Genomic DNA, 72,089 nt, shown 5'->3' with positions numbered 1-72,089 from the left:
GGCACAGAGACTGCCAGCTCCCATCCCATGATGTTGATCTACTTTCAGAGGGGCTCTGTGCCTAAAGAGGTGTAAAATTGGCATTGGCTGCAGTGGCAGCAACACAGGAGGTTTCCTGTGTTGCATAATGAACAACAGGGGGAACCCAGTTGGGTGCTTTTCCCCTCCCCATGGGAAGGCGTAAGTGGCAAAGCAGGTGACGTGGGGTACCAGGATCCTACACCATCCCACACCAGATACACCAGGATCCATGGCGAATCCAGTAGTTAAGGTGATGAGATCCTACTAATCTCAGTCCCACCATTGTCAAAGGTTGACAGATGGTGGCACATGAGAGGGCTTTCCCAGAAGCTCCCTCCAGACTGAAATTCCTTCCTATGAAATGCTGGGTTGAACCTTTCTGAGGTCTTCTTGTTCCAGCAAGTAAATACAATTTTATTGAAACAAACTTTTGGTGAATAAAAGGTTTATGAGGGAGGAGGAGAGTTGTCTGTTTTGTCATTATCGTTTTTAAAAATATTGTATATTGTGTATTGTCGAAGGCTTTCATGGCTGGATTCACTATGTTCTTGTGGGTTTTTTCGGGCTATAGGGCCATGTTCTAGAGGCATTTCTCCTGACGTTTCACCTGCATCTATGGCAAGCATCCTCAGAGGTAGTGAGGTCTGTTGGAAATAGGACAATGGGTTTATATATCTGTGGAATGGCTGGGGTGGGGCAAGGAGCTCTTCCCTGCTAGAGCTAGGTGTGAATGTTTCAGCTGATCACCTTCATTAGCATTTGAAGGCCTGCCTGAGCCTGGGAAAACCTTTTGTTGAGAGGTGTTAAGCTGTGCCTGGTTGTTTCCTCTCTGCTGTTTTGCTGTTGTAATTTTAGAGTTTTTTTTAATACTGATAGCCAGATTTTGTTCATTTTCATGGTCTCTTCCTTTCTGTTGAAATTGTCCACATGCTTGTGGATTTCAATGGCTTCTCTGTGTAGTCTGACATGGTGGTTGTTGGTGTGGTCCAGCATTTCTGTGTTCCCAAATAATATTATAGTAATAATATAGCCCAAAAAAACCCCACAAGAACTTATTGTATATTGTTTTAACGTATTTGTGTCATAATATGATTGTAATTTAATTTGATGGGACCCATATCAAGAAGCAGGTGGAGTGCAACTTAAAGGAATAAACATGAAGCACTCACCACCAGTACTTGGTAATATTGAGACTCTAAGTAGTTTCCAAAAACAAATCAAAAGAAAGTAAAAGCACACCAAAATGCCTGACAGATGACAAGGAGTTACAGTGAACATTTGGTAGTTCATTTTTAATAAGAATTAAACTTTGTAGTAATTGCATATGTTAATTCAATAAAAGATGGAATTAAGAAGTATCATCCTAATATGAGGAGCAGGTTCATTTAAATTTTAGTGTGAAATTTTGGTTCAAATAGTAAATTTCAAAATCTAAAATATGAAATATGTTATGCATATATTTTGAATTATGTGTGTGTATATCTCTTTCCAGTGATTAAATATCATCAGCTTAATGCTGGCTCCCCATCCCACAGTCAGCAGGTGGGTAACCAGGACAGAAAGGTATTCTGTTGGTGTATTGGCCACCCTGCTGCTCAACAGTCTTCCTTCCTCAACTAGCTGGGATGGTGTTGGGGTTGGCGTTGGAGTCTCAATGGCTAATAGTGCTGGGAGACTTCAACATTCATGCTGAGACTGCCCTGTCAGGAGTGGCTCAGGACTTCATAACCCCCATAACAGCCATGGTTCTTCCCTAAGTGGTGTTTTGCCCTACCCATGCTGCCAGACACACTTTGAACCTCATTTTCTGTGCAGGATGGGATGATGGTGATTGTGATGTGGCAGAAATTGCCAGTTCCATTGTCATGGACTGATCACTACCTGGTCAGTTAGACTTGCTGGAACTCCAAACCTCTGCAGGAGTGAGAGGTGATTAAGATGGTCTGCCCTGGCAGGCTTATGGATTCAGATGGATTCCTGATGGCTCTTGGGACTTTCCTGTCACCTTGGCACGCAATTCAGTCAAAGCTCTGGCTGGCCTCTGAAAGGGGAAATGGCCAGAGCAGTGGACACAATAGCTCTTTAACATCCCCTCTTACAGAGCAGAACCCAGTCAGATCTTTGGTTTTCCAAGGAGTTGCAGTGATGAAGCAAGTAAAACGGAGACTAGAGTGATGGCAAAGAACTTGAAGTGAATCTGACTGAGCACGAGCCAAAGCGTATTTGAAAGCCTGTTCCACAGCAATAGAGGCAGCAGATAAATCATTCCTTGATGCCACCATTGCATCCACAAGGAACCGTCCAGCCGAGCTGGTGGGGGAAATCTATTACATACTGGTTCCAAAGGAGAAATCCCTGACCATTCATTAGCCCCCTGTGAGGAATTCGCAAGGCATTTTGCAGATAGTTGTTCAAATCTGCTCCAACTTCGATGCCATTATTGGTACAGTTCCAATGGATGTAACTTTGGTTCCTGCTTGTCCAGTGTTGATAGATAATTTTTGCAGCCTGAGTATGTGGACAGGATTCTTGGAGAGGTGAGAGCTACCACATGTATTCTAGATCCTTACCCTGGCTGATCAAACAAGACAAAGAGGGACTGGCAGAGTTGGTGAAAGTGGTAGTCAATGCCTCCGTAGAACAAGGCAAAGTTCCAACTTGTCTAAATAAGGGAGTTGTGACACCTATATTTAAAAATCCATTTTGAACCCCTCTATAATGGACAATTATTGGCCAGTGTCCAACCTCCACTTTCTGAGCAAGGTTTTGGATCATGTGATAGCCTCCCAACTCCAGGGATTTCTGAATAAAATAGTTTATCTAGATCCATTTCAATCTGGTGTTGTGGGATTCCTATTCAAACTCTTGGCCATTGACCCATGGGGTTCCTCAGGGTTCCATTTTGTCCCCCATTATATTTAACATATACATGAAACCATTGGGAGAGGAGTTTTGTAGTATGGTGCCACCTATATGCAAATGATACCCAACTCTACTTCTCCTTTTCACCTAATACCAAGGAAACTGTTCCGAATATGAACCAGTGCCTGTCATCAGTAATGGACGGGATGAGGGCAAACAAATTGAAAATTAATCCAGACAAGACAGAGATACTCCTGGTTAGTTGGGAGACAGATCAGGGAATAGGGATTCAGCCTGTGCTAGAAGGGGTCACACACACCCTGAAGACATAGGTCCACAGTTTGGGGGTTCTTCTGGATGTGGCACTGAACCTGGAGGCCCAGGTGTCAGTGGTGTCCAGAATGGTCTTTGCATAATGAAAACTTGTGTGCCAACTGCACCTATTCCCTGAGAAGCCAGATTTGGCCACAGTGGTACATGCCTTAATTACACCTCATCTGGATTACTGTAACATGCTCTATATGGGGCAGCCTCTGAAGAGTGCTCAGAAACTTCAGCTGGTCCAAAGAGCTGCAGCCAGGTTGCTAACTGAGGCTGGCTACAGGGAACAGACAACCCCCCTGTTGCAGTAGCTCCACTGGCTGCAAGTCTGTTTCCGGCCACAATTCCCACAATTCAATGTGCTAGTTATGACCTCTAAAACCTAGACAATTCAGGTCTAGACAATTTGGCTGACCACATCCCCTAGTAAAATCCTGCCCAGGCCTTGAGATCTTCCAGAAAGGCCCTTCTTTTGATCCCATCCCATCTCAAGTTCAGTTATTGGGAATGAGGGTGACAGCCTTTTCAGTGGCTGTCCCTTGACTCTGGAACTCCCTGCTTAGGGAAGCCAAAATGGCCCCCTCCTTGTTGTCCTTCCAGTAGCAGGCTAAAACCTTTTTATTCGGACAGGTTTTTAAAGAAGAAGGTTTTAAATATCTTGTCAGGGGGGTGCTGTGGTTTTTAAATTTAAATATATTTTAATGGTTTTTAACTGTGAATTTTAAAATACTGTTTATTTTTAATTCTGTTTCAGTGTTTGCATAATTGTATATTTTAAATTGTATGCTAATGTTTTATGTTAAGCTGCTTTGAATCTCCTTTGGGAGAAATAAAGCAGGGTCTACATTATTATTATTATTATTATTATTATTATTATTATTATTATTTCATAACATAACTTTTTTAAAAAAATGGCCTTGAGGGTTACAAGAAGAAAATGGACAGGCATAATTAGAGCCAATTGATGGTTCCCTAACATTTATTTTTCCCTTTATAAAATAATTCTGATGTTATTTACTTAAAAACTGAATAGCAATGAAGCCTAAGAGAAAACAGATTTTTCAAGAATTGAACTGCCAATTATGGCTATAGATGATCAGATGTCCAAAAATTCCACTTTGGAATAAGTACCTGATTATTTCAGTTTATATTTCTACAAGAAGCAAAGACCCAGCAAAGAAGTTGCACTGAGTTCCAAACTGTATTTTGTTAATGTGTTAGTCTCTGGCTCAAGTTTGCTGAAAGTGCAGTTTTCTCAGCTGCAGTCAACATAAATTGATGAAGGTTCATATAAGTTATTGTAAAAAATGCCCATTCAAGTATTTGGACTGCTGGCCAAGCAGTTCCTTCTTTATCAGTCATATGATCTTTCTTTCTTTCATGAATTTTTATTTTTACAGGTTTCTTAGAAACTCCCTTCTAAAAAGTGCACCAAGGATTAAACAACTCTTATAATATTTTGGTAAATGTTTAACACAATGATTAGGTGGACAGAATGGAAGACGTGCTATAGTCACAGCAGAGTCCTGTAATGTTGCCTAGGCAAGACAATAAAAGATGCCAGTGAAGCAATGTTGTCAGCTGTCAACACTTGCTCCTTAGCAGCCAATGACATAGCTACAGAAACAATGACAAGCACCTTCATTACCAGGAAGATAAAATAGCTGTTGATTTGAGACTCAAAATATCATTTAGAACCAGAATGTTTAAAGACCTAGCCATTCCCTTGCTAAGGCCCGAAGCCAAAAAACTTGTCCAAAACAAATAGCCTGAAAGCATTTACAAGCAGACAACCAACCAGATGGTTGCTTAGGTAAAAGCCTCCTGACCTAGAAAAACATATTGGGAAGCCAAATCAATGGAGCCATCTCAGAGTCTGAAGACGATTGGCCTTTTGTTCTCAACAGTCTAGTTTGGCTTATCGCAAAGAACATGAAGATATGATCCAAGGTATTCCCTGTTAAATGCCAGGTTAGTCTATTCCAAAAATATGTGTTCTTTTGTTTGTGTTCTTTTCTCCCTCTCAAAGAAACAAGCAATTAACTTCAAATGAATAGACCAAGATCTAGTGATTTTGACAGGAAAGAGCAAGCAATGCAGATATCTGTTGGCCTTAGTAGGTAGGTAAAGGTTTCCCCTTGTCATTAAGTTCAGTCGTGTCCGACTCTGGGGATTGCTGCTCATCTTCATTTCTAAGCCGGAGCCTGCATTGTCCGTAGACACCTCTAAGGTCATGTGGCCAGCATGACTGCATGGAGCGCCATTACCTTCCCAGCTGTTTTGACCTCCAACTCCCAGAAGCCCTTGCCAGCTTGTTCATTGGCCAGGAATTCTAGGAGTTGGAGGCCCAAACAGCTGGAGGGCCACAGTTTGAGGATGCCTCAACCTGTATTAATGTATTAATGAGTAATAATGTATTAGGATGTATTAATCTGTGATTACTTTGATCAGCAGATCACATTGAATCAGCATCAAACCCTACTTTCACTAAATATTACCCGTGTTCATCACTCATGCTTGGGCTCTTAAAATGTACATCACAAATATTTTTTAAAGTATTTGTATAAAAATGTGCCCTCTTTATTTTACCAAAAGTGCATATTTTGAGGGATGGGCTTTGTTGGATGAATTTCAAGGAAAATGAAAGGAGTTGCTGTTATACTAACAATCAGTATTACCCCGTGAATCATTTGGGAGCATCAGTATAAGTTATTAGACACAAACTTTCGACCTTGTAATTTGTCTCTCACTAGCACTGCATAACCTAATGAAAATCTACAATGGATAAAGTGTCAACAATATTTCAGATCTTTAGATTTGAAAATAAATGTCTACATTACTCTTTTTAAAAAGAGCCATGCAGTTAGGAAAAATGCAAAATCCGCAAAGTTCCGATATGTTTAAAAAACAATTATAAGCATTAGAAGATATACATGCATGCATACTAGCTGAAATCCAAAAAACATTCCCTAGGTGTGGTTTACCTATACATATGCACTACACTAAAATAGTGTACTATACTAGCACTCCATAATTTGCATGTAGAATAGCACCACTGCATAACATCTGCTAGTGACTGGGAGCCCTTATGCATATGCAATGAAGAATGTGCAACTACAATGCCCAATATTGCTTCTGCCACAGTTTGCAGAAAATGTCTGTTGTGATATGCAAATAATTTACCCCACATGCATATCACAATTTATCCTAGAATGTTTCCAGAAAACCCTCGGTGCCAATAATAATACAACAGAGTGGAGAGATCTATATGTCTTTATTTGCTGCAACAAAGAGGTGCCTAGGGATAAATCACAAAGCAGGCACACCTAGAAAAGATTATGTTCTGACTGTAAAATTATATTCTTCTCACACAAGCCACATTTAAAGTGGGGCATCCCCCCACCCCACGAAAGCCATTTCTGTTATGGTGGAAATTAGGGGGAGCTGCAGAGATAGGTAAAGATTTTCCCCTGACATTAAGTAGAGTCGTGTCTGACTGGGGGTTGGTGCTCATCTCCATTTCTAAGCCAAAGAGCCGGCATTGTCTGTAGACACCTCTAAGGTCATGTGACCAGCATGACTGCATGGAGTGCCATTACCTTCTGGAGCATACCGCCGGAGCAGTACCTATTGATCTGCTCACATTTGCACATTTTTGAACTGCTGGGTTGGCATAAGCTGGGGCTAACAGCAGGAGCTCAAACTGCCCTCCCCCCAGATTCGAATTGGCAACCTTTCAGTCAACAAGGTCAGTAGCACAGCAGTTTAACCTGCTGCACTACATCCAGATATTTCACCTTAGCTGGTGACAGAGCAATATCATCCTCCTTGGGGATTCAACAAGAACTCCAAGAAGAATTTATTTTATAATTTAACCACCTAAAGGAAAATATCATACATTCTGCTTTCCCTTCCCTGCACACAGACTAAAATGGGAGTGATACACTGAAAAGGGGGTAGTAAATTACATGAGGTGAGGTATCATACTAATGACCCAGAGATAAATCTGTAAATGCAGTATCTCAGCAATTGTTTCAATGACTATATGCTACCATGGGACAATGCCAGTTTTCACACATGCTTTCTGCTGATTTAAGAGGAACACATACTATTTTGAGAAAGGGAAATATCTATTTGTCACTTGAGCCTGAAAGCTAATAACTACAGCTTCACAACACATGCTTACTTAAAAAATGAAATCCCTGTTTCTCCACTTACTCTTGATAAACATGGGAGGTCTTCACATAGGGCTGATTATGGAGACTTTTGCAGAAGGAATTGTCACTTATCTCTATTTAAATTGGGTTCAGAAAGGCTATGTGAAACAGTATACCTGATAATTGGCTCTGTTTTGAAGAACTGGCATGGCAGGTTTTCCAGGCATGGGAAGGAGGGAAGCTAACTGCTTCTCACTTGCTGTTGAGCCTAAGCCGCGTTGCAATGCTTCAGCAGCGGCACAAATTTCAATTCTAATTGCATGTGGTAAAGTCAATTATACCTACCATAATGTAGGTGCCAAAAGACTGGAGTTCAGAGTATATATTATAACAAGTACAACTCACTATGAAGACTTTGCACACAGACATTATATGACAGTCAAGTTTGCCTGAAGAACAACTCAAACACAAAAAGTACATTTAAAAATTCAGTCTTGATTCTTCAGAAGTAGATTTCTTTTGACCTGTATAGCTGGCAGGCCATAGCCATTTCTTAAAATGGTTTCTGAGGTAGAAAAGTAAAGCATGTTGGCATGGCCAAAAACATGGTTTGTTTCCACTTAGCAATTGCTCCCCATTTTCTCTTGAAGAGCTTTTTCTAAATTCTCTACAGATGCATAAGAGGAAACATTCATTTTGCAAGTGTGGGGGGAGGAGAGAGACAAAGAATATTTAAGAATGTTTCAATTTTTTAGTAGAATTACTGAGATTTGTGTTCTGGTTTCCAAAAAGTTAGGACTATACAATTTATTCTGTAAGAAGGCTTCTTTTGAAAAGTGTTTCAAAACTGCTCTACTTTGGAACCCGGAAGAGTCCTGGCATACTGAACAATAATATTTGTCTAAGAAGCCATTTTATGCTGATCATATTTACAGAGTTTTTGTGGTTGTCAGCTAATTTCCAGGTCCAATTACAAATGAACTTTTTAATATTTAAATCCCTGGGTCCCTCAAAATTGATGGAAAGCTGCTTCTTGGCAGTTTAATTCTTGTACACCTTGAGATTTTCTGAACAGTTCCTCTTGCGAGCTACTTCGCCTAACAGATGGTTGCCAAAGCTAGATCTGCTCCCTGGGAGCATCTTCCCTCTGGAACTAATTTTTGAGGGAGATTTATCTGGATTGCTCAAGTCAAGGTTTTTAAGAACAAAAGGTTTATTTCATAGAAAATATAATCTTGGTGAGCACTGCTGAGCATGTTGGTACCATAGGGAATTTCTACTGGTTTTTTTTTTTTTTTTTTGTATTTTAATCAAGGCTGCATTCACTCTTTGTTATTAATTGCTGCCAAGTTGACCTTGACTAAGAGTGATACTGTGGATGAAAGACCTCCAAGTCATCCTGTCATCTACAATATTGCAGCCCAGCCACCTGCATGACTCATTTTCACCCAAACACCACACAGTTCAACAATAAGTAATAAGTTTCTTAAGAAAAGAGTTTACTAAGAAAAGAGTATATAATAAAAAGGCCATTTCAAAAAGACAATAGACAATAATCCAAAAGTCATTCCAAAATCAGCAGACTAAGCAATCACTAAGGTACAATAAAAAACCAGACTGCAAAAGTGTTTTCAAAGTTATATCCATAGGCTTGATATTCTTGAGTGTAACAAATAGCAGTTGCCAACTCTGAGTATGAATCCAAAATCCCAAAGGGGCAAAATAAGAAACTATAATCCAGGAGTTTCAACCCTTAAACCAAAACTATATCCAAAAGTTTAAAAACTTGAACCAAGAATTTTAATCCAATCAAAAGGCATTGTAATCCAATGAAAATACACCATTGATCTCCCAGTGAACATTATCTCAAAATGCTTAAGAATTCTAATTCTTACCTAGGACATCACTCTTTCACACACCTGGGTTCCCTTTGCTTATGTTTCAGCCTCTGGGAACAATGAACCTGTCTTTGTTTTGCACTATCTCTTCATAATTGTAAACTTTAAGTTATAGTCAGTACTCCTGTCTCCTCCACATTCCTTTCAGAAGCAGTCCCTGGCAAATTCTCATGAGAATCACTTTCTGTTTCCCTAACAACAGATCTAATGGAAACATTCCCATCACCAGGAGGAACACCCCAGAAGAGTAACAGGCTCAGAGGTAAAAACCTCAGACTTCACCAAAAAGTCCCCCTCCTCATACTCAGAGATTACATAAGCCTTATAAACAGTCCTGGTTAGGCCTTGCAAATTCATGGTTTCCTTGATTGAGTCTATCTGCCTTTTATGAAGTCTTTCTCTTTTCCTACTGCCGTCTACATTTCCAAGCCTTATTATCTTTTCTAGTGAGTCATGTCTTCTCATGATAAGTCCAAAGTACAACAGCCTCATTTTAGTAATCTTGGTTTTTATTAAGAGTTCAGGTTCAATTTTCTCTAGAATATTGAGTGGGTTTTTTTCTGTTTTACCACAAGCTCATATTACTTTGGCTACATTGCTTGATACAGATAACAAATATTCCTACACTACCATGGCAACATGAATACTTTGCATGCAAAGGAAACCTCAACATTTTCCCCATCATTAATCCCAGGTAGCTAGGGACTGTGCTAATAACAATGCTTGTGGGATTTTGAAAAGCATACCGAGAATGAGACTGACAGATGTTCACAGTATCTGCTGAAGCAACATCCAGCACAGAAGAGAATTGGCACACATTTTCCTCACTGATGATAACATTGCCTTCTGCTTGTTTTACATCAAATTCTTGCCTACTTTACCTTAGCAATTGATCACAGGGCAACCTAGAAGGAAAACATATTTCACATAAACTGTCCTGGGCCTGCCCACCATCTGATTTTGATATATGGTTGGTTATACCATGTCAGTTCTTTAGACATTTTCTTAATCTTTCCCCCTTATCCCTCCCAATGGCAATTTTGGATGACATATCTAAAACTGCACACAACCCGAGGCTTGAATATTGGAATAAACCAATTATTATGATAGCTCAAATTAAATTTCACCAATTAACTTTAATTAGTTAGATCACTTATTTCTCAAATATGATGCTTCAGAGAAATTCCACTTTTGTGTTGAGATCTATCTGGAAATGGCAAGCACCTTGGTCACGAATTAGCCCTTTGGTCTTAGTCTTCTGGCACTGAATTAGTCTGAGAAATGAGGCCACCCTTAGAAGGTTGAGTCCTGAAGCAGAGTTCCTAATGAACTCCCGACTTCCTGCGATTTGAGCACTGCCAGGGGGAAAACTACTAATCATGTTGCTAAGAAAAGCATTTGCCTGACACAGGTATAGAGTGACACTTAAAAATTAGAGCAAAACAAAGTTTGTTCTCATCAGAAGTGCCATCTTTTTGATGACTTCTCACTGGTAGATGGAATATTTGGTTCCTGATTTGCAGTATTTGTTTTTGTAAATATCAATTCATACACCCATATCTCGTTAATTGCAACTGAGTTTTTGTACTTCTTGCACTTCAGTATATTGTGTCTGATGTGATGTGAGATTATAGGGAAGAACTGCTTTTGGTATTGAATCTACAGTAGCTTGCTGGTATGCACAGTGAACCATAAACTAATAAGCATGTATGCAAGTGAATTCATTTAAGTAATCCAAACAGTGTTGCATTTACCTATTTTTACCATATAATTCCAGATTGATCATGGATCCTTGATATTGACAGTATGCTCCCCAATATGATGAATTCAACAGATTCATAGATTTAACTCCGAAATGTGTTTTATCCAATAACTCCTCAGATATTTCACTACATTTCATTATAAGACTTGGACCATGCAAACATCATGATTTTAGGCTTAAATCAGATTTCTCTACACACAATAGCTATTAGTATCACCTTTCTCACTGAAGAGAAGTGGTGATCTCAAAAATTTTCTGCTACCTTTAAAGTGACCTAATAAAGGCCTTAAAATGAATTCTGGAAACCTAGCGTGAACCCTTGTTATTCTAGGGCTGATCCAATATGGCATCTACTGAATCAGCCTCAGAATGTTTCCACAGCCACCACCTTCCCCAACTGCTGCAGTGGAAATTCTGACCACCCAGCACTGTCAGACAGCCACCCTTACTGTATCCTCTTGTCTTGCATTTTGCGTCAGTCTCTGTCCATGACTTCGATCCTCATGGTTGGTCCTTGCTTACAATGAGACTGGCTAGTGATAAGGGAGGGCGGAAGAGGAGAAAATGCTTCTTCTTCTCCCCTCACCCTTCTTCAGAGACCAACATGAAGAATGGGAAGGTGCAGTAAATGCCATCTTATGCCCCCAGGTTGCCCGAGCCTGAGATAGTAAGGACAACAGGTTGTGGCAAGTTCCATCTCAGAGCTGGCCCAACTGTTTACATGAGGACAAAGTAATGGTATTCTGGACCAGGATTCATTCCCTTTAGTTAATGCAAGGTAAGGCACAGAGCTTTTCTGCAGCCCTTCCACATCAAATGGTCAGTATAGGTGTGTCCCTAATTTTTAATACAGCAGAAGCATGAGAAGAACTGCTAACTAAACAGATTGAACTAATACCACTGCAAAGCAACAGAAAGGCAAGAATAGCAGCATTCACACTAATACGTACAACAAGGTTGAGCGTAAATTATAGTACAACCCCATTATCCACAGATTCAATATCCGCCATCAGCCCAAAAATCCTCCAAAGAAGAACCTCTCTAAGTCCCCCAATATGATAGTATGGTATCCTTTCAGCCCAACGCATAGTCAAAATATAGGGTTTGGTATTAGCTATCATTTCAGATATCCATGAGGGGTTCTCAAAACACAGGTGGCTGTACTGTAAAATGGTTAGTGAGTTCCTTGAGTACTGAGATCGTGTGATGAAAAAAATTTCTGGAATGATATGAATTTTTGCAGTTCAAGGCTGCAAAATTACCTAGGCAAAATTAGGTAGTCATTTTGAAAAGAAAACAGCAATTTTGGCATACGCAACAGTATTTCCTGTGTAGAAAATAGTAGAGGATTTATTCTGCATGAAATTTGCATCTGATTACTTTGTGCATGACATTATATATTCTATATTACGTTCTGTGCAGAAAAACCTGTCTGCTGTGCTGTGTTCTGCGCAAACAAATGCATGTGAAAATTTTGTGCAGAATAAGTTCTAAATTGAAAAATGAACAGTTCTCAAAGTTTTTCTTACAGCAGGAAGAAAATTATGTTTTCTTAAGGAATAAAATTAGTCAACCACAACCACTTCTCAATCTCCTGCCAATGATACTCCCTGCAGATTTGATTGCCATTTGCTACAGCAATGTTTCCAAGAAGAAAGAAACAGGCCTTTTGCTAAGAAGACATGGGAATATATCAACTTCATATTCACCCAGCTTATTAGGCAACTCCAGAAAGTACTCCATACAGTACATTATTAAGTACTTTGTCCACATAGACTAATTTCCTTCTTCTACTTGGGTTATTTTTGTGGTATAACTGTGCAATGTCCCTCGTTTAAAGCTTTGCTGGAGTTTATGATGCCGCTTGCAATTTATTATGTTGTCAGATGTCAAGTTCCAAAAATATTTCTCCATTATGGGGCATGTATCTTCTGAATCATTGAATGTAGTGCTTAAAAAGAAATTATGTGTTCATGCAAGGGAAATGTGCATGTGCATAATATCAGCATACAACACTGCCTGAGCTCTGCGAGTGCAGCATTTTTCTAAATGAAGCACAGAGTGTTTGAGCACCAGGACATCCATAGAGATACCAAGGTGCCTGTTTATAAAGCTATTGTCCACCCAACCCTGTTATATGCCTGCAAAACGTGGACTGTCTACAGACGTCACATGCAACTCCTAGAACGATTCCATCAGTATTGCCTCCAAAAAATCCTGCAAATCTCTTGGGAAGACTGACGGACAAATGTCAGTGTGCTGGAAAAAGCAAAGGCCACCAGCATTGAAGTGATGGTCCTCCACCATCAACTCTGCTGGACCGGTCATGTTGTCTGAATGCCTGATCACTGTCTCCCAAAGCTGTTACTCTACTCCGAACTCAAAAACAGAAAACATAATTTTGGTGGACAGGAAAAGAGATTTAAAGATGGGCTCAAAGCCAACTTTAAAAACTCTGGAATAGACACTAAGAACTGGGAAGCCCTGGCCCTTGAGTGCTCTGGCTGGAGATCAGCTGTGACCAGCAGTGCTGTAGATTTTGAAGTGGCATTACTGGAGGGCAAAAGAGAGAAACGTGCCAAGAGGAAGGCACATCAAGCCAACCCTGACCAGGACCGCCTTCCGTCTGGAAACCCATGTCCTCACTGCAGGAGAACATGTTGATCAAGAATAGGGCTCCACAGCCACCTACGGACCCACCACCAAGACACCACATCTGGAAAACAGTCATCCTAGAGCTATGAGGGATTGCCTAAATAAAAATCAGGTTCCATAATATGCCCACAAACTATGTAACTTTTTGTCCTCTTTTCAGAAAATTTAATTCAATAACTAAGGTAAAGGTAGTCCCCTGACATTAAGTCCAGTCATGTCTGACTCTGGGGTGTGGTGCTCAACTCCATTTCTAAGCCGAAGAGCCAGCGTTGTCCGTAGACACCTCCAAGGTCATGTGGCCGGCATGACTGCATGGAGCGCCGTTACCTTCCCGCCGAAGCGGTACCTATTGATCTACTCAATAACTAAATAAATAGCTTAATTAAATTACATCACATTTGTAATGTAATGAAGGATAAATTAATTCTTTTGGCATGAATTACTTAGAACATTTGGATATTTTTTAAAAAATAAAGTATAAATAACTATAGATTTAAGAGCTATTTAAAACTGAAAACTCAGTAGTAACTAACTATTTTAGGGAGCCTTGGAAGTGGAAATGGTTATGTCTTTAAAAATAAATTTCTAACCTCTGCTTTCAGCCATTTCCCAGTCAACTACGTAGCTTCTTCTGTAAGTCAGTAAATCCTATTTCTTACCATCTCCCCCACCTCATTCTTAATGCTATTAGGAATAAAATATCTGTGTGCAAACGTCATTAGAATTAGCGATCACAGTTATAAAAGAATGACAATTGAGAAAAAATTAATGAAGCCCACTGGGAATATGTTTTATCTCTGCTTTATTTTTATCTTGCCTCTCTTTCATAGTGTACTAAAAGTGAGAAATCTGTCTGGAATATGAATTCGTAAAATATATTCTGTCAAGTATATATCTTGCATACAATCCATATGAAATAAATCTACATATGACATTAAGGCTATTATCTTTCTTTCTCCCCCTCAGTGGATGTGTGTATGATGACTAATAATCACCCATGTCTTTCAAAGTGCAATTGCTCAAACTTCTTCAATCCTTTAAATGAAGCAGAGTTCACACTTTGCTGAAGAAACAAATGAATGTATATACCATACGGTCACACATTTGAAACCTGCTATTTTCAATAATAACAGGTTGGAGAAGGATTCATTACAAACTCAAAATAACTTATTCCGACAGTTTGCAATTGCGAAGTTCATGCTGAGTGCTAAGATGCTGACAACAAACAAAAAGACTGCAAATACAATTGGATGCTTGCCAGGAGAAGCCACCTATCAACCTCCATACATGGATCGCTAGGGTGTTTTATTATTTATTCTCAATCTCCACATTCCAGGTAGCACCTTAAGATCAAAAAGAGTTGCACCAAGCATTCTCTCCATGGTCACCAGGACCCATATCGCCATCTCCATGTGTAATCTTAATACCTATTTTTAGCTCCTATCTGTGTAAAAAGCATTAGAATAACCTGATATTGACATCAATATCTTTGGATGGAAAAGTAACTAATGAGGCATATTTGACTCCTATAAGAAAATATGGGATTTACATTAGGAATTATGGTACCAGTGTTCAATCATATCTGATTTCCCCAAACAGTTCCCAGTGGTAATTCCAGTGTCATATAATATACTAGTAATCGACATATTCAATGAATTGGGGAGGACATGTTTCCAATCACAGAGGCCTTTCATATAATACTCCATGTACTGAAAGTTCACTTCCAACCTCACAAAAGCTTCCATTAAAAAAATAGTAGAGAATGCATATATAGTTTTAAAGGGAAATCATAAGTTCTGGAGAATTCTAAGAAGTGCAGGTCTTTTTTCTTTAAACATAATTTTCTGCCATTGAAAAAAAAAGTGCTGTTCCATTATCTGAGTGGAAGCCATAAAGGGGTTCTAGAGAGAGAATTATAGTCCATTTTATGGGGGGGGGGGGGGGAGGTTGAAGGACTTTTTGCTAGTTATTCTCCTCCCCCCCCCCCCAACTTCCCTTAGTATAAACTGGAACATTGGTGGGGAGAATAACAGAAAAACAGAGAGAAATGGTTTTCCTACTACAAACTACCCTCCACCCCCATAAAATGGACTGTTCTTTTCTCTCTAGCACCCACTATTGGTCTCCACCTGGATAATGTAACAGTACCAAATGTAATTTAAGAAGAAAGCTAAAGTTTCCTCTGTAGAACTGGGAAAGCATTTGACATTAGCTTCTCACTTTCTGCATATGGTTTTATTTATTTGGGAAAAAATGACATACATTAATCATGACCTTTGATAAATGGAACACAGCCTGGTGAAATTTCTTTATGTGTCTACTACTGTCAGAATTCCAAGCCAATATGGTGCCTAGCATGATGGCTGGGGAATTCTGGGCGTTGTAGTACAAAACCATGCTTTGGGGGTTTGAAGAATGATAAATGGAAGAAAAGGCACTACAGCATAGATGTTTAGGACATATACATGTGTCATTTACTAGTGGCACATAAACCAAAGTAAAAGAAAAGAGGTCCAATATAAAGAAGAGAGCATGCTGGCTTCTCAACATGTAGATCCTACTTAAAATCCACTAAATAGACCATCTGAAAGTTCAAACAAAGCCAATCACATCTCCAAGTATGAGGTTTTGGCCATGCTAGATTACTCACATTTCTAGTTTTACTGCTACTCAAAGGTGCATAAGATTCTACCTTTGAATGAAAATTGCACTTTGTAAAGCACTCTTGGAACGCTACATCACTATACTTGGATGCCATTTTGTCCTGGGGGTGTTTCAGAAGGTAAATAGTGGCAGGTGGCTGCAAAGAGGAACAACAACATCAAAAAGTGGGAAAGAACAGATTGTTATTATATGTTACCATATAATGAGAGAAATGCTACTCCAAAATTATTAATTTTACCCAAATTACCAATAAGCACCATCAAATTCCCTACCTGAAAAATAGGCAGCAAATTTGGGGTGGGAGGGGAAGGAATTTTCCTTCAGCAGCACTTCTTGATTTCTCATTAAGTTAATTACTGCATGGACATAAAGTAGCTATGTGTTATTAAGTGAGAATTTGCATCAGTAACAATCTCTGCAGACCTTGGAGGGATTTTACTCAGTTCTTCAATTTGATTTTAATTGGGATCTGACCCCAATGACATTTTAACAAAGCCTTCTAATTAAAATACATGTACATATGAACATGTACACTTGAAACTCCACACAATCATCAGTTTTCTTCCCCCCTGTGTGCTTTTTTTTTACATCAAAGATTAGAGAGGGGATTTTTGAGGTCAGGACTCCATAATTACAGAACTCCATAATTACAGGCTGGTTAAGTATGTTTTCTTCCAAATGCCAGTCAGTCTTGAGTGCAGAGTGATGATCAATCTCAATTTTCTGTGTCCCAACGGATGTCAAAATAATGAATCAGACTTTTATCCCTTTGGATGCTCAGGAACACAACCCCTCCCCCCCCCCCCGCACACACACATACACAATATTGGGAAATTGTGCCACTGTATGAAATGGCACAAGACAATGGCAAAACAAGAGAATGGAGTTTGCTCAGAAAAAAACAGTTTTCTAGCCACCCACAATTTCTCCTGAGAATTGCGTAGACTGCATTGCTTTTGGCTCAGAAAGGAAATTGTGCAACTTCCAAAGCAGCAAAGACTACACTTCCAGTTCGTCTGAGTTCCTTTTCCTGCCACACCACATTTGAGTAGTATAACATCCAAATTTGTGAATACAACATCTTTTGTTGCCCTGAGTTTCCTTTCTTGCTGCTGCATAACATTGATTTTCCTCCCTTCCCCTTAATTTCAAATATGTGTAAACTCTCAAAATCACTCAAACTAACTCTCATACTTTATGGGCCTCATCCACCATGGAACATGTTGAATCCATAGGGTCCCAGTGGTGGGCATGGAGAACCTGTCACTCCATGCCCCACATTACCTGACTTACATTTGCCCCCAACCCACAGGGGGAAGTTTTGCTGCCTGGCTTCCCCCATAGCTCCAAAGGCAATACAAGAAGCATCTTGTGTTGCTGCCATGGCAATGTATGCCACTTGCTCTCCCTTTCATCATGGAGCCTGGCTGGACATTACTCTGTGTGTGTAATGGGCCCAGTGATGAAACAGGAGAGAAAGCAGCATACTATGGGCAAATCAGCTCATCAGATGAGGTTGTAAGTCTCTCTCAGCTTTTCCATTACATTTTCAATTATTCCAAATTCACATGATGTCCAGCCCTTCACCACTTAATTAATGTAAGGATATAGCATGTAATTTAGCTTTCCATACTTTCCCCAAGTACAAAGCAAAAAAAAAACCCCAACAACAACAATATAAGCAAGCACCCCTTTTTCTTTCAAAAAGCCATGTAGTTTTTCATGTGAAATTTAAAAAAGAACAATTTTTTAACTGCAAAACGGAGCAGTTTCTCAAACTCTTGTGTGTTTCTCAAAGGGTATGCAGTTTATGCTGCGCTAGGAAAAGGAATGAGTTCATATTGTGCTAGGAACATGGAACTTCCAACATAGTTTTTCTTCCAATATATATTCATTGAGAGGTGAAGAATTCCAAGTCTGACCTCAGTCAGGAAACTGGGAGTTTCCTTTCCGTTTATAGTATGGTTGTGCCTCCAAGTCACCTGTCAACATATGGTAACCCTATTAATTTCATAGTGCTTTCTTAGTGTTTTCTTCCTCTGAAATAGAGCTTAAAGTTCTTTATATTCCTTGGCACACACATCCCTCCCCCCCCCCCAAATCTAGGTACTTAATTCCAAACTATACAGAATTTGGTGTATTAGTAGATGGAATAGCATTCTAACTCCCTTGAATAGAATAACCATCCAAATCCATTAAAGTAGAATTAGGATGCTTCAAAGAAAGCCAAAGGAGTTTTATTAAAACAAATTTGTCACAAAAGTTTCACATACCAATCATACATAAATAAAAACAAATAGTTGAGACAAAACAAAAATGAGAAGTTGAGATATATTTGAAGCAGAAGAATGATAGAACTTCCAAACTCTAAGGTAGGAGAACCAAAACCCAGTATCTTATGACACCATTTTCTCTGATATTGCTGAAGCAACACACCCTTTATCTGTCTATTTCTTTCTCCTTTCTCCATTCTTTTAAAAGGAATGTTGCTGCTAATCCATCAGTTGGGATGGATTCAAAAGACAATTCTGAAAACAGCACTAGTTCTATTCCTTCAATGTCCTTCAATGTCCACCATTATTCTTTTTTATTATGTTCTTGTTTCTTTTGTGTGTCTTCAAGTGATTTTCAGTGGTCCCATCTACACTGACCACAGGTTGGTGTAAATGAGGAACATCCCTGCAGTGGCCAAATACCACACAGGACTGACTCACCATAATGTATGGCAAGGACACCTTAACACAGCCTTGACTACTGCCATAGACTTTAGACTTTTCCCTAACTTAGAGCTTGTGGGGACAGTTGGGCTGATTGCCAAATGTAACCAGAACAACTGTTCTTAGAGCCATTCTGTATTTCCTAAACTTGGGTGGCCCAGAGATAAGGGATGGCAGCACCCTTCCCCCTCACCCCCTGTGTCACTGCAGTTTTCAGCCATGACACTGGTCCTATCTGTTTTCCATCCCTTGCCATGATATGAACTGGAGTGATGGGGAGTGCTGTGAAGGGAAAAGGAACAGGAGGGGTTCCTCAACACACTCCTCCCTCAACAGCTCTTTGCCATGGTTGACAGCTCTGTAAGTGATGGCCAAAACATAGGACCAATGATGCGGCCAAACCACTGTAACATGTATGGCTAGGACTGGAGGAACATGAACATGGCCATCAAGTGATGCTGAACAGTATTTAGCATCACTGGGTAGCTGTTGAGACCACTGGGTGGTATCACTGGGTGGCGGCTGAGGGAGTCCCTCTGGAAAAATACCTGAGGTTGATCTGATGTCCAACATGCTGAATTGGCCCTGCAGTATGTACCTGTGTAGATCCCCCCTGTGCTGGCGTAAGGTGGATTTTTCAGAGAATATACTTTTTATATTTCTTTATAATAGATTTGTCATTGGTTTTCTTTGCATCTGAAAGAATGTGACATGCCCAATTGGCTTTCATGGTTGAATGGGGATTTGAACTTTGGTCTTCAGAATTGGGTTCTAACAAAACTGGAAAATCCTAACCAATGATCTAATGAATATGGACAAGGAACAACGATAGCATTGAGCCATTGCACTTAAAGTGTGGTCAAGCTGCATTAATTCCACAGTAAAGGTGGATACTCCCAAAGGCACCTTTACTATCCAGGTTTTTCCTAGAAGTTTCACATTGCATTAATCTAAAACATGATATTAGGCAAGACTTAGCAGCCCTATTAAAAGTCATTCAGGGCTTTGTAAATCTCACTTAAACATAGACAGGTAAATTTAATCCCAAAGAGTCAGTCATCTAAACAATCTGTTTCTCATTCAAAGATACCTTTTTAAGTGTATTTAAAGAGTATGTGCTTAAAGTCAGAATCACAGGTCATGACCTTTGGCTGGTGTAACGAAAGTGCCTCTTTTGAAGTCAATGAAGCAGGAGCAATTTAACCTGCTTGATGATCTGACCACATGTTTTAATTTTCTCCATTCTATAACAGAGCATTAGCCCATATCTATGTAGAACAGCTTATCCTTTGGGAAAGTGAATTAATTGGGACAATCACTCCCAGATGAGATATTTAAGCAGAGTCAGAAGTTCAGAAGGGGAGGGAGAAAGCAAGGTTTGACTTGTAGCCTCTATGGGAGGAAGTATACAAGATACTAGGTCAGAGAAATCACCGCAGAGATGTGATGGGATTCTGATCTTGCTGTAGCACAAAAACACTTGCTGAAGGACATTTTCAATCCCATTAGTTTTACATGAAGGCTTCTCAGGAAACCGACTTGATTGTCTTATACAACAAATTGTAGAAACAGCAAGTCAAGGCTGTTTCACAAGTCATGGACAATTGCAACAAGGGAATGCCCTCTGACATGTTACAGATGAAAACTGAGAAACATGTGACCGAGAAATATCAAATCTGTGGTCAAAAGGATGTCAGTAGGCAGCAAGGGGCCCAGTGCTATTAAATGGAACAACAAACAAAGAAACTCTAGTATTTATGTACTGAGTTTGGGAAAGTCTGAAAAAGCAAAACAACAAACTGTATGTGTACATCAATGTGTTCAACATAAATCAAATAAATATATTAAATAATATTATGTAATATCTATTGCATAATAATAAGAGTAATTTCCCCAAAACGAAATGTCACCTTATGTCAAGCATACCTTCTCAGCCTAATCTGCTTCACAAGGATGGTGTTATAATAAAAAAAATATGGTGTGAAGTGGTGATGATGGTGGTGGTGGTGTATGCTGCATGTAAGTCCAAGACATTTTGCTTCAGAAAGCAAATAGAATGAAAGAGGGGATTACGATTTTTGTTTTTTAAAAAAACACATCCCATTGGCCTCTCACAACATCTTCATCTAGAATCCTGCACACATTTATTAAGAAATAAGTCACAATGAATTCACTGAGACTTATGTCAGAATAGATATGTGTATGATTGCATTAATGTAAATGCAACACTGCTCTAGAGAGGGAAAAACCACTAAGGATAACTCTATAAAATCTCTCTCAGTGCAGTAATTATGTGGCTGAGAACTCTAAATGCCCTCCTCTAGATTGCAGATCCCAGAATTCCACAAGATGTTGCCATGTCAGATAAAGTAATATTACAGCACTTTAATTGCATAGTGTGCAAAGAGCCTCATGTGTTGGACATATGTTGCCAATCCCTAAACAACAACTCCTTTGAACACACTGTTGTTGTTTGGAGCACCTCATCCCATGAGACCAGGATACATAAGGTCAAAGCAAGCTGTAATGGATTTCCTGTCTATGTCAGTTTGCCAGTTCCCCATCATGTACTCTGATTGCAGTGTGGTGGCACATTCCCCAGGGAGATGTGCCTGCCACATTTCTTGTTGTCTTTTCAGCTCCAGGCAAATATCTTTGGAGCACATTAAACTGTACCTTTCTGGTGCATAGGCATAACCTTGCTACCCACTTTCCTCATACATTTCTCTATAGTACCAAAGGTTTTTGAGGTGCAATGATATAGGAGAGAAAGTTTCTGTCTGCTTCTACTTGTAGAAGCAGACCATTGCATTCTAGCCTCTCCTTCCCCAATTGCTTTAAAGTCTGTATATTGCCTATATAACATCTAGCTTTCGAGTAATTTTACTCTTGGAATAATATCCCAATATTCCAAATGTCTTTCATCTCAAAAGCTGTACAAGAGAGAAAAATGTAAAAAAAAATTACGTGTGAACACTTGATCTGATGGCAAACAAAATATTGAAATGTGGAGTCAGTAACTACATTGAATTTCTATCTTGAAATAATGAGACCAGACATCATAAAGGGCCATTTCCTGACGTATTTATGTATGTATTTTCTAGAACTTATGCAGAACCTGTGAACAAAAAAAAATTGTCATGGAAAATTAACTTGTAAGAAAATAACCCTTGGGTTATTGAGAACTGTCCCTAGGCCAGGTGTCACTTCCTCCAACCACCTCCAAGGACATATTTGGTCAAGCATCATAGATCCTGAGGGCCACCCAAATTCTTTGACTGCACTTAATTGGAAGACCATCCTGAGAATCCTCCCTCCCAAACCTCAGTATTTTTAAGAATGAGAACCCTCATTCCAGCTGCAAGGGGACCTGCCTTTTACAGCCCTTCGATCCATAGAAAGAGATTGTTATGAAAATTGTTGTGGAAGTCCACCCTTCACCCCAGGAAGGGGGATGCCACACTGTCTAATGGGACTATTTAACATTTACCATGCCATGGAAACCTATTTAAATGGCTCCAACCTAAACCAATTATCACACCCAGCCAAGACAGTTTGGGGTAGGTGAAAAACACACCAATATTTACTTTGAGGGAAGGATTCTTATTCAACTCTTATGTGACCAGTTTACACTGGCTTGGCCTTTAATAGGCTCCTGCTCTGTCCCTCGTTGTACGACTAGAGTCAGTCAGCCTCACCCAAATCTGGTCTCATCCACAAGGGGATTCAAATACACCCCCTTCACACTCATGTCTTAAGCTTTGCCTGCTGGCTTCAGGTGGAGCTACTTAACAGCAATAATTATAGCACAAAATAGTTTTTATGGGCACTACTAATCAAATAGCTACCCTGATTTGATTTTAAAATCGTCTTTAGATTTGATTTTTAAGATCTTTTGCTTTACTTGTATGATGATTTCACAAAATCCGCAGAATACCATTTGAGAATCGACGTATTAGTACTTCAGAAGGAGCACGCCGTGGAAAGAGTGTGCAACTTGAATTCAGTACCACACTCATGTTTGAACACATGGGTGTGCAAAGCCAGATTCTATCAAGTTAGGGTCCCAAAACTTTCCATCTGGATACTCATCTACTTTGGTTTCTCCCACATTCCTTTAAAAAGAAAATTCAAGTTTTACGCATCATACTGTGAGATTTTGGGAAAGTTCTCAATTAAATATGGGCACAGATGAATTTCTACCTATCCACAATCATTTTGCCAGCCTCAGATGTATGATGCACCATAATTTGGGGGTACTCTCCAGAAGAACATTAAGTTTTCACTGTGGCAGAGTCCAGATGACAAAATAAGCAGTGAACTACAGACATTCTCAATGGCTCTGAATGTGGCAGCAAATAACCTAATGGCTCTTAACTGTGGTCTGTTGTTCTTGTGTATGTGTCCGAGTCTTTTCTGCCTTATGGCAACTCTAATGCAAATCTATCATTGACTTTTCATGGCAAAATTTGCTCAAAAAGGGCTTTGCCATTGGCTTTCTCTGAGACTGAGAGAAGGTAACTGTGATTTTCCAAGGCGAGTTTCCATGACTGAGTAGATGTTTGAACCAGGTCTCCAAAGTCTTAATCCAATATTTAAACCATTACAGCATTACTGGAATGGCAGAACAAACAAAGGAGCTTCTTTATGTAATATGTTTATCATAATGTTCATTTGTACACACTTTTCCTCTCTAGTTTCTCTTTCTTTCCATTAATCAGAAAACTATACAAAGAAAAATGAGATGCAAAACTTGTATTATTTTCTCTTTTTACTGGAAGACAGAGCAGAAAGGAGAATCAACCACATACCAATAATACAATGTCTGAGCAAAGTTCTGTGATTTGTATATGGTATGAACCTCTGTGTCAAGACATAGTTTACACATGTTCTTGAATTTTTAAAAATCCAAATTAACCATTTTCCTAAAAGTGCTTCTCATATTGGGCTTTTTACGGTTTACATTTTAAAACTTATTACCATGAGGAAAACAACAAGCAATTCAATAATGCAGATTTAATTCAGTAATGTAAACATAAAACCCCCTCAAAGGTAAATAAAAAATACTGGAGACAAAAATATGGCATATATAGGAGTGTATGTTTTGGGAAGAGGTACATTCTGGGGCTTTTAAGGCAGTTGGTTGCGTAGAATGGAACTTGCGCTAATTGAAACAACTATGAACTAGGCCCAGCACATTCAATTACCATGAGGCACAGTTATTTGTGTCCACAATTATACTCATTAGAGTTCTAATTACTTCATTTATAAATGCAGTGAGATAATTTGCCTCTAAATGGATGCAGTTGAAGATGGATAAATAGATGTGTCTGGAGTTTGCTTTCCCCCACCCCATGTTTCATATGGGAATAACGTTAGAAACAGGGTGCTGGAGGAGCAGTTAGTTGTAGTGGAGAAAATGTGGGAAAGAGGGGGAAGGCTGATGTTTTTAATGGCACTTTCTCATGAAAAGGGTATATGCTGGTGCTTGCGCTTTTAATCATTCAGTGTCTCTCCTTGCTCTCTGAAGATCATAGGTACAACCCGTTGGGAATTTTTCAAGCACTAGCATGATTGAAAGACACAAATCCATTCCCAGTAGGGTTTGTGCAAAAGTTTCTGGTGGCAGGGGTTCATATTTATTTATTTATTGATGAAACATTTGAAAATATATACTCAAGGCAACTTAAAGGATAGAAACAATTAGAAATAGGAAGGAAACTTTGCTCTGATAAAGTTGCTGATGGAATGCTGGAGAAATCTGCCTTCATCCTTCAGGATTGTTTCTGAGCCCAGGCTTTCTGCTTTAAACTGGATTATATGAGTCCGCACTGCCAGGTAATCTGGTATAAACAGAAAACCTGGGATCAGATCCTGGGATAATGGGCCTATCTGGAAGGGATCTTAGTTTTACAAGACCTGCTTGATGAAAGCATGCTAGTTTTTCACCAAATTACAATTCCTGCAATTCCATTAAATTCAGCCAAGAATTAAAGTGGAATCAAAAACGGTATTAATTCCACAGTGTAGAGCCACCCCAGGCTGCAGGGGAACATATCTGCAAAGTGGATGAATGCCTTAACAAGCATGTATCCACCTGGGGAACTACTGACTTGTCTCCAAGCTACAAAGTCATACAGTTCAACCAATTTGCAAATGTGCTTTTCTGCTTCCTAAAGAGCAGTGTGTCGGGGAAAAAAGAAGAGTGATTGTAAAGTATATGTGTTAATTTGTCTTGGGAGAAAGGTGAAATAGTCTTGTTAGATGTGCTGTTAAAACTGGATTAATCTTGACTCTTCATACAAATGTTCACCAAACGCCGCCTCTATGAAATTAAAGACCAGTAATCTTGTTCCACTAATGAGAAGCATTTATATGTGTTGATACAAGTGGCTCAGGAAAGAAATAGCATCTGAAATATAGTCCTCTACTGCAACTAGCATAAAAGGATTTTCTTTCTGGAACTGAATAATTATCCATCTGTTAGTGAAAGGCAAGGCGAGCTAAAATGATGAATTATCAAAATCTCTTCCAACCAACAGGAGTGTGCTGATTAGTGGAAAGGATCAAATGATTCACAGCCCAATGTCATTTTTGATGCTGAGAAATAGAGATAAACAATAGCAAAAAATAAAAATGGGTGAACAGTACTTTAGGTTAAAAAACAAAAAAGTACTTCATTGAAGTGATCTCACTGGTGACTGACACAGCACTTAGGGAAATCTATTATGCCAGGAAAGTTGATGAATTAATAGCTTGAAGACCAGGTTGGCTTTCTCTTAGTACAGTACAGTAGAGGCTGTCTCACATATGGTTTCTTTTCAAGCTCGGCCAATTGGTATGGTTTTATTCGTGGCAGGGGGCAGCCAATGGGATATCCTTCAGGAAAAAAAAGTGATTGTCTCCAACTCAGGCATTGCCCAGTTTGCTGAGCTTACAATCCAAGTGGTAGGAACGAATAGCAAGATTCAATCAATCTATGCAATCCATCTTTGAAGATAACAACCAATTTTCATGTAGCAGGTATGTATTTGTTGTGTTCACAAATGGGTCAGTCATCCTAAGATATTCTGACTCTGAGCTTCCATTGCTGAAAAGATAACTGATTATTCTCTTTCTCTTCCTCCTTTTCCTTCTCACTCTCTCTCTGTCACAACAATTTATGTCACAGAGGTATAGCAGTGCTGCTGCAAGCAAGAAATGGAAATGCTGCCTCGCAATTCCTGCATCCAGAGGGTTTTTTGACATTTGGATGGAACACACACACACTGAACTGCTGTGACATCATATGCAGGTTCCTAATCCAGAAAGTTTAGGCATCCCACTTGTCTGAGTATTAAGAATTATGTGAGATTTCACTTTGGATCTTGTGCAGATGTAAAACCTGTTTAGTTGTTATTCACATTCAATAAACATGAGAAGAAATTGGCACCCAAATCTGCCATCACTTTTCTAAAGAGAAGTCTATGCTCATAAGGAGAGTCTTCATGGTTGCATCTCCACTATAGAATTGATGCAATGTAATATCCTTTTTAACAGCCATTGCTCAATGCTATGAAATCATAGAAGTTCTCATTTGGTGGAGCACCAGCAATCTTCAGCTGAGAAAGCAAAAGACCTTACAAAACTACAACCCCCATGGATTCTGTAGCCTTTAGCCATGGCAAGTAAAATGGTATCAAACTGCACTATATATTGCAGATGCACTACATGAGAGCAGGAACGCTAATCTAGTGAATTCCCTACCTGTTAGGCTAGGAAAAGCCTAGAAAAGTAGGCCTAAGAAGTACGGCAGCCATTTTGGAAAGGGTGCTGGGGGAAATCCATTTTAGTTACTCATTTCCTGAAGGGGGCATGTTTAGAAAGAGCAGCTTTGGAGGGAAATAAGGCTGAGTTAGAGTGGGTGGAGCCTAACTTGGCAAAAGAAGAAAAAAATGACTTTAAGGGAAGATTTTTGAAACCCTGTCAGGGAGATGGAACCTGGGTGTCAGGAGTTTGGAGTGGTGTAGAGGGTTAGTGAAAAGAGGCCTGAGGTTTGGTCTGTTGGCTAGCAGAGTTAGCTAGTGGAAATAATTTTATAGCTATTAGGGAAGTAGCTGGTAGAGGAGGGAAGAGATAGATCCAGGATAGGACTATCTGTGCTAGTGTAGACTTACTGTCAGAGAAGCAATCCTGTCAGTATTTCTGTGGAGGGAGAGAGAAGAGTTTCTGTGTAACGAAGTCTGAACTGCTTTATGTAACCACACACTTTTTAAGGCAGTACTCTGAAACAGCTAAGCTTTATACCTGAATGGTTCCTGTTCTCTTAAATAAACATCATTTTTTGTTATTCACAACATCTGCCCCACGTGTGCCTCTGTGGTTGAAGTTTTAAAAGCAGATTCCTGCAGTAATCAAGAGCTTAATGGTGGCAGCGTAGATTTTAAAGAACCATCTTTAGTGTTACCTCAGACTACAAGCCTGAGGGCTAATCCAACACACTCTTGCCTAAGATACCTCAAGTAAGCCAAGGGCTACTCAACACTTCTAGGTGGGCGGGTGCCAGAGAGTTCTTTCAAAAAGGGGTTTTTTGGCCAGAAGAAAGATTATAACTTTCTTACAGATTTTTGGTTTTGGGGCTTGTAATCCAGAAGCCTCATTCCAATCACAAGTGGTGTTCTGCCTTTTAGGGATTTTACCCCCCCCCCCCCAATAAAGCCCTCCAACTCTTTATAGCATCCCTGCTCATGTTGAAACTCCTTGCAAATAGAAACTTTTATTCTGAAAGCATGGGGAAAATAAAATCAGGAGCTGGACTAATTTGCATATTGATTGAAACCAAAATGCAGCTAAGTACCACCTGAACAGGTTTCTCTAAGGTTTTGTGTGTTTTTTTGGTATCAAGTGCAAGTATAAGGGCTGCCAAGTTTTCAGAATAGCAATAAGAGACAGTTGAAATAACTCAGTATATTTTTTCTAGATACCAAATAAAAGGGGACTTAGCCATGTGTAAAATTAGTATACTATTCACATTCTCAACAACGTAAATTGCAGAATGCATAAACATTTGTTTTTGTGAAAACCCATTGTGAATATTTTGAAATGGAATCTATTTTAACTATCAAAAATATCTGACAACTATGATTAAAATTAGAATAACTGAAATCTCAGACATAATTAAATTTGAAGAGAATCTTGCCCTCTCCCCACTCTGTGGAGTCTAGAATCGACAGCCGATTTTTCCACAAAAGCATTTGGCTTGGAATGCCCCAAAACAACAGAAGTTTCAACAACAGTTACACTCAAATCCACCTTCAAAATAACAATGCAAAGGGATTACTCAGACAACTGAGTAACTCCAAGGGGATTACCCAGACAACTGTAAAAGCTTAACATACTTGCTAAAAAATACCATATTTCAATCCTTAGACAAGTTTTCTTTACATTTCATGGTACTTTCTGAGCTTTACAATATCCTCTTTGAGTTAGAGTGCCGACTGCAACACAAAATGGGCCATATCATATGTATGGATTCCTGCATTAAAAGGAAGTTAGAATGGATGAACTTTGGGGTCCCTTCCATCTCTAGGATCTTTTAGATGGAATTCTAAGATTTCAATTCCAGCTTTCTCATAAAGCTCATATATATTATCACAAGTCAATTGCTGCCCTCTAACTCAACCTACTACACATTCCAAGGACAGATTGTACTCTACTCCTCCCTTGCACATTATGATGGGCTGCTGGGAAGCTCAGAACAAACCACCCACTATCTTTAAGACAGATAATAAAAGGATAGATCTAATTATCAGTGTTGGCAAAGGGCTTCAGATACTCACTTGCTCATGCAACGTGGTCTTATCTTTTTAAAATGATTACACACTTCAAAACAGGATTTTTGCCATCTTGATCCATAAAGAGTAACCCTTCTAGCCCACAGATATGGGACATTCCTTCCAATAAGAGACACACCTGGCAATTCCAAGGGCCTCCAAAGGCATCAGATCCCACCCGATCTTGGAAACTAAGTACTTAGATATGAGACTAATGGTCAATATCAGCTGCTATAGGCTATATATGAGTGGAAGGAACTGCCAAAATGACTTCTTGCCAAAGAAAACCCTATGAAATTCATGGGATCACTATAAATTAATGGGTGATTTGAAGGCATGCACATGTCCATAAATTGATCAATGATTTGAAGGCATGAGTGCACTCACACATAATAAAGATCAGCAAGCAATTCTAGCAGGTATGCTAAATTTCACAATCTGCATCAATATAAGTCAGGAACATTAAAATCTTGAAGCCAGTCTATACGAAAAGTTCCCGACTGCTCTCTGATAATAGAATAGAAAGGACTACTCTAGATGATTTAAACTCTTATGTTACCTGACAAATATATAAATAAGGCTATAGATATATGTAGAATTCCAACAGCTTAAAGTAGAGATGCCACGAATATGAGTAGGTATCTGCTTCCTAATAGCCAAGCAGCTAGTGAGGAAGAGCAGAGGATGAGCACAAGCAGTTCTATGTTTAATTAGAAGGTAGGTAATAATTTATTATTATTTCACACTGAAAGAATGTTCAGTTGCTGGCATGCTTTGATGTGAAAGGAAATGTGTGCATGGCACATAATAAGAATATGGAATGTGGGAAGCATGGGTCAGGATAACTGCCTGATGTAAAACTTTAGTAAGCTAAAGTTTTAAGGCATGAGGCATTTTTAAACTGATAAGTACATACTATTTTAATCTAGAAATAATAATAATAATAATTATTATTATTATTTTACTCTTAAAATGACAATCTAAGAAAAAATACGTTGCATTAATAATAAGACAAGATGTAGCCACAGTAATCAAGAATACCAGGCAAAACCTGGTGTTTTTTTAATTTTGTTTAAATTTAAATTTTATTTCAAAAACGTAATACATCAACCATATATGTTGCAAAAATATACACCTACACAAACAAACACACATACACAAACAACCCTCCATACAGTTACCCCTCCACCCACCCCCAGTGCTACCCACCGCCTTGACTTCTGTCACTAATCCACGCAGGATTTATGCATAACTTATTTAACCCTCTATACTTCTAATTCAATAAATTCCTCTTGTTTTTATTTCTTTAGCTCCCCCGTCAAATATGCTAAGGCCAGCTTCCAGTTTCTTTCAAATATTTCATTATTTTCATATTTCAAATTACTAGAAATCTTGGCCATCTGTGCATAATCCCACAGTTTATCCTTCCAATCTTTGATGCTTAATGTTTTCTCCCCTTTCCAATCTTTGGCAATTGTAATGTGTGCAGCCGCAAAGCTGTACAAACAAATTTCTCTCTCTGGTTGTTTTAATCTATCTCTGAATATCCCTAATAGGCACATCCCTGGGTTCTTTTTTACTTTGTTGTAAATCATTTTATTTGTTTCCTTTATTATTCTTTTCCAATAGATCTGCACCAGTTCGCACGACCACCATACGTGAAAGAAAGTCCCTTTCTTTCTTTTGCACCTCCAACAGGAACCTGTTTGTGAATTGTCCATTTTGGCTAGGAGGTCTGGAGTTATATAGCATCTGTAGAACATTTTATATACATTATCTCCGTTGCAAAACCTGGTTGAATAATATCAATAACAATCAATAACAATGTGCTTCCAAGCAAAAGTAACCCACTTGCTCACTCATTTGCTCAGTGTTTTTTCTCAAGGTTATGGGATAGAGTGGGAACCATTTATTGTGGGGGGAGAACATTCCTCCTTGCTCATCATCATCGTTGGCAATCACTTGCAGATGAGTATGATTGCCTTCCAGATAGCTTTGTAGCCAGAAATAAATTTGGGGAGGGGATTGATTTTTTTTTTAGTGAATCATGAAGAGTGGTTACATAACACAAAGTAATTTAAATAGTATGGTTCATTCTATATATTATATAGACTTAATTAAATCAATATATTTTTTGCTTCTCATAGACTTAGCATGGGGATTTGGTTAACCAGTTAAGATTCATGAATATACCAGGTTATTTTAACCTGAAAAAATGGAGGGGGGGGGGGGTTGAACCCCTACCCCACCCTCTGGGCTACAGCCCTGACAGTGGGTCCATAAATGACTGTAGAGACCTATTCTGGATCTGAATTGTCTTTCACAATGAGGACATAGATTTCCAGTTGGAAGCTGGTCCCAACAAGGGTTTGTTTGATCTGCTTTTCTCTTGATGAATTTCTCTCTTTCCTGCCTTTTCAAAATCCATAGCACTATCGGTAACAGCTGACTTCCATTTAGAACACTCAAGGGTTTTGGATTCCCAGTTCTATGTATTTATGCCACTTTTTAAAGACTAAGCTTTTAGTCCATCTTTAAATCTCCATTTTTAAATCAACATTCCATTTTCTGTTCTTGAGCTGGGAGTAAAGTAACTGCTTTGGGAGACGGTGAGCAGGACAACATGGCTAGTCCAGTGAAGTTTATGGTGGAAGATCATTGCTCTAAAGTCGAGGAGAAATTTAAAAGGGTCCCTGCAGACCCACCAAAGAGGGCTCACTACAATGGTGAGCAAAGAGAAGCTGCAATTTAAAAGATTTCCCTAAATTAACAAAAGAATCTCACCAAAGTTGAAGGAAGCACCACCGAGTTGATTTTATTGCGGTCCAGCTGGAAAGGATGCAAAGCAGCAATATTTTGCCAAGCAGAGCATACAGTGTACACAAATAAAGGCCTTTTTATACATAAAACAGAGCTGTCCGGTTTGAATTTCCTGCTCCCCGCCCCTCTGCCGGCTTGACGGTGATTGGCTGGTGCTCTATAGCTGGGAGGAGGCTTGGCCGTCTCCTGAGCGCCTTGGCCAATCGCTGAGCTTCTGCCGTCTCGGCTTCTCGACCAATCAGGAAAGAGGGAGGCGGGTCGAGAGGGAAATATTGACTGCAGCTTGGTATCCCAACTCAGGTGCCGATCCTTGAACACTCACTGCTTTATTCAAAAGAATGCTGAGCTCACAGAACTCTGGCGGTGTTGTATTTTCTCCTTGCTACAACTGTTGAGTAAAAAAGATCCACAATCAACAGCCACTGTGTCCTCATCAAGAAATTCTCAAATCATAAACCATTTATTTCTCTCCAATAATTGCCTTCTACTACAGGGGAAAGATGGTACAACCACTTTCAAACACTTCTGGTTGGGTCAATATTTAGATTCTGAGTTAAATAATCCTCCAAAATTTGTGAGCTTTCACAATACCTACCAAATGATGGAGCAAACAGGTGTCTCTCTACCAACACCTTACAACTGCTTCTTGCATTATCTTCTACCTGTTTAATGACAAAAACAGCCATGCATTTGATAGAGGCATATACCAAGTATTCAAGCACATTCATGTATCTGCTTACACAAAGCAGAAATATCCACAAAAATAAAACAGGTGGCCTTTTGTTGTGTTTATAAAATGGCATTATTTAGGTGTCACTACTCCAATTGCTCCACCTTAGAAAGAAAAGCTCTGCGGGTGATTCCAATTTTTTGGCAATGCCTTATTGTAGCTTTTAAGTGCATATTTCAGCCTTGCATACCCTCAAATGTGCATTCCTAGCAATCAGGGAGGGAAAAGCTTTTTATCCTCAGCATTTTAAAAGCAGCTGCTGGGATTTGTTCCCCAGAGGAGACAAATCTAAAACGGCAGGCAGGTTTTATGGCTCCAGTGGGAACAAGGCTGAGTCCTGATTTGTCTCCGGAGTCCTCTGCATTTCACAGCTGAAAGAGCTGTAATTGGTTCTCTTGTTTATTTGCTGACCATTCTTTTTTTTTTACTTTTCAGCAAATGCCCATAATGGAAGAAAAGTAGAAAACTAGCCAATCAAATGGACAAAGTTTAGACCAGGGAAAGGTACATGACTTATATAAGATATGCTAACTCTTTTACGAATCCAGCACAGTTCAGTGGTTTGGATGTTAGACTAAGGTTGGATCTACACTGCCCTATATTCCAGAATCTGGATCCTAGATTATCATTTTTAAGTCTTGGAACTTCAGAATATTTATATAGGAAATGATCAGGCTCTCGTTGTACTTCTTTAGACTAGTTATTATAAAGGTTCACACACACATATGCACACTTTAGGGAGAAAGAGGGAGCTAGCAATTTTGAGGTGCTCAGTCTCATTACATAATATTACATTGCACATAAAGGCATCATTGTATCATTACACAGCAAGTTACGAATATCAGAATGTTACACTTTCATTGAGATTTTCCTCGGTTTTGAACCTTGGACTCTCTACATCTCTTTCACAGACTTGGTACTAATCAACACCAGTAAGAGCATCATCCTTCAAAACACAATATCATTTCTTACCTGTTGTTATTATCCTTGGGATCTTCAATAAAGCATTATACAGAAAAAATTACATATATGGAATTCTACCCCCTGTGCCATATTAGCTAACTCTTAACTATACAATTTAGGTTATAATACATTGAGGTACATGTTCTCTTTTTTCAGATTCTTTTCCCAATGATGGGGTTTCCCCTATCACCAGAAGCTTTTATCCAAATATTTGCCTTCTCACTGACATCATAACTCAGGCTGACTTTCTGCCCCTTTCCTTATTTTCTTGCACAAGCCTAAAAATTAGTATAAAACACTGGTTGGCATACCCCACAGTCTCCCAGCCACAGTATTGCCTGTTGCAATATGGGTATAATCATTGTAGATTTTATACAACAGCTATGAACCTACAACAGCTATGAACCTAAGATAGACGTGCACATCTATCTTACTAAGTTTACATTATCCTCATATTAGGAGCCGCTGTTTCACAATGGGTTAAACCATTGTGCTGGCTGAACTGCTAACCTGAAGACCTGAAGGTCAGTGGTTCAAATCCGTGAGACAGGGTGAGCTCCCATCTCTCAGCACCAGTTTCCCAAGTGGGGACATGAGAGAAGCCTCCCACAGGATGGTAACACATCCGGGCATCCCCTGGACAACATCTCTGCAGATGGCCGATTCTTTCCCACCAGAAGTGACTTGCAGTTTCTCAAGTCACTTGTGACACAATAAAAACAATAATCATATTCCTAGTGTGTCCCATTCTGATAAACAATTGAAGAGAAGCCTCATTAAATCAGAAAAATCAGATGTGCCTTCTGATCCGCATAGTTTTACCTTTATAACAGTTTAGACCAGTGGTTCTCAACCTGGGGTCCCCAGATGTTTTTAGCCTACAACTCTCAGAAATCCCAGCCAGTTTACTAGCTGTTAGGATTTCTGGAAGTTGAAGGCCAAAAACATCTGGGGACCCCAAGTTGAGAACCACTAGTTTAGACAATCCGTCTAGTCAACATAGTCTCATTACTACATATTATCTGAATGTGCTTCATGTACACACATTTATTGGAATGTGTGTACATTCCAATAAAAAAAGAAAAATGAGATGGGAGGCAGCACATCACACCAACCAATAAACCCATGACTGTGTGGGTGAATTTTCCCCTTGGGACTACATTTCTGGACTCAGTTCTCAAGGCAGTATTAAGCACCTTATATCTAAATGTAACTTTTTGCCATTAACAAACAATGAACAACACATTTTACTCTTTTTCCATTGAGATGCCAAGGACAGAAAGGCACCTGTCTACAGCATCCATCAAGGATGACAGTCAATTGTGATCTTTAGGCATAATGTCAGAAGAGTAGTCTGTGTGTTACATTCGCCTTGTGTTGTTCTTTTATCTATGCTCATTTCTTAGGCGAGGCAGAGCTCATGATTACTTGTATCAATTGCCAAACAGTAACTATTAACCACACATAAAAGATAAGTACCTTTTAAAATGTGTCACCTATATAACTGAGTAGCATTTCTAACCCATTCTCTCTCACGCATACATCCCCCCACCAAAAGCTCCAAAATGGCTCTCCTAACTTCTAATAGAAGAACAGGACACAACAAATACTTGCTCCTTTGGTCCGCTTGAAATGATAGCATATATTTCCTGTTGATTATAGATCAGGGCACTGTATAATTTCTCTTGTCACTCAATTTGAAGACCATCATTGATTGTGGGCAGTGGAATAAAATTACAATCTCTCTTCTCATCAGGAAGACAGAACACTGCAGTAATAGTTCACAAGGGAGGAATGATGGAGAAAATTGTCCTGAAATTTTGGCGTTGTCATAAAAGATGTACACTTCTGAGATCATATGAAGTATCTTGTTTGTTTTGCATTCCCTGTTAATGTATTATATACTAGTGCACTATCATGTCTTATAATAATAATGTTGCAAGACAGATCCCTTAAAGCGCCAGACCAGTATTTAGTAAAATTAAAGTTTATTAGTTCACAACCAAGAGAGTCCAAAAACAAACCAAAAAGGCTCAAAACACTTATTGTTCAGTGTGAAACACAGTATTACCCACAGTTAACCCAAAAAACAGGACCTGGAAAATAACCTGGATTAAACAGGAATATAATCCAGTTTAAACTTAAAGGTATGCAATCAGCAGGGGAAAAAAAAGCACTCCAATCTGCTACAGGATGTCAGTGAGCATGAAGGGTCAAACAGGAAGGCCGGAGTCGTCTACCAAAATCAGTCCAAATGTGGCGTAGTCGCCGTGGTGAATCCAATCCAGGTCGAAGAGGGAGAAGGCAACAAACACGGTAATCCAGTCCAGGTCTTACACAGAACCAAACGAAGAATGGCAGCACAGCAGCTAATGCATAAGATCAACACAAAGGCAGTCCAGAGAAAACCCCACAGTTCCAACCCCCGCAGTAATGGATAATCTGGATTAAATTTACATCCCCAGAAGTCTTCCCAAACACGTCTTACCAAACAGCTCTCAAGGACACACGAATACCCATCAACACCTTGCCGACTGCAAGGAACCCCATCTCACAACCCCATTTTTATTCACAAATCATCCTCCAAATTGGAACCAGATGACACCCTGTTACCAGCTGAAACCTCTTGCCCCAATTCCTCCTCAGAACAGGAATCAGACAATGCCCCACCAGACCTCCTTTCAGCTGAAGCCCTTTGCTGATCTCTCCAATCTCTCCATCTTCTATCCAGACCCATAACTCCCCAAGACTCAGCCGGATCCCCACTGTGCCAATCAGAGAACCCCACAAACGTGTCGCTATTTGTGGGCTCTTCACACATGTTCTAAACCTCCCACACTTTAGTCCAGTCCATTTCTCCATCCTCTGAACTTGCCATACCACTCTTCTCAGTCTCATACCCATTATTCCCTGTGAAGCCCTCAAATGATTCATCATTACTGGATTCCATAAGTATTTCCCTGATCCGCTTTCTCTGTTGCTCCTCATCGGAGTCTTGCTCACAAGTAGTCTTTCTTCCCCTCCTAATACTCCCAGTAGTATCACTACTCAAAAACTCCATCACAACAAATAATTTAAAATACAGGTCACAGTAGCTTTTAATACACAGTTTGCCTTTAATTTCTCTCTTTACAATACTTTTTCAGCTTTCTGATACTGTAAAAAGAGATGCTGCAAAAGGAAAGCATAACATTTCATTTTACACATGTGCTAGTGTATAAGCCCTCATGTCGTCAGTCACCTTATGGTGACCCTATGAATTTCACATGAGTTCAACTTTCTCCCTCAACTCATAATGGCATGATATCTACAAAAAAGATGTTTGCTTTTCCTATTGAAATTATTATTTTACATTACATGGACAGTATTCATTGTATCCATCTTAAATGTGCATGTGATCCTGCTTTAATATGTCCCTTGGCTGTTTAAGGAGTTGAATGAATCTCTGAAGTGTTGTGTGCTATGTGCTTAACTGCAGAATCTAACATCACATTTTCTCTTTCTGATCATAATATTCTTAAAATCACACTTTGTTCAGCAGATGCATCTCTTAACAAAGAAGTAGTTTCAGAACTAGAGGTAGAAAAATCACAGATGTTTTAGCACCCCTGCCTGATAGCTACTTTTCATTGCAAATACAGTTTCAAATGGAGGTATTGTTAAAACTAGACTACTTCTAGTCTTCATTCAAAATGATCTCTTAATTATGGGGTGGTGGAGACAGAAATAAGAAGAAAATGTATGTGCCAAGTTGATCAATTTCATTAATTATTTCATTTCATATTTAGAGAAGAAAGACAAATGGAGTGAAGTGAATAGTTCAGTCCAATAAAGCCAAAAACGTTAAACAATAATCTGAGGATCTCATCACATTAACATCAAAAATTGTTAATTCTATGTGCATCCCATTGTTTTTAAGGACTGGATGCACACAGGATGCATCCAAACTCTATCACACATATTTTCTATCTTTTGAAAATACTTAGCACTCCATGGAAGGCTGGCTCATCCTTAACTTTTTTTCAAAAAAATCTAATATTGTGTAGTGACAATGCCTAGAAGTCTTGAACTACTGTTATCACAGGATTTTAGGAAATCTTGTGGCAGTTCAGTAATAGGTTTCTCTGATCACTCCCCTTGCACAGATTTCTGTAAAAATTAAGAAAAAATAAGTAAAAGGAAAACCATCACTTACTGATTTGCTAATTCCAGAGATATTTCCCAGCAGCCACAGACAAAGAAATGTCAGCTGTTTCCTTCATGAAGGCCTCTTCTACACTGCCATATAAAATCCTTATTATCTGCTTGAAGTGGATTATATGGTTGTGTAGATTCATATAATCCTATTCAAAGCAGATAATGTTGACTATCTGCTTTGATAATCTGGATTTTATGGCAGTGTAGAAAGGGTCGAAGACTTCTGAGATCAGCAGAATTCACCTCCAAACACGCCCAATGGAGATGTCAACGGCATAGGGGATGCATACCAGTTTTACAGTCGCAAGAAGAAACTGAACATTTGAATCAATGTAAAGCAACCCTTCCCCCCACAATTACAATCCCATGTGCAGTTATTCCATTTCTGAGACATTTTGCAGATGAATTCCAATGGGTTGCTGTTAAAATGGGACCCACTGAGAATCACATACAAAGAGGCTCAGAAACAAAACTTAACCCAATTTGATGCAGTCCTAAGTTGTTATTTCAAATATTGATAGATGTTTTATATTCCATTTCCTGCACAAATAGAACTCAAGGTGGCATACAATAAAGTAGTCTGAATTCATTACATAAATAAAAGCATTAAAATTAAAATAAAATTCAAAACCTCACCAATAAAAAACATATCCAGTTAAAAAGCTACTGCAAGCCAAGTGAGTGACCACTTTTTTTTAAAAAAAAACCCTCTTTGTCAGTGGAAAGACAACACTTCAACACATATACATACAAGGCAATAGTACATTAAATGGGTTTATATTTGGTGGTTGTAAAAATGATTATCTAGAAACAAGCTGTATTGATCATAAAAATGTAAGACACATGGCAGCTGTCCTCCCGGCATAAGGACAGGCCACTCGTCCCATCCTTGTGCCAGGAAGCGGCAAGACGGGCCAAAAAATGGAGAGAACTCCAAGGCCCCCTTTGCAGGCAGTGGCCGAGGGGTCCCCAAAGCACCCTCACCCACCACCTGCCTCCTCCTCTGGGCCATGCTTCTCTCAGAAGGATGAGGCAGATTGCGGCTGGGGAGGGGGCATTGGAGCCTCCCCCCAGCTCTCCTTCCAACCTGAGGAGGCAGTGGCCCAGTACATTTGATTGACAATTCCCTTGACAGGTGACCCCAGCCATGGCCTAAAACCAAGTTCCTGTATTTGACTACTGCACTTTTCAAGCTATAATGACCCTGTTATAACTGCTCTATCCCTACGTTGCTATATGATCTATGCACCTTATTGACCAGCCTGTTTCCTAATTTGTTTGCACCCCCCCCCCCCCCCGCCCATGAAACTTGAAGTATTTCTGGTTGTTGCTTATGATGTTTGCCTTACTATTGTTATAATGTTGTTTTCATATTTTTCATATTTTATATGCTATGTTTTAACTGTATGTATTTGGGCTTGGCCCTGTGTAAGCTGCCCCGAGTCCCTTCGGGGAGATGGAGGTGGGATATAAAAATAAAGTTGTTGTTGTTGTTGTTGTTGTTGTTGGAGGAGGAGGAGGAGAAGGGGCAGGCCATTGCTGGAGATTTCTCCAGCAGTTGCCTGCCTTCCCCTCCACACTCCTTTCCACCTAGGGAGATGGCAACCCACTGCTTTCTGAGGTGAGGAGGGGGGGGGGAGGGTCCAGGCTGTTGGCAGAGATCTCTCTGTCAGCAGCTTGTCTTCCCCTCTACACTGTTTTCCACCTGGGGGGACAGTGGCCCACCATGTTCCCAGGGGGGGAGAAGGAGTAGACACATGGTTGGCAGGAGCTCCAGAGAGCTTTTACCAGCCTCATGTTTCTGTCTTGGCCTTCCTCTTAGTCGGGGAAGTGGACCACCAAAGCAGACGGGCCAGACCTGAGACCCCAAAGGGATGTATCTGGCCCATAGGCCTGGGTTTGCCTATGCCTGCTGTAGATGCACCCTAAATACTGTACAGATTTACTTTACAAAAGTTATATTACATTTTTATGTTACAGATTCAATTAGGAATACTAAATTAATAGTAAATGTAAAGAACATGCTAAATTACTAGATCAGTGCTTTTGTTTTGCCTCCTCCCACTCTTTCCCCTCCTTCTCTTTGTATGGTCAGAACTCATTAAAGACCAAGATATAGTACAGAGTAAAAAAAATCACAAATTGAACTGTATTATGATTTAGAAATTGGTGAGAATCTTAGTTCAGTTCATTTCTTCACCATTAAAGTTTTTGTGAAAAAGCACTAAAGAAGAGGGTGAGCTCTTTTCTAACCAGTTCTAATTATCACCTTTAATATACCAATGCCTAGAATGTCAATAAATGGTCCTATTATACACTATTAATCTATTCAATGGCATTCTTGTATTATATTCTTTATATTCTCCAGTGGGAATTTCTTCAAATAACATCATTGGAAGATATATAGATTACACATTGAGTATACCTTATCTGAAATGTTGGTACCAGAGGACTCTTCGATTTCAAATCTGGAATATCTATATTTGCATGCATGTATATAGTGGAATATGCTGGCGATGAGACAAAGTCTAAATACAACATTCATTTATGTTTCATATGTCCCTTATACACATATCTTGGAGGTAATTTTATGCAATATTTTTTATATTTTTGTGCATGAAACAGAGTTTGCAGACATCAAAGCATGAAAAAGCAAAGCAAAAAGGATTATCTCATTCACCCTTGTAAACAATTTTGGATTTTAGAGTATTTCAGATTTCATAGGAACAGGAAGTAAGTGAACAGGAAGAGTCCCCCTGCATACCCTTTCCTTCTGCCAGGGATTTGCATTAACACCAGGAGCTTAATATCAAATGCAAAAAAGCCTGCGTTTTAAAACCTGCTATAAGATGGACATAACTGCTGACAAAACTCTTTCACTTGAACGGATGCTCAGAAATCTCCTGATGTCCTTGATATGAACCTGTTTAGAGAGGTATCAATTTTAATTGGTTCAGGATTGGTAGAAGTTTGGGAGGAGGTCAAGTATTGTTAGATTTTCAGTGCAACTAATTGCTTAAGTAGATACACAAAATGGCATTTAACCTTTTGGAGCACAGGCCCTTAAATGTATCACAGGTCTCCAGGATTTAAATTAAAGATTGGTATCTAAAGGTAGGTATGAAAGTAACTTAATTGAAAAAGAGTAAGAGGGAGGAAAGCAAATCAGAACCTTATTAGTATATATGGACACTAGGTGAATCGATCAGCAATCATTTTTAATTGATTTATTGCCTGTGTCTGAAGATGCAGTACTATGTCACTTGGAGGACACAGATATTGAGCCAAAGAAAATATTGAGAGCCTTCTTTGTGCGCAGGGAAAGCCCATAACCAGAGGCCTCACCACTGTGCCAATGGACTAATAGACTATTAATTTGACCATATATGTGGTATTATCAAGGTTGCTTTCTTATGATGCTCCATCAGATCAGTGATGTGCATGAATGAACTGGGACTATATTAATGGCATACATGGAGGTTTCCCTTATTCATGTGTATTTCCTTTTTTTGGAATGCTTTAGAGGCTGATATTCTCTTTTGGGAGTTTTAGGAGCACTTCTACTTATCAAACAGAAGAAGTTACTTTTAATATTTTCTTTTTAAAAAATACTACAGTATTCTGGTAACACATTCACTTCAAAAGGCAAATATGTGAAATTCATCTTTATCCCCCGATTTAAATATGCCTCCTTCAATTAAAATGTCTCCATCAGTTAATCCACCAAAGCCTAAGTTGATTAAACTGCATGTTGAAGAAATTAAACCTTTTAACTCCAAGCAATACATAACCTGTCTGATCTGGTAAGATAGTTCCATGCACTGAATCAGGCTTCCCACTTGCACAACTAATAGACTTCTCCATTTTCATGTCAATTATGTCACATATGTGCATTGCACACAAAGAGGCCATTTTATATTTGGAGAGCAACAGCAAGCTTCCCCTCTAGTTCCCAAATTGATGAGGGGGGAGGAGAGATTTCTTCTCCCTATTTCCTTTTCAGTTTTCACTTTACTTTGGGCAATATAACCTAATCCAAAAATGTCCAACTATAAAGATTGAGGATTAGGTATAGAAAGGTCATTTTGCTAGCTGGTTTCGGAGATTTATGGACAGAATAATTTGCTAGTGCGGAAGGAGCAAGATGAGGGCAGAACTAAATTAACCCATATTCATGCCTTCTCCAATATGGGAACACCATCATGAAGATACAAACTCAGACCAGCTCAGTAGGCCCCTACCTATTATTTCATTTATGAGTTGCATTCCATGACAGCTGGAATGCATTAGCTATGCAGCATGATTGTATAAGCAATCCCTCTCTCCTTCTCAATCTTAGATCCAAGGATGGGAGTAAGACATTGATCTTGACTTTGTGTAGCCCATATGAAGTTCCATGTTATAGCAGGAACCTCTGAACAAAAGTTCAATATATTTCAGAGGAAGGAACTGACAAAACTACCTCTGAGTATTCCTCGCATAAGAAAACCTTATGAAATTAACAGGGATGCCATAAGACAACAGGTAAAGTGAAGCACACACACATAGAGGCCAGCCTGATAAAGTGCTTGGGAAAAAACCCTAGAATAGGGTTGCCACAAGTCAGAGTTTATTTGAATCCACAAAGCAACAGAGGCCAGTAAAACCTTTTAGTTCACTGTTCATGAAGCTGCTTTGAGTCTCCTTGTGGGGAAGAAAAAGTGGGGTATAAATAATAATAATAATAATAATAATAATAATAATAATAATAATAATCCAAGTATGGATTGTCGATGTTGCAATCCCAGGCAACAGCAGGTTTGAAGAGAAACAACTGGAAAAGCTGTCATAATATGAGGATTTAAAGATCGAACTGCAAAGTTTCTGGCACAAGCCAGTAAAGATGGTCCCAGTGGTGATCGGCACATTGGGTGCAGTGCCTAAAGATCTTGGCCTGCACTTAAACACAATTGGCACTGACAAAATTACCATCTGTCAGCTGCAAAAGGCCACCCTACTGGGATCTGCACACATTACTTGCCAATACATGACATAGTTCTAGACACTTGGGAAGTGTCCTACGTGTGATCCAATACAACAACCTGCAGAGTGACCTTGTTTGCTGTGTACTGAAGAATACATTTTTTAAAAAAAACAACGAAAGATATGAATCATTGTTGAGTATTTTTAACCAAAGCTATTCTGATTGGCTTCATTAGAATTCCCTTTTGTCCCATGGCTTTTGTGATTAGTTTGTTTCCCCAAAAGTCAGAGTGGGTTCATTTCTTAATATGCTGGATATCATTACAAAATATGGATCAATACTGATACAGGCATTTTGTTCCTGAGTGTAATGTGCCTTTGGTATGCGTGAAATGCCTGGTGAATAAATTACAGGCACTTTCCAAATTGTCTATTGATCCTCAAGCAGAACGAAGGATGGAACTCATAAATGATGTAATTTAAAGTAGGAGAAATACTATTGGACTTAGATCATTTTGAAAATTTTGCAAGAAAAATGAATAGAGTAGCATATATGTCATCAGATTAGTATACGTTTTGAGCATTCACCTGTTTGTAGTCAATAGATACAAAAATAATCTTTAACACGGTGTCTTGGCAACCATAATTCTGGCTGAAAAGTTCTGATCAATATGGAAAATTAAGCCTTTATAGGCATCTGGACATCTTGGATTCCCTTAGTTTCACTTTTTCCCATTCATTAGTTGTATCTAATTTAGCCAACATCTTTTAATGAAATTTAAACAAAGAGGGATGGGGGAATATACTAGGAAAACCTAACCACTTCTTTGTAAGGAAATACCTGAAATATGAAGGGTTTTTGCATTGCTGACATTTCTCTAGCCATCAGAACTCTGTTTAATTTTATCCGAGTTTCTGAGATATTGCTTCCAAGAGGCATCTTCATTTTTATTCCATTTATCAGCCTTAATAATTGTGCATTATAGCATCAATTGCAACTTTGCTCTCAAATGTTTATTCAGCATTTCTGATAGGTCTTTTAAAACTAAAATAAAACCAGATGTGGATCCACCAGTCCTTTAAAACTAGTCATGAGCTATTATCTGACCAACACCTAAGATTAATGTATTATACAGTATATCTCCTAGGTAGATTTGTGTGGAAACAACATAAATAGTCCAACATAAATAGTCCTTTTTTTCCAATTCTCTGGGAATTCTTCCAATGCTTTGTTCCCAAACAAATCTTCCAACTCATCTCGGTATTTTACTTTAAGCACAAGGCTGTGTTTTAGACACAAAATAAGTGGGAGGGTTATGCTTATGGGAAAAAGCTGTCACCTGCATGACTCAGTTTATGAATTCTGACTTAGAAATGCAGAAACATCAGTCAAACCTGTATGTTGTTTTTGTTTTTAATTTTCTGGTTCAAAAATGTGTGCGACAGAAACATTATCAAAGAAAATGCATGTTTCAGATCATTTTCTTTGGGTTCATTAAAATATCAAGCACACAAGCCTGGAAAATATGTGAGTAGCAATGTGATATTTAGATTCATTCTGATTGCTTAAATAATGTTTTTCTCTCCAAAACATGTTACAGCTAGGGCCGTTAAAGTGGATTCATTCTACAGCATAGATGCACCAAACATTTTCTTTTCCATTGTTTTGTTTCTCTACCACTTTTGTTTTTAAAGAAAGAATTCTAAACAGTCAGCAACTTTTTGGGCCAAATTATGAAGAGTGCACTTTTTACTGCTGTGCATTGTAATTGCCAGCAAATAGTTTTTGTTTTTTTTTTGTTTGTTTGTTGTTTTGGTTTCAGGGTTTTGAAAATTGAGGTGGGTATTAGATTTGGTGGCACATTAGATTTGAATAAATACGGTATAGCTTTCCTTAGAACTCTGCCTTAAGAGTTTCTTAGGACGTGAAAACAATCAACAGGGGGAAAAATCGATTTTCCAAACAAGAAGAAAGGTAAAGGTAAAGGTTGTCCCTTGACATTAAGTCTAGTCGAGTCCAACTCTGAGGGTTGGTGTTCATCTCCATTTCTTAGCTGGAGAGCTGGCATTGTCCATAGACAACTCGTAGGTCATGTGACCGGCATGACTGCATGGAGTGCCGTTACCTTCTCGCCTGAGCAGTACCTATCGATCTACTCACATTTGCATGTTTTCAATCTGCTAGGTTGGCAGAAGCTGTGACTAATGATGGGAGCTCATCCCGCTCTGTGGTTTCAAACTGCAAACCTTTCAATCAGCAAGTTCTGCAGCTCGGCGGTTTAACCTGCTGCGCCACCTAGGGCTAACACTAATAAGCAATAATGGACTGATCACAAGCCAGGAAAACACCAGCAAGGGGATGGGAATGTGAGGCAGATGTGTCACTGCCCTATTGTCTGCCTGTGCAGCATTTAAAATCAATTGATTGTAGATATAAGATTCTTAAAGGTATAAAAACTTTTTTTGCTTGCAACCTAGAGTCCTTTTTGACTTTAGTGTACTCATACCACATACTTGCTTTTGAATCTGCTGTTCATATTTCTTATGACAGGAAGGGAAATCCCACAACATGCTATCTTTCCATGTGTACCACAGCACATAGTACTATTTGAATTGACACAACCAGGAACTTGATCTTCAAGTTCCTCCTATTTCAGGTTACCACCAATATCCTCTCTGCTGGTTCTACTGCTATGAAACATGCCACCAAAGAGCCTCTACCTAAACCATAGAGAGCTTTTTTCCGTGACCCTGATTGCATATCTCATTTTGTCTTCTCCAAACATTTTGTACTTGGAATTGGTGACAAGTTGTTAGTTTCAAGAACTTATTGTATTATGTGTGCATGGTCACATATTGACATAGCTGGACCTATAATGCCTAGGTCATAGTGCAGTGTATAGGAGGAGGGAACAGGTTACCAGGATAATGGAAAAAGAAGTTGACAATTGATCTGCGAAAGTGAAGAGATGGAGAGTGAGAGACCCAGCTGAAACTGAATAAATTCTTAATGCAGTCAGAACAGAAGTAATGAAGTCAAGAAAAATTCCAGAGAAAACTATAAATTTTGCCACAAGAGATGTAAATATTTGAGAATCCTTCCATTCCAATTCACAAGATAATCAACATCAAATGTACATTGAGGGATCTGATATGATAAATAAATAATGATGAATTCCAACAGAAGAAAGGTATCCAGCTTAAATCATCATATTTCTAAGGGGATCTCAGAAATTGGTCTTAAATCATCATATTTTTGAGAGGATCCTCATCTTTGAACATGAAAATGGGAAGCAGGTGCCACATTTTCCCATCCATACTGGCAGCAGCTACAAATGAGGAGGAATTTCAGTTTGATTCAATTTTTAAAAAATTTAGCCACACTCACAAAAAAAAAAATCATATTTGAGTGAGGAAAAATATAATGCAAATGCAGGATACATGTGAAATGGGCAGATTTCCTGTACTTCAATTTGATCTGATGTGGAGCCAAGCTATATGTGAGAGGAAATCAATGTCAGCATGGATTTCATTTAATGTTAAGTATGTGATATACAGAATTTACTGGATAATATGTGTGGATCATTAGCAGCACTTCTACTCTTAGCTCTATTAGAAGAAACTCCCGTCTCCTGTTGTTGAACCCAATTTTCCAAATACTGGTAGAAGCCATAAGTCTGTATCAATTCATAGGATAATTCTTTTTAGCAATATGATAAGGCTTATATACTTCATAAAGCAAAGCAAAAGATTGTGACAATGTGGGGCACCCTTGCTGGTCACAGGAACTCCATCCACTCCGTTTTTGAAACTGGCCTGAAATAACACAGCAATAGGTGGCTGCATGGAAGATAAAATACAGGCAAGCACAGTTTCCATCATTATTCTACACAAGCTTTAGCTTATATCTGACTTTCCTGACTTTGTGAAGCTTGAAATAGATTTAACTGTGGCCTTTGAGTAGCTATCTCCACAGCATCTTATATTAAAGCAGCATGGCCCAAATAGGACTCTGCCACATCTCATCATGAGCCCTGTTTTAAATGTCCTCATCTTTGACACAAAAGTGGCAGGCAGATGCAAAATGGTCCTTTCCATACTGGAAATAGTTACAGCTATTGAATTTGACCTATGTAACAAGAGGGGATTCATTTCAATTCATTGTTAAATTCATTTTTCTCTTTGTTCTTTATGAAATCATTCCCATAGCATAGCTGCTAACAGACTATGATTTCTGGAGCTGAGAGTTGTAATTCTCATTTAATTCAACAAAGCAGGTGGCCTGCCAGTGATTAATTAACATCACAAGACTTCTTTGTGATTAATTGCTGTCTCTTGACCATTCTTCTGTGGGGGAAGAGCCCAGTGGAACACCCATAAACAGGAAATCCTGCTCTCCTGTTACAGTTACTAATACCTGCTGCCTTTCCTATTTCCATGTTTTAGGGACTTGACCCCCATTTTAAGGTGAGGATCACTGGGGCAAAATGCATTCATTACATCTTGTATGCTGCTGGGAACAGTTATACTATGATTAAATTTTATGTTGCAGGAATGCTAATGCAGTGTGTCACTCCTAACATTAAGTTTTGTCATTTCTTCATCTCCATTCCTCTGTAATATTGTCAGAGACTGCATTATATTTTATTTTCTCTGGACTAAAATTTAGCAATTTCTGAGCCAACTTTTCAAAATGTGCTGCTGATGGAAAATATTTCATTTCATTGAACTGATCCTGAAGCCATACACACTTTCTCCAAGGGATTTTAAGGAGGTTTCCCACTTGCAGATAAGGAAGAGTGATGACCTCCTGGAAGAGGAGAGGAAATGAACGTTTACTTTTTGTTTGTTGGGGGATTCAGAAACAAGATTAAACTGTGTTCACGAAAAGCAGGTGCACAAATGGTTACCATTCAAACTTTCCTTTCGTTTCATGGTTATTTTCATACCAGAGAAGGGTTTATTGTATTGTGCCATCTGAATGAAAGAAACAATATGAAAACACGGACTGAATGGCAGAAACAGTTACCATGTACATGACGAATGGGCACTCATTTTCACAGTAATCTTATCTAAAGTCTTCAAAATAGCAGAAGGGAGATTCATTTTTCAAATTATCCCAAATCCTGAATCCCATCCCCCAAATAGATCTGGCATCCTGCATATTAAAGGATAGATCCTTTAACGTGCAGATAAAAACCCAACAGCCCGTTTACATGTAAGCCACCAGCCACAACTACACCAATCCCTTTGAAATGTTGCTATTATGAAGATTTGTGTAAAATGTAACTTAAATACAAGGAATACAAGAGTTTTCTTGCTCCTCAATGGGCATTTGTTGTCTCTGATTAAGAGTTACCACAGCAATTACAAATTGAACTTCACCTTGTATTTATTTATTTATTTATTTAGAGGTTTTATATACCGGCTTTCTCACCTCGAACGAGGGACTCAGTTCAGTTTACAGCATATATGCAAATACAATAATATAAAAAACAACAGAGTGCAACATCATTACAGATTAAAATAGTACAGTAAAAACAACATCATCACATTACCCAAGCCAAGTCGTCAATACAATCACAGTCATAGTCACAGTTCATCATCCTCCTTCCTTGTGGATGAAGGTTATAGACTCATATTGAAATACATTTGAAGCTTTATGAAGTTTTAAAATGAATGTTACATTGGGGTCAGAGCTTAGAAGCAGCTAGTTACAACATTAGTTACTCGTAATGAGTTAACAGTAATGAGTGAGACAGAAGGAAGAAAAGTGTATTTTGTACTGCTGTCCAGGAACTTATAGTGTTCATGTGGGTTTTTAAAGCAATTACAATATAACTTTCTAAGTTATATTTGAGAAATGAGAAAACAAAAAGCTATTTTTATCTAAACAGTAATATTGAGTGACACTGAGTGACTACCTACTTTACGGTGCTGGAATTGTAGGGATAATGAAGTCATTTTTTCAAGTAACTTTACTAGAATTGAATCAGATGGTAGAAGAGTGGATATTGTTAAAATGATTTCTATCCACATAACCTATTGACTGTCAGTTAAAGAACAATTCTTTTGAAATTCCCATTGGAATCAATGGATACTGCCTGAGCAGGACCTTTGTTCATATTTGTTTCAACAAGGCTTGTGCTTGTGAAGTCTCCAGGTTCTTTCCACAGTTTCTTGCTCACAAAACCTTTGAAACAACCTTGCTTTACCATACTGATCACATTTCGATTCCTGAGACAAGCAAATTTCACTTTCCATCTTTGTTCTAGAATTTTGATGTCTTTGACCCCCTAATATTGATGAGATAGTTATCTGGATTCTATTCATTTTCATGTCCCTGGTAGGCTCTGCCTGTTGACCAATGCAAAGACCTGTACCAGCAAATTGTTGACAACCCATTAGCACTAATTGTTATCTTGTAAAATTGGTAGGCAGAGCATTGGATTGACTTTCTGTCTCTCTTAGACAGCAAAGAATTCATCAAAGGCTGTCTGTCGGTATTATTATCAAACAGACCATTGATGAGGTGGGAAAGGGTCAAAGCCACAGAGCTTTGCTTTCATTAATGGTATCACTCCCGAGTGGATATATTGAAGAGGGAGTGTTTCCCAAAGAAATGGGCCAAGCAGTCTTGACAGAAGAGAAATAATATATGCCTCCATCTCTTTCTAATGATCATGGAGCCCAAACCTCACAACTGATGCATAAGAGGTAGCATGAGAATTAAGATAGCCTTGGGTTTTATAAAAGTACCACAGATGTTTAAGGGATGAAGATGTAGGAGACAGGTCCCTCAAATTGGTTCCATGAGAACTTCACATATTTGATAACCACGGATTTATAGGAGAAATGAAAAATAGGAAGTCAAAATAAGTTGAAGCAGCCAGATCTTGAACAGAAAACATTGTGAGGTATGCCCCTTATTTTAAGCAAGTGTAAGCCTCTGATCTAAACTGGGGATATGGGGAGAAACTGAACTTGAGGGATACAGACAGTAAAACAAACACCACAGGAGTGTTAATCCTTCCCTATGCTATGTAAATCTTTAGATAGATAAATAGATAGATAGATAGATAGATAGATAGATAGATAGAATTCCACTTTAAAAACGTACCTCTTGTGGCTTACATACAAATTCAACTTCTGGACAAGATAGATTCTGTAGGTTTGTTCTTAACTTGGACATTGCCTGTATCAAAGTTCATTACATGGAGAGTGGAAGGTTTTAAGAAGGCTGGAACTGGCACCACATCAGACAGAGTGAGGGCCAGGGGTGGGTGATTATTTTCAGTTCTCCTGGATAGGACTTAGGACCTCATCAAAAAACCCATGGGGTCAACCTATATTGGGTAAATCAATGGGCTCTTGGTGGGGGGTGTAGAGAAGCCATCACTCCATGCCCCACATTGCCCACCTTACCTTGCCCCTCATCCCATGGAGGGGGGAAGCATTGCCCCCTCCCCAGATTCCCCCCATTACTGAGAAGGCAATAGGAGAAGGCAACATGGGAAGGCTCTCGTATTGCTGTGACTGCGGTATGCACTGCTTCCTCTCTTTTTTCAGCACAGAGCCTGACCAGGAGTGCCTGCATATCATGTGAAGGGCTCCATGCCAAAAATGGAGGGGAAGCAGTGAAGGGCTCCATGCCGAAAATGGAGGGGAAGCAGCATATGACTGGAAAATCAGCCTATCTGATGAGGTAGTGAGATCTCACATTTTGCCAATCTACTAAAAAAAAAAACAGGAAGGGCATGTTTTCTGATACATTAACCTATAGAAAAGTCAACCTGAATTTTTGGGATTGACTTTTTGGATTAAAATTTCTTGCACATGAGTATATAAAGCACTTTATTCTGGATAGGGCTTATCTTTCTTTCACCTGTCCTTGCTAAGGTGTCAATTCCAAAGTCTATGAGAACAGTAGAAAAAGGCTAAGTTTAACTTTCAGTCAGTTTACACTGGAAATGAGACTTAAAAAAGAGAAGTGAATCAACTCTCCATAGCTCTTGGGTTCACCCGGACATCTGACATGGGGCAGGAATTTGTTGGGAGTGGTAAACCCCCACCTTATGCTCAGTCTTTTAATATGTTTGCATATATTTATATAACTGATATAACCTACATCTTCAATGATCTACTTGTAAGGTAAATGTTTTTCACCTGCAGAACGTCTCACTATTTAAAGCCAGGGACTGTGTTCACAGCAGCAGCTTAAATGAAGCACATGTAAATTAGGACAGCATATCTCTACTTCAGTGTTATGCTTCTGCTTTAATATCCTTTCATATACATGAATATATTTACTTATGTGATTTGTGACCCAGAGATAGTGTAAGCAGCACTTAGAGATTTGTGTGTTCAGTCCTTCATGACAGCAACTGTTTAACTTCTTCCTAGTTTTCATAATGAGGATAATTACTCCCCCCGCCCAGCCCCCCTAAGATTAGAAAGAAAACACAGATGTAATCATTAATGATGGACTTAGGCTCAAAAGACAACAGTCTTAACACAGAGAGAAAAAGCAGCCCTTTCTCATTTATAAATTATAATACAACAGAGTGAAACATTATACAAAACACAAACCAGGCACTCCTTGTAAACCCATTTATGTTGATGAGAGCTATGCATATCTCAAGGGGCCCAGGCATGAAGGACTTATGTGCTTCACTCCACTTCTCTTCTGACAAGTCCTGTGAACATTAAGTACTGGATAATGGATTTCTATTTTAGGTCAAGTGTTGGAAGCTTTTACTTAGCAAGGAAGAAGCAAGAGTTTTAATCCACCGTGTGTGGCGCTTTGCTAAGTAATTGGAGGCCAGTTGTTTGCTACGCATGGCCTCATTGGGTACAGCAACAACCGCACTGGAGCTCTCCAAAATTAAGAGTAATCTACCATGTTAATCGTCATGTTTCACTTTTGCCAAGAGCCTTTTGACAGAGAATTGTAAAATTTGTTCTAATTATTTTCCCTCTGCTGTCCAAGGGAAAGTGCTATAATGCAGTACCATCTCTGTCATTCCCTTGAGCTTGCTCTCTCTCTTTCTTCTCTCATTTTCAACCCCCACTGCCACCCCACATCTCTCATTAGGATTTTCAGTTATTATGAGTGGAACTACTATAATTGGTATCAGTCATAGGAAGAACAGATGTTAACACTGAGTTCTTAGATTCAGGGAATTCACACAAAAGCAGTTCTTGTGCCTTGTTACGGTCCATTTATACCTCATGAAGTCCAAATCTGAGTTTATTACCACGTATGCACCCATGACCTGGGAGAGGAGCTATAGACAACATCTTCCCCCTGTTGTTTAACATCTATATGCGACCACTTGCCCAGCTGGTGCGAGGCTTTGGGCTTGAGTGCTATCAGTATGCTGATGACACTCAACTCATTCTGAGGATGGAAGGCCGACCAGACTCCATACCCGATAATTTCCATCAATGCCTTGAGGCCGTTACTGGATGGTTGCGTGCCAGCAGGTTGAGGGTGAATCCAGTGAAGATGGAGATCCTTTGGTTGGGTTGCCCGGAGTGATCCGGTTGCCTACCCTGTATGTCGTGACATTATGCCCATCATCTTTGGTAAAGAGTTTGGGAGTCCTTTTTGATCCTCTGCTGACGATGGAGGCCCAGGCCTCTGCTGTGAGCAGAGTCACATTTTTCCATCTGCATCAGGCTAGGCATCTGGCTCCCTATCTGTCCAGGGATGACCTGGCCACGGTGATCCAGGCTATGGTCATCTCAAGGTTGGACTATTGTAATGCCCTCTACATAGGCCTGCCTTTATCTGTGATCTGGAAACTTAAACTAGTGCAAAATGCTGCCGCCCTGCTTCTCGCAGGGGTCCCAGTGAGGTGTAATATCACTCCAATCTTGCAGCAACTGCACTGGTTACCGACTGAGCACCGGATTACCTTCAAAGTGCTGATTCTTACCTTTAAGGCCTTATATGGCCTGGGGCTGGAGTACCTGAGGGACCACCTCACCCCCTACCAACCCCTGAGATCACTCCATTCCGATGATCAGAATCTCCTTAAAGGTCCCAATTTTAGGACTTTTCACCTGATGTCTACTAGGCGTAGAGCATTCATGGTGGTGGCTCCTTACCTGTGGAATGCCTTGTCAGCAGAAACACGAGCTCTCTGAGACTTACTATCTTTTTATAAAACTTATTTCTTTAGGCTGGCATTTGAATCTTGCTGATTGAAATTTTTCTTTGATTTTAAATGTAATGTATCGCATATGTATATTGTAAACCGCTCCGAGCCTTCAGGGAGTGGCGGTATATAAAACTGTTAAATAAATAAATAAATAAATAAAATAAGTATAAATGGCAGTGCAAAAAGAGAAAGACTACAATGAAAGTGGGTTGCTTCAATCAAGGAAACCATGTCTTCTGAGTCTGCAAGATCTAAACAGGCCTGTTGATGATAGGGTGACCTGGAATCAAAGTTTGCCCCATATTTTTTTGCTTTATTTTTGTAAATCTCGAAAGGTTCCCAAATTCAGTTTCATATTCAGTGCAAAGCAAGGCCAAAAAGACTGCCTTTCCTCTGTAAATTAATGACCTCTCACCATCAGAAGAGGGAAAGAAGGGAGAAAGCAGAGATACCTGGGAAGAAGCACAGAATTCATGGAAATGTAGTTTGGGAAGGCAAGGAGCCATATGCCAGAGAATTCAAAAGGCCCTGCCCTAAACTACATTTTTCCGGAATGCAGTGCTCAGCATCAGAAAGCCTCCATCAGGAGGGGGGGGGGAAATATTTGCCCCTTTATAGCCAGGCAGAGTTCCAATACACTGGACATCATGCTATTACACATTTTGCTCTAGTACTGTGGTTCTTGACCTGTGGGTCCCCAGATGTTTTGGCCTTCAACTCCCAGAAATCCTAACAGCTGGTAAACTTCCTGGGATTTCTGGGAGTTGTAGGCCAAAACACCTGGGGAACCACAGGTTGAGAACTACTGTTCAAATATCATGTAGAGTCTTCAACAAATTAACATAGATTTAGGCACAAAAACAAAGCTTATGGAGTACAACAACTTTCAAAGTAACGATTACACAATTAAACAAGAAATAACAATTTCAAATTAGGAACATAATTCCATTATTATTATTATTACTATTACTATTATTATTATTATTATTATTATTATTATTATTATTATTTCAGAGGCTGTATGGCCATCTGTTGGGGGTGCTTTGATTGTGCTTTTGATGCATGACAGAAAAAAGGGGGTTGGACTGGATGGCCTTTGAAGTCCTTCGAGCTCTATGATTCTATCATGTATCTATCATATAATATTATGAGAGACATTCAATGAGATAGCTTTTGTGGCTTTAAAAATGTTGTCAAAGCTTTTTTAAAATCCCTAAAATCATTTATGAATATTTTTGAAAGTTGGGGGGAATGATCCCCTGTTATCTTGTGTCATCGTGTAGAAAATTCAATGAGATAGCAGTTGTAGGTTTTTTAAAAAAATGATGTAGATAAAGAATTTGAAAATTCCCGAAAAATCCATGGATAAGTGAAATATTCAGAAACTTGATGGGATAACAGTGGTAAATGTGTTCTACCATTATAGCAAATTTCACTCTGATAACTGTAACAGTGATGGAGAAAGGAGCCCCTGAATTTTCCACAATGTGCAATTTTGATTATGAAATAGTGATGACACTTTATAAATGAAACGACAGCACTCCCCAGTTTTGTAATGACTTTTGAAACATTTGTTTATGGATCACACATACCTACTTACCCAAGCTTTAAGAATATCCATAGTAAAGTATTTTTACCTTTCCTTTCCTGCTGGTGAAGTCTTCCAGCATTTGAGACTATACTAGAGTTCAGCTTCATATGTTTCCAGGCCTTTCCATGTGATGTTAATTTAAGCTCTACATCCCATCTCTAAAGGAATCCAATATACAAATTTGCTTTTGCATTTAATCTGTTGTAGTTGATGGCTACCATGGCACTGAAGCAATTAATCTGCTCCAGGTTTAACTTAACGTTTATAGGCTCTTTCCAAGGTACTAAATAAAAATTTTGCACTAGGGGTTTTTGAATATTACAAGGAAGCTGAGGGCCCTTTCACTCAGCCCTATATCCCAGACTATCAAGGTAGAAAGTCCCATATTATCTGAGTGTGGACTCAGATAACCCAGTTCAAAGATATTGTGGGATTTTCTGCCTTGATATTCTGGGATATAGGGCTGTGTGTAAGGGCCCTGAACTAGACCTGGGATGTTTCTACCTCCGAGAAAATATTTGGCTATGGAAGTGTTTTTAGGTGGCCCTGGAATCAGGGCCATAGCCAGGGAAGCGGGGGGGGGGGGAGGTTAAAAGTTCAACCCTGCTCTGAAATGTGTCTGATTAAAAAAAACTGGTTTAGTCATAAAATGGTTTTAGAATTCATGAGTAAACTAGGTTTAGGGGGGGCTAGAATCTTTTTTGGGGGGTAGAACCCTTAACACACACACACCGGCTATGGCCCTGCCTGGAATAATCTTGTTTAGGCCATGAATAAGGAATGTTGATCCAGTCAAACAAAGTTAAAAGCCTCTACCTCCCCTGCCATACAAAAAGACTCCTATATGGCATCTAAGTGTGACTCCATGGCCAATCAGTAGTCAGGGCTGGAGTTCTACCTGCGATGTTCTCTGGCTGTCCTTGTCCATCTAAGAGGAAATGTTGCACAAGAAAACAGTGTATACCCTCTTGTGCAACACCAATAAAATACCAGGACATATACAAGTATTACAAACAAGATGTGAACACAACGATGGACAGGGTATAGGGATTTTTTTTCTTTGAAGATCCCCACCGCTATCACCAATTGCGAGGAGGTGCTAGTGTGTTGCTGAGGTTGGCAACGGCAGGCCCTAATAATGAGTACCTCAAGCACTTTTTAATCTCACTGCTGCCACCAACTGTACAGATGTGGATGTTATGGAGGGAATTTACCTCAGGCCTCAATTGTGGATAAGAATATATTATAGAGGAGGCCAATTATTATTTGTAAATTAAGGTAACTGCCACCAACGTGAGGTATTTGAGGTACCACCGATGAGATCTGGCTCTACAGACGCAGATTAGTTGAGATGAGACGGTTTTCAACAAAAGATAACAATTTTATTGTGTACAAAGCTTATGGTTGCAGGCTGTTAAATAACTTATGGAACTTTGAATATCACGTGGTTTATAATACAGTCCACTCTTCCAGATAACACAGCTTGTGGCTAACTTTCACTGAGGTGAAGCTCTCTAGTGAACAATGTTTCACTACTATAAATAGCCTTTCAATTTGATCTTCCCTTGATCAAATCTCTGATCTCTAGTCCTTCCTTAACTAGAGATCTTAACTAGGCTTCCTTTAGTCTTCTTTGACTAAAGAATCTGGCCAGGTTTCTTTCTTCAGCCCTCCTAGACTGAAAAAAAACACCAGCCGCTCACACACAAGCCTCTCTCTCTGGCCTCTCCAAGCCTCTCTCTCCTCCTTTTTTAAAACGCACATAACTTTTCCTGCTTGGCTCCGCCCACTTCTCCCTCTCATGAGCTAGCCAGCCTCGTCTCCTTGGCAACACTCACTGTGGATTCAAACCAGATGACTCCAGTTTTAGCTACTGTTACAAACACAAATACATACTCTAACAGTTAAACACAAACATAATAACAATGACTTCTGCACACCGTGTTCTAAAGCTACTGTAAAATCTGGTGAGTACTGTGGTGTGCTGGTGTTGACCTACCAAGGGAAGGGGGTGAAATTGCCCACTAACCACCCATCCCATCTGCAGTTTCCTAACCATCCTGTGCTGTAAACTTCATTATTGAATGATTCACTGGTTGGCTTTAAGATCCCTTTTATTTCTTTTTTTTAAAAAAATCCTACCTTAACCTTAAGAAATGTTGTGTTCCTATTCTGCAGGCCTTTTACTAGGGGATAATATAAGTGATGACTCCAATAGTATCTCCTTCTTTCCCTTTATGTTCAAACACAGTGCTTGGGGTACAAGGTGATGTGCTGCTGGGTAAAAGGAATAGCCGCTGCCCTCCAAGTCATCAAGCATACTTGTACCATAGTGCAAAAATGCAACCTCCCCATACACACATTGATTGGCCATGAGGATACACTGCAGTCTCTTTGCAAAGCTAGTGACAGCAGAAACCCAAAGTAAGCATAATGAAAGGTTTGGAGAGCCTCAATGGTACTATTGGATCCCACCCATTGAAGTCTTCTTGCTAGATGAAAGAACAACTATTGCAAACACACGAGCAAGGAATTGAAAACAACCTCAAGGAGACTGACTTCCAAATATGTGTGCATAGGATCATAATCCTGGCCGTGAGACATATCTAATTTACAAGTTGCACAACACTTTTGAAATAGTGTTGAAAAATGTATATTATGTCTACCTTTTTTTATTTCCTTGAACAAGAGCATTAAAATAGTAATAATAATTATCACCTGTATTTAAGCTTCTTTTGTTGTTTAACACAAAGGATTAGCTTTCATTCTGAAAGGAGAAACATGTTAAGGAGTGTGATATCAAACAAAAGAGAAAATGCTTTTGCAACTAATGATTAAAACATTAGCTGGCACAAAGGTAGATCTCAAAGTTAACATTTATTCGTTTCTTCCTGTTTACTAAGATTAAAACCATAACACATTTTCAAGTCACAGAAATGAAGTATAAGCACAGAACAAAAGGTAAAACTATTTTAAATCACATCACAGTGTCTCTGTACAGGTGTTACTTCAAATCCAAGGCTTGGAAGCATTACTTTATTTTTTGGATGTATAGCTCCCAGAATCCCTTTGCCAGCATGGGATAATCTGGGATTTATAGTTTTGAAAAGTAACTTTTCCAAGTTCTGTTCAAATCTCATTGAAGAAATCTAGGTCAATACCCACAGACCTCAAATTATCAGGTAGAGCTCCGACAGCTAGATATCTGCTTTCTCTCACACATACACACCCACACATACCAAAACGTTTGCATGTGGTTGGTTTAGTTCACTTCTCCTTAGTTTTGGGAAAATCTTTTAATTTAATTTAAATTTAAATGGTATGCAACTGCAGCCTCTTACAGTAGGCTATCTCATATTTTTCTGTGATGCTTGCAGGTAAGAAAAATTGTCATTTTTGCTGCCATGCAACCAGGGCTCCATCTATACTACTATATAATGCACTTTGAAACTGCATTATATGGTCAGTGTAGATCAGGCATGGGCAAACTTCAGCCCTCCAGGTGTTTTGGACTTTAACTCCCACAATTCCTAATAGCTAGTAGGCAGTAAAGAATTGTAGGAGTTGAAATCCAAAATACCTGGTAGACTGAAGTTTGCCCATGCCTGGTGTAGACTCATCTAATGCAGTTCTATGCAATTAAACTGTTTTAGATGCAGTCCCCGAGTTACAAACATTCAATTTACAAATTACTCATAGGGCCTCGTTGCATGAGGCAAATTAAACATCCCATGACACTTTCAGGACACTTCTTGCTGCCCACTGAATTCCATCACATGACGTACTGCAATTTCTGGCTGGTCTCTGTGGAGGAAGCATCTTGACTGTGGTGCAGGAGGCTTCCCTCAGAACATGAGAGACTTCCCGTGTTCCATAGAAATCTACCGGGCCAATCTGTAGAGGAAATGCTTCCCTATGTGAGATTGGGAAGCATCAGCTGTGGGTGAAGCAGAGTACGGGACACTGGGATTGTGTCACTGCCCTGCTGATTTGTCATGGGTGGTGGCAAAACACCCTATGGGATGTCATCCATGTGATGAGTTCCATTGTTAAGAACAGAGGTGTGACAACAGGAAGTGAGATAAATCTACCAAATAGGAAAGGAAATTCACTTATCATGGGGAAAGGGTGCCTCCACTGAAGTTTTTTCGCCAATCTTGTTTCCACAACACGATTTTTTCCCCAAAAATACAATTATCACAAAGACAGAAAAGTGAAATAAAATCTTCTGAACAGGGGCACAGATAGCAAAACAAACACCACATAGGTATTAACTCATCTCTATGCTAGCTAAACCTATATATATTGTTTGTTACTTGAGGACTTGCCTGTACATGAGTCTACACTGACTATATGATGCATTTACAAACTGCATTATATGGCAGTATAGATAGGACCCAGTTTAAAGAAAACAGAGGGCAACAAGGAGATTGGTCAAGGGCACAATTTTCCCAGAATGCATTTGGCCCAGGGCTCCCCAAATCTAATGGCCATTCTGCTCTTCATTAGGCAGTGGGAAATTCCAAGGATAAGTTCAACCCCCAGTGGCGCTATGGGTTAAACCCTTGTGCTGGCAGGACTGAAGACTGATAGGTCAGAAGTTCAAATTTGAGAGAGCGCAGATGAGCTCCCTCTATCAGCTCCAGCTCCTCATATGGGGACATGAAAGAAGCCTCCCACAAGAATGGTAAAACATCAAAACATCCGGGCATCCCCTGGGCAACGTCCTTGCAGATGGCCAATTCTCTCACACCAGAAGCAACTTGCAGTTTCTTAAGTTGCTCCTGACATACAAAAATGTTCAGAACGATGCAGTGCCTTGAATAAGCTGTAATGCCTTATAATGTTTTCTTATAAAACTGGAAGAGGGTTGGGACTATGGGAAGACCCACAAACAGGCAAAATACATCTTAACACCACTGAGTCTCTCAGTACTACACCCTTGCAGTTGCCCAATGTTGCTTTACACTCAAGCTCAGGTCATTTTTCTTTAACTGCTTCAAAGGCTTTTGAATGTTATTTTGTTCATCTCTCCTTGCCAAATTGGTAATCCTTCTCATGTACACATATACTATTCCAGGTGCTAAAACATAAAATGGCCCGTGCCAGTATATAAAAATTTGCAGCAATGATCTTCCCTTCATTCCACACAACAAAATGGCATGGCTATGACAATTGTATAATTTCTTTTTGCTCTTCTCTTCAAGAACTCCTCCTACAGTGAAACATTATTTGTCTTCAGTGCCGTTTTCATTTTTCTTTCAAAAATCATTATAAGATTTTAGTGGGGTGAATCACACCCCCCTGGTTCTCTGATATTAGGAAACAGATTTCAAATTGATTAGTTCTTTTTTATACAGTATGATGAATGTACAAAGAGCTCTCTATATACTGTGATTTTTCTAATACACTCTGCATTATGTTCCATTTGCTTCCTGATTTATTTGTGGCTGGTTACAACAGAGTGATTATTCTTAAGTTATTTATTGCTTAATCGATTCCGTTCAAGAAACAGCAAGGCTCTCTGAAACTCTAATGCTTTTATTTGAAAGGAAAATAGACTGATAAGTCTTTGGTGCTAATAATATTAGGTGTCGAAATATTGCCTTCCCTTACTGTGTTCTGTGTTGGAATACTCCGAATCTGCTTCTCAAGGATGCCTTCAAATGTGAATCTGACTCTCTAGGATATTTTGGAATTAGAACAGGAGTTTGTTTACTAATTGCACATGCTTTTAACTGTAACTTAATCAACTACCAAGCTTGCAAACTTTGTGTTTTGTCTGTCTGTTTGTTTGTTTTGTTAAAAATGTAATACAAATGTCTGGTTGCTCCTGACACAATAAATAAATAAAATAAGCTAACTTGAAAATCATACATAGCCATTTGCATTATGAAGGGGGGGGGGGGGACTCGCCTTATGTTATATGTGTTAGTTTTTTAATACTCATAGGAAGAAGGATGGAGGGACCAAAATGAGCACTAGCAACTTTAATAATCTTCCAAAATGTTCTGTACTTTTACTGATCTGGCACCGTTTTTACCCACAGAGTTTGCAATAGAGGCTACTGTGGTGGCACAGCAAATGCCCAATCTTTATCTGCGGTCTTCCAACGAGTGCTGGCTGAACATTCTGTCCATTAGCAGGGCTGAGGATTTGCTGCTTAATCCAAAGCAATATCAGTACTGCTGAATCCAGTCTTAAACCATGTAGCTGAGATATGCCTTACAGAATTTAAAGGAATTACTAAGCACCCAGGTATAGTATTTGCGGATGAATATAAGATTACAACTTGGAAATTATCACAAGAATGGATTTAGGATTTAAGGCTCAGCATACTCAGCATACTTCCATATTCATTCGGCCAGCTTTACAAAAATGAACTAGTCTGTATTTTTTGATCTGTCCTCTAAAAATCCTTTCCACATATGTGACAAGGTCAATTACTTAATTATATGCTGCATAAACAATTACTTTGCTCTACTATCCTTCTCATCTGCTTCTCATTTTATAGGTCTTTCTTATCTATCTCTTATCAACAAATAGTGTTGATACATTGATAATGAAATGCATAAATGAATTGCAGATATCCCAATGTTGAGCATTGTAGTACTATAAACAATTTGGTACGGCTAGCTTCTTCAAATATTTTACAGGCTAATCAAATATTATTTTATTTCACATGCAGCAAAAATAGCCACCAACATTAAAAACCACTTTTAGTGATCACCAGTCTATTTCAGTGGCATACAGAAATTAAATGTTATTGTTCCAGGCTATAATATTTACTATTGATTTGTGGTTTCTCGGGATGTTTTTCAAAAGCAATGTGGTATATGAACACAGATATAATCAAATTCAAGCTATATAAAGTTATATAGAGAGATAACAAAAGTCCATCAGAACAATTATAAGTCCCACATGAAGAAGCCTCATGACAGCATTTTCAAAGTTCAAGGCATTCGGAAGTAGTTTACCATTGCCTTCTTCCAGGAAATGCTAATTACTATTATTTCTAGTTAATGAAACCTACCAGAACCAGGCTAGTGAATTGGCCAGTGAAAGCTTTAAAGCAGGGGTCAGGAACCTTCGGCTCTCCAGGTGTGGTGGACTTCAACTCCCACAATTCCTTGAGGCTCGGCATTCACCCCAAAGGCTTACCTTGGCCTCAAGGAATTGTGGGAGTTGAAGTCCACCACACCTGGAGAGCCGAAGGTTCCCCATGCCTGCTTTAAAGGCTTTTTTGAAAGAGTACAATTGTAAGACCATTAAGGAAGGTACTTTCATGGGATCTCTACATGGGGCTACCCTTGAAGATGGCCCAGAAATTACAACTTGTCCAATGTTCAGCAGCCAGATTAATAACTGGGGTGACTTATAGGGAGTGGTCAACCCCCCTGTTTAAGGAGCTCCACTGGCTGCCGTTTATTTTCTGGTCCCAATTTAAGGTGCAAGTTATCACCTACAAAGCCCTAAATGGTTTGGGACCCGCCTACCTTCGTGATCATATCTCCCTCCATGAACCATCTTGGGCCCTCTGATCCTCTGGGGAGGCCCTGCTCTTGCCACTGCCAGTGTCACAAGCTCACCTGGTAAGTACAAGGGAGAGAGCCTTTTCCGGCGTGGCTCCCCGACTCTGGAACTTGTTTCCTGGAGAAATTAGGAAATCCCCTTCTTTAGAAGTTTTTAAGAAGAATCTTAAAACTTGGCTCTTCCATTATGCCTTTGATGAGTAGGTATACAATTTCCCATGACTGTTTAGATGATAATTCTGTCATTAGAGTAGGCGTCCCCCCCTTGTGGGAAAGTTTGACTCCACAACCCCTGCCATGATGAGTACTACTCCGCATATTATCTGCTTCTCTCTTTTATCTTGTCTGAGTTTTTAATTCGTTTTAATTAGTTGTTTTTAATAATTACATGTAGCCCGCCCATTGTCTCTGTGTTTGTGTCTATTGTAATTCTTATATTGTTATGTATTTATATGTTCTATGTAATTATGATGTTGTTTATTGTTTGCGTTTTCGGTTGTGGTTTGGTTCTCTTTATTGAAATTGTTGTTCGAGCCTGGCCACACGTAAGCTGCTCCGAGTCCCCATAGGGGAGATGGTGGCGAGGTAAAATAAAGATTATTATTATTATTATTATTATTATTATTATTATCTCATTGTTTTAAATAAATCATAGCGAATTTTAACCCTTCTTATTAAAACCTTAGAAGTGTTGGTGCTAGCAAAGCTCCCATCTTTCTTGAATGAAAAGTATTACTTGAATCCATTTCAGTCTGGGTTCAGACCTTATTCATAGGACAAAAAGCAGTCAAGCAGCTTTATCACACAGGGCAATTGAAGCATCCTAGGATGCTTCTGCCCTGGTTTGCCCATGGAACCCCATGAAATGACATAGGTGTTTTACGGTGAAGCTCTGTGGGTGAACAAGGCTAGCAGTGTGGTAGGACACTACCACCACCAACACACAAGTTGCTCTGTGTTCCATAAGGAACGATGGGCTTTAGCAGGGTGGCAATGCTTTCCCACATGGGATGGAGAAGCATCAGCTGGCGACCAGGTGCCAGGATTGCCCCACTGCCACTCCACTGCCACCATGATTTGCCACAGAGGCTGGCAAATCACGATGCTGGCACTCATCCATGTGATGATTTATACCAGGAATTTGACAAGGGGGAGTTATATCCCTATTGGTTCTGCTAAACCGCTTAGATGCCTTTCAGCACAGTACCCTTCTTAACTATTTATTTATTTACAGTATTTCTATGGCGCCTTTCTTAGTACAAAGGCTGAGATGGATATGGATATCATATGGATATCATATGAATGATGTGGGACTTTGAAGCACTGCATCACAGTGATTCCAATGCTTTTTGGCTAAACATTCCCAGATTTTTGTGCTGGGGGAGGAAACTATTGTTCAGCCTTCTGGCCATTGGTTAGTGAGCCTTCACAAGGTTAAGTTTCTATATTTTTAACATCCCTATGAAATTCCTGGGGAGATCATATGGAGGCAGGTGCCATCAGTATGCTGTTAATACTCAGCTTTATTTTTATTTTACAATTGGAAACATATGAAGTTTTGAATTGCTGTCTGGGTGTAGATGCATAAAATGCTGGTCCAGACAAGACCAGCAGTAGTAAAGCTAACCTGATTTTGTGATCACAGTCTGTTCTGGAAAAGGTTGCACTTTCTCTGAAAGCTTGGGGTGCTCTTAGATCCAGAAGGCCAAGCAGATGCTGTGGCCAGGTGTGACTTTGGCCAGCTTTGGTTGATGTGCTAACTGTGCTGTTTCCTAGGAAGGACAGCTCTAGCACAGTGATTTCCTAGTTAGACTATTGTAAGTCACTCTATCATTGAAAAATGTTGGCTACCCTTGAAAAGTGTTGGGAAGCTAGAGCAGTGTTTCTCAACCTATGGGTCCCCAGGTGTTTTGGCCTACAACTCCCAGAAATCCCAGCCAGTTTACCAGCTGTTAGGATTTCTGGGAGTTGAAGGCCAAAACATCTGGGGACCCACAGGTTGAGAACCACTGAGCTAGAGCAAAATGTAGCAGCCAAGCTGTTATAAGGTAAGTCTTTTCGAAACCAGATAACAATGGTCTTACAAGTACAAGAACTGTACTAGCTTCCAAAATGATTCTGTATGCAATTCAAGGTGATGGTCATGATCTATAATTTCCTAAATAGCTTTGGTCAGTATAACTGAAAGACCATTTCTTTCCATATGAGTCTGTCTGAAATCTAATATCATCTGTACATTATTTACTTAACTCCATGAAACTACACTGCTGGGAACACATGATAGGGTTTTATCTGTAGCAGCACTCCAAGTCAAAAACTCCATACCAAAGGAGATCAGGTTGGTGCCACCTCTTCTGAGTTTCTAGAAGGCAGTTAAGACTGCTCATTTGGCTCCTGGATGTTTTTTAAAAACAAAAACAAAACAAAGCAAAACCAAAAATGGCATTTGAACTGTTTTAAAGAGATGTTTAGGCTTTTATCATTTGGCTTTAATAGTTTATTTAGTGTTTTAAGATTTTTTTAAATCATTAAAACAGATGATAGGTCAAAAGATCAAAAGATTGATAGAAATAATATGGCAAGGCAGAATCCGCATATTCCCTCCCGGGACCAAATAATCCCACCAGCACACAAAATTAGTCCCAGAGCATGACTCACTCAAAAAGGTAACAATCTTGGCAAAGTGGAAGGTAGGATGAAAAGAGGAAGACTACCTTGCAGCTGGATTAACTCAATAAAGTAAGCTGTGCAATTCCTCCAGGGAGAAAGGGGAGCATAGACAAAGAGTCAGTACACAGATTGGCAGAAGACAATTTATTTATTTATTATATTCTGCCCTTCTCACTCTCAAAGGGGGACTCAGGGCAGCTTATAACAGGCAATCATTAGATGCCACACAAACAATAGCAATAAAATTACAATTAAAATATTAACTAAACAATAAATTAAAAACAATTCATTTATAAATTAACAAATCCGAGATCAAATCCAAATCCACATCCAAAGTCATAATCTGAGCTCTGTCTGTTGTCAATCAAAGAAATTGCATTATTATTGCTGCGCCTGCTGCTCGAATGCTTGATCCCATAACCATGATTTAAGCTTTTTTTCTAAAGGATAGGAGAGAAGGGCCAACCTGATTTAATGGGGGAGTGTGTTCCACTGATGGGGGGGGCACCACAGAGAAGGCTCTGTCTCCCGTTCCCACCAGTTGCGCTTGCGAGGGTCGTAGGATGGAGAGCAAGGCCTCCCCCAATGATCTGAGGTGGATCATAGAGGGAGATATGTTCAGACAAGTAAGCTGGGCCAGAACCGTATAGGGTTTTATAGGCCAAAGCCAGCACTTTGAATTGTGCCCAAATGCTGACTGGCAGCCAGTGGAGCTGATGTAACAGGTGGGTGGTATGCAGGGGCAGCTCAACCCATTATGCAAAGTAAGCATTTGCAGTATAGTTGATTCTGCCCAGAGGCGCTCTTGAGGTGCTCTTGGGGGAAAATAGACCTTGACATATGCGAGTTATCGTTACTGGGATGTATAGTTCACCTATAATCAAAGAGCATTCTGAACTCCACCAATGATGGAATTGAACCAAATACTGCACACAGAACTCCCATGATGAACAGAAAATATATATCAGTGATTGGTTGGGGGGGGGGGGCAAAATACTGTTTGCTTACCATTGAAAATTACCTAGGGCCGCCTCTGGTGGTATGTTCCCTGTATGCTGCTGCCCATTGAAGCTTGAAGCTTCTGAACAGTCTTCAAAGGCAACCCCACATAGAGCATGTTGCAGTAATCTATACAGGATGTAACAAGAGCATGGACCACCATGGCCAAGTCAGACTTCCCAAGGTATGGGCACAGCTGGTGCAAAAGTTTTAATTGTGCGAAAGCTCCCCTGGTCACTACTTTAACCTGGCGTTCCAAGCTCAGCCATGAATCCAGGATCACTTTCAAACTGCTAACCTGCATCTTCAGGGGGAGTGTAACCCCATCCAACACAGGCTGTAACCCTATCTCTATAGGCTCAGTAAGTTAAACATATTTGCTATTTTCTTAAATGATTGGTCCAATAAGAAATGTTTGTATCCTGGTGTGTGCCAACTGAAATCCAAGATGGTTTACAATGTCAGGTTCATTTTAGAGACATGTCAGAATGCTGTTAAAAAGAACCCAACAATGAAAGATGTCAAGGAGATCCAACCTTATAAATCATCCTTCTTCCCCTTGGATTTGACAATCACACATGTACACTGCAAACACTTTGATCTGAACACCAGTGGGTTAAACAAACTGCAGTGCTAATGACACTAAGGACACCTGACAACACTACTGTAGAGAGACTGCAAGAATAAAATGAAAGGAAAAGATGATCTCCCCTTCCACCAGCCTATAAATTTTGCTGCAGCACAAGCTATTATGAACATAATTGGCTTTTTTAAAATGTTGGCAGCTGCTGCTCTTTACACAATATGAAGGAAAGAGTATGATAGAGCTCTAGTTTATCCCAACCATTAATTAACAAACATTCCGTTTTGCATTAACAAAGTCACCCATGATGATTCACTACCTCTGTACAGGATAATGAATTCAGATTCAAACTGCATTGTAAAGGGCAAAAGTGAGGCCGCCAGCCACAGGGACAATTAACTATGGAAGCTTTTTGCCTTGCCTTACAGTCTTTTATGGCATGTAGAATTCTGCTACACAGAGAGGGCTCAATAAACCCCAAATGATTTGCATAAGAGGGACAAAACTGGAAAGAAATTGACTGCATGTTGGAAATCTCACAGCAACTGCTGCCAGCTTGTTACTGGCCCAGTTCCTGTGCGTTTAATAGCCTCCTGACATACAGAAAGTATGTCGCCAATGTTTTTTCCTCCATGGCAGGGACAGAGAGGGATGGGTAAAGCATCACTTGATTTTCTTCCCTGAGTATCATGCTGCTCTGAATCAACAAAGAGCCTGGCAAGCTGTCCTATCAAGGGTTTCTCGGTCCCAACTTAAAACCCATGCTGTATATCTAAATTTCCCTATGAAGGGCAATTCTAGGCAAAGCTATCCCTGTTGTCCATTTGTTTGCCCTGATAGTTGTGCCAGGAAGTCTGGTTGCAGTGGCTGGCAGATAGGAAGCACACCTTAGGTATATCCACAATGTAAAATGTAATGCAGTTTGATAGCATTTTGACTTCTATCACTCAAGCCTATGGAATCATGAGAGTTATAGTTTTGCGAGGTCTTTAGCCTTCTCTGCCAAACAGTGTTGGCACCTCAACAAACTATAACTCCCAGAATTACCTAGCATTTAACCATTGGCAGTTAAAGTGCTGACAAATAGCATCTACAGCGGAGATGCACTGAACAAATAATTCACGTAGTTCATATAAGGCAAGAATGGGAAAAGTGCAACCTGTGAACTACAAGTCAACATAAGCCCTCTGTTCCCAAGAATTCTCCTTTCATTCAATTTTATTATAAAATAATTCTACTGGGGTGTTGTTTTGCAATGCCTTTGCCCCTCCAAGCTATTTGAGACCCTGGAGATGACTTTTCACTTCCCGGAGAGAAACTAGAAGCTGAATTTCGATTGGCTTCATGGGGGGGGGGGGTGTTTTCTAAAAGCCCCCTCTCAGCATTGAATAGGTAGCAGTGAGGAATTGCTCTTCATATGGCCTAGAGAGGTGGACATTTTGCACACACACATACACCAAAGGAGAGATGTAGGGATAAATGCAAGATAAAGGGATGCCGCCGTCCACAATTTCCTGTTGTCACAATCTCGACAGGTATCCATGAGACTTGTGCAATTCAGCTGGAAGGCAATTCGTTTTTGGTATCCAAATTTCATTGGGAACCCAGATTTGTTTTAGGGAGCCTCCCGAAAATCAGCTAATGGAAAAATCTGGTTTTGGCTAAGCAGACAAAAGATCCAGGAAGATCCGGCCCATTGGTGGGAATGGGAAACTTAACGAGGCTCCCCTTTCTGTTCCTGGGATCCTTTACTTTCTTTCTTTCAAGGGGGCTGGGTTTGAGCAATGGGATTAAGGAAGCATCCCTTCTGGGACCCTTTATCTTCTTTTCAAGAAAGTCTGGGTTTGAAGAGCTGGGTTAATGAAGCACCCTTCCTGGGCTCCTTTTCTTTCTTTGTTTTGAGGGAGCCTGGGTTTGAAAAATGGGGTTAAGGAAGCATGTGCCATGTGTTCCCAAATAGAAGAAGCTACAACTGGCTTTGATGTGAACCATTTCAGTCAAAAAAAATCTTGGTGGCTGAGCTCTTACCATTATGGCCAGCCACACAAGTTGAACTGGCTGAAGGGACCTGACCGAATCATGCACAAGCCTAGTGTCCACACCTGAAATGAAGGCTTCTGGTTGCTGTTTTCATTTTCTGGAATTTTTTGATGCAATCTCTATGGTCCTATTAGATTTATGCAGTATCCTATAATCCACAAATGGGGAGTCTGTGGCTTTCTAGATATTGTTGAACTTAATTCCCATCATCCCTGAAGACTAGAAGGGTCACATTCTGACTGAGAACCAATTTAGATTGTCACCATCATCTACATCTATTTAAGCATGAGTGTCTATTAAAGGAATGAAAGCTTCATATTGCACATGTGCATCACACTTTATCTAGTGCTGTTATGCTATATGGGGGTCACATCATGGCTCCACAAATTTCAGCTCCTCTGCGGCAAGAGCAAATTGCAATAATAAGTAAATATCCTACCTCTGCCTAGATTCTCAGCAAAATCAATGGCTTCTGACAATTCCTGAAGTGCAGCAGTAAGCTTATGAAATATTTATGTAAAAGCACATCCTGTCTGTGGTGGTTCTAGTTTGTGACTCTAACATATGGTTTCTAAATTGAAACAGGTGTGGGAGAACAGGTGTTCAGAGCAATCACAGAGCAGGTTTGAAATTCACCATCCAGAAACAAATGGGGGGGGGGGAGGGCTGGTAAAGTAGCTCAGTTGACTTCCAGGGCAACACACAGATTTGATGACAGAACTATAAAGTTCTTCACAGGGGCACATTCAAGTGCTTGCCATTTTGTAGCAAACTTATTTCTGTGAATTCAAGCATATGGTCGGAAATAGTTCTGATAGGCTCATACTGTGCTGGATGGTGAGGTGGGAAATACTTGCCATGAAGCCATATCGTTTTCTCTTGTTATCTGAACAGTAACTGGTGGTTTTAAAAATGACTTGGAAAAATCATCTCATTAGGCAGAAATAACTTCTTGGATGGCCTTGATTTTTTTAAAAAAGTATAATGATTTTTAATAATACATGTATATTTAACTGATGCTTTGTTTATTTGTTTTAAAACTGTTCTGGGTGCATCTAAAATGTACAATTAATACATTTCAACACCAGTTTAACTGCCATTGCTCAATGATATTATGGAACTGAAGGAATTTTAGTTTTACCTTTAACCTTCTCTGCCAAAGAGTCAGGCATGTAGCCGGGGGGGGGGGGGGCTTGGGGGGCTTCAGCCCCCCCCCCCCCGAAATTCTGATGGTGGTCCGCGAGAAGGCCTTACTGCAGCATTATTTAAACTGCTATGTTTATTCATATCATGATCTGATCACTATACTCAATATATCCCATATGCATGGGGGTATTGGGGTAACGATACAAAAGGTTTGCTAGGGTAGACCCTCTTTCACTCAGACTCAGCCCCCAACCGAACTCACCCCCCCCCCCCCCCCGAAACAAAATACTGGCTACGGGCCTGCAAAGAGTCCTTCTCTGCCAAAGTATGATTCACCAAACTATAAGTCCAAGGATTTTATAGCATTGATCCAAGCCAATTAAAGTTGTGTCAAACTGCTTTGGGATGCACTGGCTGATGTCAACCAGTGTCTGGCTCACTAAGGTGGCAGCTAGATAAAGGAGATCCATGGTCTGGCAAATGGCTGCTAGACCAGCTCCAACAAGTTGTAATGGCTGAGAAGAGCTACAACATGGGAAGAAGGGACAGAAGGAGACTGTCATCCCACATCTCCATGTCTGAGCCCAAGGAGCATGGTATGGCTATGACAAAAGCTAGCACTGATTTCATTTAGGAACTGGATCAGCTGTCTTGACTGGCCATACCTCAGGGAACAACGCAAATCCTGGCTCAGGATTTAGATTTTCCACTTAGTTAGATTAACCCAGCTGAAAGCCACATTGAGGTGGTTTTTCCCTGGTTTAAGTTGGATCAACCTCGCCACTACAGGGTTGTGGTCAGTGTAGATGTACCCAGTGTAGATGCACCCTTTGTTTTCATAGTCTTTAAATTGCTTTGAATCTCCATATTGTGGGAAAGGGGGGATTAGAATGAAGAAAATATTATTAGCAGTGGGGAACTGCTAACCTATGGATGGCACTTTTCCTGCCAGTCCTTCTTCTCAAAAAGGTGGGAATTTTGGCTCTACTTGCTCACCTGGCTTGACTTTTCCTCAACCATATGCAAAAGGTTCCCGAGGAAGCATTATCCCTCTTCATATTAAACTAGCTGTGCAGTGTATCAGAACTGATCGATACTCATTTTCAGTGCTCCAGTAACCATAGAGAGAATTACTGGTTTTCAGGTTAATCTGGGGTTATTTGTCTGTAAATGGTTGAGATGCCTCAGAAAAGTTCAGCGAGGCTGCTTTAGGATAAGTGCTTGGGGGCATGTGTTGACAGATATGCTCTCCCAATGCTTCCCACACTTTTTCCAACCCCCAAGCATGGTGTTTCATTCTTACTAGTTAGGAAAGGGAATTTATGGATAACATTTCTATATAAACCGGTAAGGGACCTTTATGTTACAGAAGGAGCTGTGCTTTTCTGCTAGCTCCACAACCCACTCCAATTATTCTAGAGCACTCTACTTCCACTGTTTGTATTATACTATCCCCCTCCCCCTGATTCCACATGAATGCACTATGGATAAAACCAAGTGAGTGGGCTATGATCTTAAGTCACTCCTGAAATAGAGGATGGATATGTATGAATATGGAAAAGAGGAGTGCTGAGGTGCTGGAGTGTTATGTAAGTGGAGGTGTATCATTGTATTGATATATATATGAATGGAGGTGGGTGGATGAGTATATATAAGACTTTTGATGCACTCATATTTTCCTTTGATTCCACCCACCACTGCCGTCCAGAGGATGATAATGCCTCCCAGTTCTGCTTTACACTTTGTCTATCAGGTTTGTTTAATTACTAGTGTGATAGACCATGGGTATTGCTCAAAAATCTTGAAACATAGAATCATAGAGACCTTGTGGTCCATCCAATCCAACCCTCTACCAAGAAGCAGGAAAATCACATTCAAAGCACTGCACCGAAGCAGAGAGTTCAACTGCTGAACACCTCTCACAGTTAGGAATTTCTTCCTAATGTTCAGGTGGAATCGCCTTTCCTGTAGTTTGAAACCATTGTTACATGTCCCAGTCTCCAGGGCAGCAGAAAAAAAGCTTGCTCCCTCCTCCCTATGTCTTCCCCTCACATATTTATAAATGGTCATCATGTCTCCTCTCAGCCTCTTCTGCAGGCTAAACATGCCCAGCTCTTTAAGTCGCTCCTTAGAGGACTTGTTCTCCAGACCCTTGATCATTTTAGTTGCCCTCTTTTGAACACATTTCAGCTTGTAAACATTTTCCTTAAATTGTGGTGCCCAGAATTGGACACAGTATTCCAGATGTGGTCTGACCAAGGAAGAATAGAGGGGTAGCATGACTTCTCTGGATCTAGACACTATATTACTATTTATGCAGGCCAAAATCCCATGCTGTCCGTTGTATGTATTATTGTCATATACACGGAAATGTCAGAACATGGCCTAGCTGTTAATTTGTAGATCTGTCTTCAGGTACTTGTGTGGGTGTTGTGCTAATGTCTACTCATGTGCTTGTGTGAAAGGATACTCCCAAGAAGAGCCTTATACCAGCAGTCTCCCCCTTACAAACAACTCATAGTTACAAATGGGGGGGGGGGGGTGAGAAAACAGGAAGTGAGTGAAATCTACCTCTAGAGTTGTCATAGAGGAAAAGTGTTTTCACTGAAGCTTTATCACTAATCCTTGTTTCCACAACAAACCCATTTTTTTTTCAAAATTCAATTATCACAGGGACAGAAAATGCGGGGAACTTTTCTGAACAGGGGCACAGACCTCAAAACAAACACTACAGGAGTTAGTCCTTCTTTATGCTATCCAAAGCTAAACACATATTTTTGTCTAGAGTTAAAAAATTTAAAAATTACCTGTTCTGACTTAC

At 39.6% G+C, this 72,089-nt stretch overlaps 1 long non-coding RNA gene across 1 annotated transcript; it reads right to left on the bottom strand.

The window, feature by feature from the left end:
- Nucleotides 1-31,658: 31,658 nt before the first annotated feature.
- LOC132775400 (uncharacterized) lies at nucleotides 31,659-68,637 on the bottom strand. The gene is made up of 3 exons (XR_009631529.2): nucleotides 68,562-68,637; nucleotides 32,285-32,351; nucleotides 31,659-32,077 (listed from the first exon to the last, which is right to left on the bottom strand). It is a non-coding gene; the product is annotated as an uncharacterized lncRNA (long non-coding RNA).
- Between the last annotated feature and the right edge of the window lie 3,452 nt (nucleotides 68,638-72,089).

Source organism: Anolis sagrei, chromosome 5 (assembly GCF_037176765.1).
Source record: "Anolis sagrei isolate rAnoSag1 chromosome 5, rAnoSag1.mat, whole genome shotgun sequence".
Taxonomy (NCBI): Eukaryota; Metazoa; Chordata; class Lepidosauria; order Squamata; family Dactyloidae; genus Anolis; species Anolis sagrei.
This window is presented reverse-complemented; position numbering and strand designations above follow the sequence as displayed.